Here is a 72,089-nt window from a genome sequence, read left to right on the forward strand (position 1 = left end):
TGTGTTTATACTATAAACCGATTAAAGAGGGCAGAAGTTCTTAAACATAGAAACAAAGAAATGACATGAATGAATGAATTTGGTAATAGAAGGAAAAATCACATCAGCACTTGCACAACATATAACAGACACAATATCTTCGAGGATAAAAACAACACAATAAAACCCTAAGGCTTATTGGTCCTCAAAAAACACAGAAATAACAACATAAATAAGACAACTACACATAACAGACTATGACACAATAGCAGCATCAGGCAGTAGCAGCATTACAGTTTACTGGCCAAAAAAGTACTTATTTAATTTACTAACTGAAACAAGGAGTGAAACAAAAGGGCATTACAAACTATAAGAAGCTAAAGATTGTTAACAAAGGAATAAAATAAAATAAATATATATGTGTGCGCGCACACACACACCTACACCCCTGGCCTGTATGTATACATGTACAGTATGTGCACATAGATACACACCTACACAACTCCATCTGCATGAGACTATGCATATACCCACTAAGACTACCTTGTTTTCAGCCAGCCCCTTTTAAAGATGTTTTGAGAAGCACTCTGTTTCAGATACTGTAGGTGGGAAACGTATTCCAATGTGTTGCACTTGCTGCACTGTATCTAAATGAAAATTTCCCCATCTGGGTTTTGAATTGAATAGGGATAAAATCAGTTGTGCTACCTCTGGTGTAATACTGGTGGCCCTCCCTCACAAGTAGTTTTTCAAGTACTGTAGCACTATATTCTCAACCATTTTAAAAGTGAGAAACAGCTTGATGTATAAGGTGCACTTTTCAACTGACAGACAATTTAGTCTGTTGGAGTAGTGTTTGGTCCAAGTGAATATGTGGGTGGACCTTACAAATGACCCTGATCAATTTGTTTTGAGAGGACCACAATTGAAACTTGTTTTTGATCATTTGAGAGGACCACAATGGAAACAAGCCCTTAGGGCTTTTTGTGTTATGTATAATCGTACCACTGCACTATTATTTGCAAACTGTTAATAAAGTATCCCATCAATCAATCAAAACTAGTATACCAGCAGATGGCAGCAAAATAAAAATGACTGTACCAATGCACCAGCCAGCATGTGTAGGACTGGACTGTTAAGAAAAGCATCTTTTCTGGACAAGAACTCAATACGTTGATTTATCTTGGTGAGGGCTTTTTGTGCCATATACTCACCAGATATCCCACTGTCTAAAATGCAACCCAGGTAGTTTAACTTGTCCTTAACTGTAATTAGGAAGTCACCAATTTTGATGACCAACTCAGCAGGGGATCTAGCTAATCTAATCTTGGAGCCAAAGAATATGGCTTCTGTCTTGCCCATATGAAGAGATTTTCGACCAATTAAATTGTTGTATGATGATCATTATAGCTTGTATATAATATATAGCTGCACAGACATATAGTGTATTTGAGCCTGCCTAGACCATGTTGTTAAAAAAAACGCATTGGACTAAATCAGTATTGAGGTATTATTTTTTTCCTGTATTTTTCCCATCAAGAAGAGCATAGTTGCATCTAAAGCCACAGACTATTTTCTTGGGTATGGTAAAGTAGATTATGTTGATGGTTGTGCCTCAAACAGGGAGACGATGACGTCTCTGACCTCTTGATTAACAATGATGATATTATGAACAACCCGGCTGGCTGTCCGAATGCCTCTGAGCCATGCATTTGGGTCCAACCAAAGTAGTATAATCCAAACTACTATGGCACCTCACGGGGATGCCAATCACTGAGCTACAGTATAGCACCTTCCTGCCCTTGGTCACTCATAATACATTTAAAGGCATATCTCACTTTAAAACACTTCTGGGGTCATTTTCATAATGTGTACTCTGACTTTTGCGTGCACCTCAGACAGTGTTTTAAGTAGTTTGATTCAATATTTAGATATTTATTAATATTCATTTCCAACTTCATGTTAACTGCATTACTTACACCCTGCTTCTGGTGACTGATATTGTCCTTCTAATGCAATGAGGAGACCTTCAGGCAAATAAATAATTATGAAAATAAGAAAATAGACAATGATGGTTTATTCACAAAATAACAGTGCAATAGCATTACACAAGTCAAGGTATATAGATTATTCTTTGTTTTACTATGGTCAAAATCCAGAACAAGGAGGGGGATTTTATGTTGGGTCCCACTATGACAAATTCGGTTTTGTATGTCCCAGGGTCAGAAGATAGACATTATCATTTGGATTTTTCCTCATTTTTGGCTATTTCAAAATAAACCTGCCTTGTGTTGATTTGTATTACTGTTAAAAATGGTGGCATAGAAAAAACAGTGGTGTAAAGTAAGTAAGTACATTTACTAAAAGTACAATTTTGAGGTATTTTTTACTAAAGTGGAGTATTTCCAATTTTTTGTAGTTTTACTTCTACTCCACTATATCTCAGAGGCACATGTAGTTTTACTCCATTACAATTATTTGAAACTTGAGTTACTAGTTACTTTGTAGATTTTGATTATTATTACAAAACATACATTAACCACTTCAGCCCCAAGCATTTCGGCCATTTGAAAATAGCCGATCTGTGAGCTTGTAGATCTGCTATTTTCAAGATTTTTATACATTTGAAAACTTGTGAAATGGGACATTCTGCATAATAATACTTTCTACTTTAGGTACTTTAAGTACATTTTTATACTAATACTTTTGTACTTTTACTCAAGTACATTTTTAATTCCGATTTTTTTTTTACTTACTATATCTACATTGCAGTATTGATACTTTTACTTAATTCAAAATGTGAGTACTTTTTTCCACCATTGCCCTTGTGTTGATTTGTACAGACGTGGTTTTGCCAATGACCATAAAATACCGCTAGATGTCACTAAAGCTCCATACCTCTGTCATCGCCGTCATCAATCCCACAATTCCTGCTCAGTGCTGTTGTGTGTTCATTTGAATGGCAAAAAGTCGGAAAGGAGCCAACCAGCTAGCATAGAGGAGACACTATTCACCGTGGTTCACTCACTTGTTGGATTACATACACCAGAGGAAACTGTACGGCATTTCACAAAATGAGACGGTGAGTATTTAGTCAACAGTATTAGCTGTTAAGTGTTTAACCGTTGTTGTCCAAAAACGGCATTGTTGAAACCATATGTTTCCTGTTGCTCGGATGGCTAAAGTAGCTAGCACGCACCTAGAGAGGCCTCCTGTGTTTATCCTTCATAGTTACAGCCAGGCAGCTTGTTGGGATTTAAAGTCCCACTAGATCTGGCTTCGAACACGAGACTATATCAGATGACACATGTTGCAGCCTTAAACTTGGTTACGCCTAACAAATAAATAAACGAATCAACAACAGACAACACACCAGTGGAAGAGACATTTAGGTGTAGCTCAGGGTGCTAACGTGTTATGCTGGTCTAGCAGCAGTATAGCAGCAGTATAGCCAACGCCTCCTGGGCTTTTACGTATTTATTTGCTTTGTTTACAAATAATGTTTGAGGTAATATTTGCTTTTAGGGAAGTGTTTTAAAGCCATTCTGACAGGGCGCCGTGTCACCCTGGCCTGCAAGTGACATAAAACAACGTTAGGCCGGATCTCAAGACGTATCACTTTTTGGGTGCAGTGCTAACTTGAAACTTGCCCGTGACTTGTCTGTCTCTGTCCTACAAAGCGTCCCCTATTATGGCCGCAGGAAAGTATGATGGGCTACAGAGGAAATCCCTTGGTCCCAACCAGGACACAGCCCATGCCTTTCTGCAACCCGGCCTGCTGCATCTTGCTGCAGAGAAGAACATGAAGGAGGTGGGCTAATCTCTGAATATGAAACATTTTGTGTTACTACTGTTATGCCAAAAACCTTGGTGACTTATAAAGTGGAGTAGAGACTGTAGAGTGTCTTTATCCCCTATCCTTTCGTTTTAGGTGGATAAGTTAAATAAGGAAGAATTAGATAAAGACAGGTGAGTCTGATCCACACCTGTGGGGATCATCTAATCATAACATTCATAATCACCATCTGTGTCCCACAGATAATCACTGTCAGTCACTGGTCCACCAAGGCACTTTTCCATAAGCATATGCACAATGGTAATGGCTCTGAGTCTTCAGATGTACTATGTTGTCTTTAATTTCAGCTTCTCATTCAGTACATCTTGACTTCCCGCTTGATAGGTTTGGACCGGATTACAAAGTACACAGACCAGGCAAAGTGAAACGAAAGTCATTGTGCAAGAGGAAAGGGCCTACATCGGCGGTGGCGAGTACGGGGCTTCGCCGCCGAACGATTCATACAGGCCTTACCTCTGACACCGGCATGGCCAACAAAGAAAATGAGCTGACCTGCTCCGAGGACGTTCGGGCCGCACACTACAATGACAACTGCGCCTTCCCTGTGATCTCTGCCGAGTCTCCCAAAATGGCAGGGCCTGGCTCCAAGTATGGTGACTACTTTGCAGAGGTGAGATACCTTTGACTGAATAGAACATGCTGCATTGGAAATATTGTTTATTGAGGATTTTTCCAAAGTGTGTTCAGTTTGACCTTTTTTATGTGATATCATGAATTCATCAGAGTATACATTTTGAAGGTATTTTCCAAAAATGATCTAATACAAACATTTGCATATTTAATGTGTCTGGAGGGACAAGTACATTTCTCTTCAACAAAAAAATCTGCGTGTCCTGGGAAAGCCTCAATGTTGAGCTGTGATCTTGACTTATTCATCATTATCATTCATCATGATCATGTCCCTCATGAACCTGTGCATTGTTTGTTTTACTTCCAAAGATATCAAAGGACCATGAAGCTATGAATCATGTTCTTTTTGAAAGGAAACTTCGGCTAAACGTTGCTCTGACACTATGGCGAAGAAACGCCAGTGAATTAGTAGCTTATCTAATCAGGTAATTCATGATCATTTATTATTTATTTCTGTTGTGATGTTTATCCTTTTTGGACACTTAAACTTGCTTCATATTCTGTTGTGTTTTTGTTTCCTTTCTTTAGAATTCAAGACACAGGTGTGCTGCTCGATTGCCTACCTGTCTTAACAAAAAAGTAAGTCTGAGCTCACTTTAATTATGTACGCTTTCATGTAGCTCTTTGAATAGTTCATCTTAACCTGTAACCGATGACCGCATAGCACTGCATAGGATACAACTCTGAAACTGACACAGCAACCACAGACACATCAACCTTGTGATCTTGAAAGGCTTTGGTGCTACTGCTATTACAAATATTTCCTTTAAAAACTTAAATGTAAGTAATGAATCTGGCACAATAGGCAAAAAATGGGAATGGAATTGCGTAGCTAGCCTACCACACAGAGCAAGGTAATGTTCATCTCAGCACAAACTTTTGTGATATTGTGCATGTTGATCTCTCCTTGCATCTCAGTAGTGTCTTCAGCACAATAGTGAACATTTTATTATAAACCACATTAAAGCAACGTGGTAGAATCTACGGTTATATAGCTACATCGACATGATGTATGTCCAAATGATGTTACTTCTGTGATCGACAAACTGGAAGTTGCGATTCCACTCAATCACTCATTGTATGGCAAAACGTCTCTCAAGGTCATACTTTTAGCTCATAAACAAACACAGACAAAGATGATTATATTGCTATATATTAAAAATAATTGAACCCAATGTTCTACCAAAGTTCCACATCACTTTAAGGTGAAACTCTTTCAAGTGCATGCACTTGTTATTTCATTTATTTGTGTTCTCCAAGGTTATAGCTTCCAGGATATAGCTTCTGTAGCCATCTGCATCTAACATTAAAGGATGATCATCTAATTGGTCCTCACTAATGCTCATTATAATATGGTACCATTTTTGTCTACCCCATCTTTGTCTCAGAAGAAGGCTGTGGACAGTTCAGAAACCCGCCTACCAGTGACATCATCAATGGAGAATCCAAGCTAATAGAAACTGCATGCTTTCTATTCCTGGAAAGTTAGCATGCTATAATGGAAGCCATTGTTCTCACGTTATTGTCACTGGTAGGCGGGTTTCTGAAGTGTCCACAGCCCTCAGACCGAGTAATGGTAGTATTTATTTATTTTCACCATTTTATCATGAACATTAGTGAGGACCAATTATATGAAGATATGTTGAAAATGTGTGAAGTCGTCCTTTAAGCATAACCATTACCATTATCACTCACCGATGTTTCAGGCTACTGCCAAGGCCAACAATTGGAGACGGGGACATCAATTTTAAGGCTATAGCATTTTTATGTTCTTGTGATGGTAACATTGAGGGAGGATATGCAACACAGGTCCTCAGCTGTGAATTGAACTCGCCATGTATTTAATATTTTGTTTGTAGTTGATGCATAACTGTATGAGCCACCGGGCCTTAATATTCTAACTTGAGACTTTCTGTTGTTGCCTCTCAAGCCTTCAAGATGAAGCACCATGTTTATCACTTGGCTGCTGTATTGACCTTCTGCCACAACTGAAAGTGATTCTCGGCAGTACATATGAAGAGTAAGCGTGTGTTTGAACATGTGTCATCAGCGATTTCCTATAGTTTAGATTATGTTTGGATGAGTTTCTTTATCTGTTGTGTTTTGTTTGTTTGTTTATGACAGACATATAATTGTTGGTTTACACTGGGTCCAGTCCGTCATCAGGAAATGGTGGCCTGAACTTTCCACAAATGGCAAAAGCCTGCAGGACAGATACTCAGAAGACAGGTAGGTTGTTTATGTTCAAATTATCACCAAAAGGTCATTGCAGAATTTGTCCAAGAATTTAAAGGACTCTAGTACTGACAGTCTGGCATATTGACTACAACTCGCAGTAGTTCGATTTTTAGGTACATTGCATAATCCGACAGACATTTTTTTTTATCGTTGCAATTTAACAACATGAATCCTAGCATCCTTATTCTGGGCATGACAACATTTGGCAAAAATAGCTGAAAAAACAAAGATTTAAGATCTACAAGCTCACAATGCAGATTTGAAGAGTCTAATCAGAAACAATCTGGAGATGATTGATTTTACAAATGAAAATCCATACGTCTATGACTTATTAACAGCGCAGTGTTGTTAACCAAGAGTCTAATCAGAAACAATCTGGAGATGATTGATTTTACAAATGAAATTCCATACGTCTATGACTTATTAACAGCACAGTGTTGTTCAGGAAACATTGACTCAATTATTCAGTTAACATTTTACATTTCTGGTTTCAGAAATCTTGAAGTCATGAAGCAGCGACTGAAGGACTTGTGGACAGAGGAGTCCCAATTATGTTTAGTTCCAGGAACTACAGGAGACATAGCCAAGGTGAGAGCGTTACTCCTCTGTCATGTCACATTATTTATGAAAGCTGTGTCAAAACATTATTCATACAAATTTCACATAGTCACCATCAGCTTTTTACCTGGTACCAAGCAGCTAGAAGTCACTCCTGTCTGTTAAAAACATTCAAACGCTGCCACGATACAAAACGATTGATGGATATCCCTGTGTCCTGAATGGCTCAGGACATGCTGCAACACATCATATTTTAACATGGATCTAAATGTAAAAGACATGGTTGATTTTGTAACTGTTACAGATCATTTGTATTTATTAAATGTAATGTATGGTCTGTACATACAGTTCATCCTAACACAACACACATCTCGACAAACCTATAGCTGGTGGCAGCTTATCACCAATTGTGTGTGCCCACACGCGCGCGCACACACAGAATGACATTATACTGACTGTAAAGATAACGATTTTTTCCCCCTCTTGTTAGGCTATTGAGTCTTACCTATCACAACTGTGCTGACAATTGTCAACATAGCACTGAGGACGTGACCACTACTGCCTGAAGACGGCTGTTTTTTTTAGCTGAAATTGACTGGTTCACTCTTTCGCTCAAACCTCTTGCTAATGGGATTGATGAACTGATTAAAATCAGCCAACTCCCTCAGTTGGAGAGGGAAACGATGAAGAAGCAGAGCCAGGGAGCCTTTCTGCAAAAACCAAGGAATCATTTTGCACAGTTTTGCACCTTGGTTCTTCTGAATCATGAACTTGAAACTGCACCGGTCTTAAGGTTTCGTTTTGTTTTGTTTTATGTTTTTGTTTTTCTTTATCATTATTTTTTATCAAATAAATTTGATGGAAATCAATCATCAATCTTCAAGTGTGTATGTGGTGGTGTGTTGATCGGATTGTTGTGAGAGGTGGTTAGACAAGGTTATAGATAATGGGGAGCCTAATGATGATTTGGCTGAACCATACATAACATTAAATTAATTGTGGCCATGATACAGGACAGACATGACTGTACTATGCAAATATTAATGAATGCAAAAGTCTTGTGCAGTTATACTAGAGGCAGTATAAGGTACAGGGCTGGATCTTGAGTCCATGGGCCCCTGGGCCTGAGGCTGCCTCAGATTTGGAATGAGAATAGACAGGACAAATGAGATGCACAGTACACTTCACATTTAGTCAGACTACACACAATCGTCTTAACAAAGTTAACACTTGGCAGCTTCGCTCAGTTGTTCGCAATCCATTGAGACTTGTCAATTAACATGAATGCTGCTCAGTGATCGGTGTATGACCTCATGCATTATAATACAGCATAATACATTATTAATGCATTAAACAATATCAGGTATGTCATTTTCTTTTTGTTTGGATGTGACCAATATACAGTATAGCATACTTTCAAAGTTTTTCATTTATCATCAGGGATGAAACCTACCATCTAAACTTTACCTTGTAAAATGGTAAAGGTGTTTACACAGCTTTTATTATTACAGTAATGAGATGAGAGACTCATCAAAAAATACTTGAGTATTTTAGCTTGTATCGGCCAAAGGCATACAATTGTGATAGACATTGGTGACAAATAGTTGTTAAAACAGCCAAATGAAATAACACTGGCCCAAAGGACCGTATCACCTTGCACAGTGCAAAAACGTACAGGGGGTCTTCAACGGGTCAGTATAGGACCTCTGTACAGACATCTGTACATCAGGCCTTACAGTAGTGACCTGCCGTGTGCCAAAACAACCAGTTCTAATCTAGAGTATACAGAAGGTCCAGGGGCCTTGGGCAACCAGAAGGGGCAATGAAACTAAATATTTGGCCTGACCTATTTAAATCAGCCCATATGGGGGCCCCTTATTACTCTGGAGGACCCCAGGTGATTGCCTACTTTGCCTGTTCCCCTCTGAATGTGGGGCCTTTTTAGCCTGGAAACCAGACCAATCAGCTTTGAAATTAAGGTTAGGGCTCTGGAACAGTGTGTCTCAGTTGCCCAATACGGAGGATAATTCTACATTGATAGATGGGGCTATCAAATAAACCAGGGCTCATCAATATGTCCATATACAGACAAATGTGTCTGTGGCAAGACTTGTCCTTTGTTTTTTTACATAACATTATCATGTTCTTATTTTGATCATGAGATCCAATTACTGAATGTCTTCTTAAGAATATGTATGATTTACTATGGCACATTAAGAGTCCACTAGGACAGTGGTTCTCTAACCTTTTATTTTCAAGGACCCCCATAACTCAGTCAGTGCACAGATGGAACCAAATGGACCCACAGGGTCCATTCAAGCACTCTCAAAGTTACCGACAGACCTGTAAATAAGTAATTTAAGGCTGGTAATATTATTGGCCTCTGTCCACTTAACTCATTATTATTATTATCATCATTATTATTATTATTATCATTATTATTTGTATTATCTAAAAATAACTTCTGGACAGAAACATTTACAGGTTGTGTTTTTGTCCCCGGCATTGTTGTCAATAAAGCTTCATTTTTTGACCCGTGACGTCATTATTTTCGACACATCCAGCTGATGCAGAAACGCTGCTGCTAATAGTCGGAAGAAGGAAACCATCAAACCAACGGCCTGGCTGCTCTGGAGAACACAACACACACAGGCCTAGATGTTCACCAGCATATAGTCAACACGTAACGGTTGTTAGTAATACAAAAAAAACTGCGACAAGATGTTGCACAGGGCTAGAATAGCGCCGTTATGTCTTCTAGTGCAGTCTCTGTTCGTGTTTGCGAGCTGTTTCAGTGACAACATGGAGCCGGGGCCTAGCGGCACAGGTGTCTCAGCACAGCCCAACGGAGGAGGAGGCGATCGGTTCAAGATCGAGGGAAGGGCCATCGTTCCGGGCGTGAAGACGCAGGACTGGGTCTCCACGGCCCGGATCCTGGTGGAAGGGGAAGACTTTGTGGGCTTTTTGAGGTAAGAAAGAACCCGGGGAACCATATCACTGTCTGTCGTCGTACAGCGAACTAACTAACCACCATCAGGCTAACCTAGTGTTAGCTTTGTTAGCATTGTGTATGTGCTACTCTGTCTCTGTAGCAACACGGCAGATTGCTGACTTGTCTATTTCCTCATTCTAAAAAATCATTTTTTTTACGTCAAGGATTGATAAGCATCAGGTCACGGAATGTTTGATAAGATGTATATCTCTGGAACGAGCCTTGGATCAAGACTATCATCGATATATTTTATCGAGTCTGACTTATACTTTCGTATTTATGATAGATATGCTAATGCCAAAGTCGATTAAATACATCTATGATTGTCTTGATCCAAGGCTACTCAGGGATCCTCGTCTACACTGTCGTGTTGATGATGTATTGTTTATTATTGTCTTTAAATGTCTCCATGAATTGAATACACAGGACCACAATAGAAACAAGGCTATCCTTTTAGCACCGTTATCCTTTTAGCACCGTTGTATAGTCGTTCTACTGTACTATTTGCAAACTGTTAATGCAGTATTCAGTCCATCAATCAATGTTAATTTGTTAATCTCCTGTATTGTCATACTGGTCAAGCTGTGTAATCTATCGGCCTCTTGGCCAGTTCACACTTGAAATAGAGACTTCAGTCTCAAAGTGGGTTTACTGGTTAAATAAGTATATATAATAACTAATGCAAGAGTGTATAAATGGGTTCTCGAGGGTCCATTTGGTTCTTTTTAAAGAAATGAAAAAGAGAGTCATGCTTAGCATAATGATTGCGTAGTGAGAAAATGTCATTGTTATGAATCGTGACAAATTGACTATGAAACCTTTGTTTTTCTGCAGAACCGATGGGAGTTTCGCCGTGAATGATGTCCCTTCAGGATCTTACGTTGTGGAGGTTGTGACACCTGCATATAAATTTGAACCAATACGTGTGGACATAACCTCCAAAGGGAAAATGAGGTAAGGCCCTGCATAGGTGGCTCATATTCAAACGCAGACAGTGTGGTGTGTCATTGTAAGCTTCTCTGCTGTATGCTTCAAGGCAACTTGTTTCTAAACTGCAAGCCATTTCATAGGGCACGTATTGTGAACTACATCAAGACCTCTGAAGTCATCCGCCAGCCGTACCCCCTCCAGGTTAGGGCCAGTGGCCCACACACCTACTTCATGAAGAGGGAGACCTGGGGCTGGACAGATTTCCTCATGAATCCCATGGTAAGTATTAACATTGTACTATCAACTTCCTGTGTAGTTTGTATTGTTCATCAGTGGTGTAGAAACAATTCAGATGCTCACATATTCATGTTGGAGGAAGGCTGTACTCATCTTTGTCAGGACCAATAGGCTATAGCGATAGGCAGTTTGATTTTCCAGTGTGGTCTTGTTGAATACTTACCCACTGATGTTGCTGTTACACTGACTTCACCTAAAAGGTTGATTTTTTGGGCGTCTTTTTAATGCTTTTGCTTGATTGCATAAGAGTTTCCCCTCATTATTTTTTAAGATGGTACATAAAAGACGTTTTCACATTATTAGTTAATGTAAATTGTAAAAGTAGAGCGTCAAGATGGCAAGGTCAGAGAGAGGGAATGACCTTCAACACAGTTCTTGAACTGAATTGGGCAGGGCGCCACATCACATTTAAATGTAATTATAATTTGGCATCAGGGCCTGTATTTATCAAGCTCCTCAGAATCACTGTTGCTGAGCTGTGATTGGTGTATACTGTAGCAGTGTCGGCTGAGCTGTGTAGTTGACTATAATTGGTCTTGTTTTGGGGGACTGTGATAGGTATAGCAGCATCAGCTGAGCTGTGTAGTTTGCTGTGATTGGTCTTCTTTTGTTGGGACACGCATGCTTAGACAGCTGGCACCTCACAGAGTAAAAAAAAAGATTACCTAAGAATAATTAATTTTACAATTCCCACTGTTAAACAATATTATCATATGCAATTCTGGGTAATTCATTCACATTTTAAATAGTGGGCTAGATTTGGATGTAGACAGAATATATAAAATTCTGATGAAGCAAGATGTATTGTTTTACATTTTCTGGCACTTAAGTTTTAGGGGCTTGATAAATACAGGTTTGGGCCTGAAAAGCCTAAAATCAACAATAGATAAAAAAAAAGTCTGACTGGAATTGTGCTTGAAATATGATTGATGTAGTAGTTACATTTGTGTTGATTCTTGTCTATGAGATTGGTGTACCAGTTAATGTTGCCATGCTATTGACAGACTTCGCATTGACGCTCACAGTCATGTGCTTCCTGTTCGTCTAATTGCTTGTTTCCATTTCATCTACAGGTTATGATGATGGTTCTTCCACTGCTGATCATTGTCCTGCTTCCCAAGGTTGTCAACACCAATGACCCAGAGATGAGAAAGGTAAAGAAAGACCTCATTGACTCACAGTTATAGACCGCAGAGCAAGAGATAGGAGCGAGCAGGGAAAGAAGGAGACTTATCTGTAGAGACAGATGAAGGACAAGGTGCATGCATGTCAGCTAATGAAAGACCTACAGAAATAAGAGGCATATGATGAATGGATTAAAAAAATAGAACAGGAGTCAATTGATGGAGATAGACATTAATTCTGAGTAGACGGCCAAGGAAAAAGCAGTGAGAATTAAAATAAAAAATTAAAATGAGCATGTGACTTTAAATTATGATAAACAGCTTGTGATTGCTATGCATTTAGTGTTTGTTTACTAGCAAAACGGCCTTTATTTTGAATAAAAACAGTCTTAAGAGACCTTACATATACAGTATTTGTGCAGCCATAAGCCCCTCCAACCAATCCCTGACATTTGGCAACCTTGCAATTGCTTTAACCATGACTGATAAGGAAGGATTGCCGAATTAAGGACCTTTTACATTTAATAACTTGGTCTTCAATTTCCACTAACATTGGTATTAAACAGTCTTAAATAGTCTTACATTTTAAGTGCTGATACCTGCAGGTACATGTATATGTGAGCCTTTATAATACTGCATACCTGTTTAGTGGTTTATGTAGTCTCTGTAGTACTTCAGAATCCTACATTGCAAGCATTTGAGTACTTGCACTATAGTGACGGTTTGTTTACACCCTTCTCTACAGGAAATGGAACAGTCCATGAACATGCTGAACCCCAACCCCGAGCTGCCAGATGTCTCAGAGTTCATGACCAAGCTATTCTCTGGCTCAAAGGGCTCTAGCAAGCCAGCAACCAGCAAGGGAACCAGGCCAGCTGTGAAACGGAGGTAGTACTGTACCGTACCACCTCCTAGATCTTCCTAAAGAAGCCCTAGTCTTGCCATGGAAGAATTCAGAAGATTCTTTTTTTTTTTTTTTTGCTTGGGTCTATTGTACAGTTTTGTTTTTGTTTATTTTTAAAAGGGTCTTTTTTCCCCCAATTAGTCTGGGTGTCTAATATTAAAAAAAGAAAATTACTGAGCGAAGCTGTAAGATGTTTTTGCACTGCACTGTAAACAATCTCCATGCAAAAGATACACAGAAAAATCCTGAATATTTAACTTTTCGAGAGTGTAGAAGTGGAGCCATGAAGGTCCATTTTTACACTCATCGTTCATTTGATGTACATAGGTTTGTAACTTTGACTCTCGTCCATGTGGTGTAACCTTCATCTCGCTGGATGGACAACTCTTCCAAGCTAACCTTTTGGTGTGCATTCTCTCTGCTGCTGCCTGTCAGATTCATATTGTCAGTTCTACTTCAACTAGTTGAAAGAGAACTTATATCAATATTCAGATTTTTTCTTTTTCCTTTTTCCGAGTTGATTAATACGACTGTGAATGAAAATTAATTGAATTTTAACTATAATTAAAAAGACTTATTTAAATGAGAAAAATAAATTGTGATGCTATTACAGATGTGTTTTCTTTATTGACTGAGGTTAGGGGTATGGATTTGATTTGTTTAAGTATAATATTAATAATAATATAATTCAGTTCATTCATATGGGCTACTGCTGAGCACCTGTAAAATAAGAGTTAAATAAGGGGCAAAATAAAGGACTTTACAAATGTGTGTGTGTGGCCTGGGCAATCTATTGATATGAATCTAGCTTTTGTCTGGGATTTGGGATATATATTGTGATATGTCATAAGTGTTGTCTTTTCATGCTTTTAACCCATTTAGACCTGAGGCCGATTCTAAAAACGCCTTCTAAATCCTGACCCAAGTTTTCTGTAGAAAGAAAATTGCTGTGTATGTGTGTGTGTGTGTGTGCACACACACACACACACACACACAGAGCAACAGCTAATGTTACACAAAGGTGTTCCCGGATTGAAAGGTAGGTAGGTAGCCAAGTCCAAATAGGCTGCATTATTATGACTATATAGTCATGATTACTGATCATTATCAAAAACTTTGTGTAAATATTTTGTGAGCCCACTAATCATTCACACAATATCTATTTCTTGATGTGGTCAAAAATATTGTGATTGATTTTGTCTGTCACCCAGCCCTTGTGAGTGTGATGAATGGCCTCAGAGCGTAGTTGAGGGAAGGCACTCAAAGCTCCAGGGAGGTCAGATGTGGTGATGACTTATCTCTTGGTGCAGGAGAAATCATGTTGATGTAATGCAGACCAACTGTGTAAATAGAAATAAAAATAGAATGAAGCCTTACCCTGCGTTTTAACAGCGGGCAATACTGGGCGATTCTCGGGCGATATTGCCCAAAATATAAAGAAAGTCTATGAGAGCCGGCGATCGGGCGAAGCCGGGCGATATCGTCCAAAAGATGGATTTTCTTTATCTTTTTGGGCGATATCGCCCGGCATCGCCCAGAGTTGCCCGCTGTTAAAACGCACCGTGAGGTTAGCTGCTGTAGCTCCCTCTGAATCCAATTGAGGATTCTCCCTACAGGGAATTCTAAGCTCTGCTGTGCTTTGGTTTCCATGTACAGTACAGTAAGTGAAAATAGTTCTACAAGCTCACAGAGGCATTATGAGCTTGTAGATCGGCTATTTTAAAAAATAATCGTGCATCTCAGGATCAACATGGGAACTGCGTGATTCCAGTCTGGATCTTGGACTTGATGTGGCGGACACTCCATATTTGGGCAAGATTTCAGGCAGCCGAATCAGAGCCTTTGACTTACATTATGAAATTATAATAAAATATAAAATGTGGAAGAAGTTATTGGAGGTACTTCTGTGGCCTACTGGCAGTGTGCATAAGAATTTGCATTGATCGGTCCAGTGGCATGTGAGATAATTTGTGGACACAGACCCTCTTATAGATGGCTAGACTCCTGCAGAGTCACGCCATAAAAAACAAAACAGTACAAAAAGGTACAAGTATGGAATGCCTTTCCTCTTCATGTTGATCAACATTTTTATTGAAAGTGAAATTGAAAACTTATTGAAAATAATCAGTGTGACCAAGTGACAAGTCTAATGATTTTTTCTTTACTGTATTTCTTTTTAAATTAGTACACACACAGTGTCACACAATACTTAGAATAGAAGAAGAAATCACAAAACAATTCTTAAACACTGAGATAAACGGGCAGAGCTCAGCAAGGAACATTTCTCTTCATGTTCTAAAGGACAGTGCAATGATTTACAACAGCTTCAATCGTCTCAGAATTCCCAATGCGTCATGGTGTGTGTTACTGCCACATAATTACAGTTCTGAAATTACAGCCACATTCCCAAAAGAGCTAGAGAGTGATCAACAAACAATCATTGCCATGTTGTTTCCACGGTGAAACAGTAAACGTTGGACAGATAAGCATTTAGCCCTTCAATCAAACATCAAATGGAGTAGCTCGGGTTTAAAATTGTGTCACTGAGGACATAAAGAAAACATTCACAAAACACTGATATACACAAGGCAATTTTCATACACTTAAAACATAATTAGAAACTGAAAGGCTTTCTTTCATACTGACACCACCACATCACACGTGGTGGTGTCAGTATGAAAGAAAACATAATAGTGCAAGTAAGGAATCCATGCCTCTGCTTTTGATATCCCCCTCTGGTTATTCATTTTTATCACCGGTGGGTCTATGTTTTATTCCGGCTTGAATACACTGTAGACCAATAGGTTTGATATTTATGTTTGATAATGTCACAATTTAACACTTTAATACAAAATATGTAAAAAAACAAACATATTTTGGGTACATTTGTCAACATAAAAAACAAACAAACAAACATTAAATTAAAAAATATTGAAAAAAAGCAGATCTACAAGCTCTCAACGCATCACATTGCAACGTGTTGTGAGCTTGTAGATGGGCTATCTTCGCTATTTGTGGTACAACGTAGGGCTTAAGTGGTAAACATAATCCCCCCCCTCGCTTTTTTTCTTTTCTTTTCTTTTTTTACAGATGGAACCCTGCATACAACGATGTAAACTGAAAATGAGCAGTGGCCATATATCACTCAGAAAAGAAGAATCTTATTCCAGTGCCGTATCAGTTAATTCTACTGTTGATGTTGGGGTTTTGTCCACACCAGACCAGCTTGTCCTCTCCCCTCTTCCTGCTCCACTGGCAGAGTAGCAGCATGCGGAACGTCTTCTGGAAGGTCTTGTTGCACAATGCGTAGCACATGGGGTTGATGGTGCTGTTGACGTAGCACAGCCAGTAGCCCAGGTGCCAGAGGGACACCGGGATGCACTCCGAGCAGAAGGTGGAGATGAGCACCATGATGTTGTAGGGCGTCCACGTTAGGATGAACGCCAGCAGGATGGCGCTGAGGGTCTGGGCCGCCTTCTTCTCCTTTATCAGCACCAGTCTCTTCCTCTTGGTGATCTGGCTCTTCAGGACTGGGTCCATGGGCTTGGGCGTGGCGGTACTGGAAGGGGAGAAGTTATTGACCACGTGCTCTGTTTCAGTGGGACATGGAAGTGTGGCGGCTGGGTCTGTGTCCTTGCCTTTCGACGCAGGCTTGAACTTATATGAGATACCCTTCTTGCTGCTCTTCTTTTGGGGACCGGCAAAATACCCATCTTGTTCATATTCCGTTGCCTGGCCGTTCTTACTACTCTGCCCGTTACCTTGATCTGTGAATGACCCCTGTGTGGTTTCTATGGAAACATGATGCTCTTCCTCCTCAGATGAGGTGTAGCTGTTGAAGGAAGTGGCCTGGTCTGCCTTGGCCCACACCTCGTCTGACCTTGTGGTGGTCTTGGTGGCATTGCTCTGGTTAGAGGATGACCAGGAAGCCTGGTTCCTGTCCCTCCTGTCACTGGTGAAATGAAAGCAAGACCTGAGTTTCTGTGGTTTAGCTCCCTCAGAGACGTCAGACGGTGCAAGCCCCTGGAGCTCCGCCAGGTCCTTTGTGCGTCTCTCCGTCTCCTTGTAGATCCGGCAGTAAAGGATGGTCATGACAGAAACCGGGATGTAGAAAGCGGCAATGGCTGTGCCAAATGTAATCACTGGTTCAGAGAAGAACTGAATCTGGCACTGGTCGGGGGGGACTTGTCTTTCACCCACAATGTACTGCCAGCACAGAATCGGTGGCGCCCACAGCACAAACGACACCAGCCAGGCCAGGCCAATCATGATAGCGGCTCGTTTTGGTGTCCTTTTGGCTCTGTATGTTAGTGGCCTTGTGATGGAGAAATACCTGTCAAAGCTGATAACTAACAAGTTCATAACTGAAGCATTGCTGGCCACGTAGTCCAGCGCCAACCAGAGGTCACATGCAAGGTTTCCCAAGGACCAGTATCCCATTAATATATATGTGGTGTATAAGTTCATGGACAACAGTCCTATGATTAGGTCCGCAAAGGCCAAGCTCAGCAGGTAGTAGTTGTTCACAGTCTTCAGTTGGCTATTAACCTTGAAGGACAACATCACCAACACATTACCGACAATAGTTATCAAGCTGACGATTGCAGACAATGTAGCTATGGTGATAACCTCCCATAGGCTGTGGGCGAGAGGCTGGGTGTTTGATGTGTTGCCATCCAAAGTGGTGTTTAGCAGACCATTGGCAACCATGATGGTGGTTATTTTGTCTACTGTTACAATGTGCAGGTAAGTGAAACGCTTTCTTCTGGATCCATGAAGAATTTCCCCAGGTCTCCCTGAAATAGAGAGAAAATAACAATGAAAAATTATTTAACGTGGCCTTTAACAGGCCTTATTTGCCCTTTGTTTCCCTATGTCTCTCACACGCGCGCGCGCACACACACACACACACACACACACACACACACACACACACACACACACACACACACACACACACACACACACACACACACACACACACACACACACACACACACACACACACACACACTTTGCCTGAAACACACTTTGCCTGTCAAAGCAACTTCTGTTCAAATGTTATGCTTTTAGCTTTAATGTCTTACAGTACCATGGCATGTACTGTTTACATTTCTGACTGAGAAAGTATTCAATCAATCAATCAAAGGAGCTTGTAATAAGCCACAACCCATGGGGTTTTTACACACACACGCACGCACGCACGCACGCACGCACGCACGCACACACACACACACACACACCATACACTAAATTGCATGCGGAACAAAATAGGGGGCTAGCGTTTTTAGCAGGACGTTATTCAAGGTAACACCCATTCACAGCAGTGTCGGCGTTACAGTCTAAACTGTCCGCTTCCATCACTTACACACATTCAATTCAACAACAATCATGGAGGGACGACCGACCACGGCGGCCAGAGGAGGTAGAGGAGGAGGAGGTACAATGAGTTGGAGAAGAGGAGGTGGTGGTGGGAGTGGGGGGAACGAGGGTTCAGGTGGAGGCCGTGGCAGAGGAGGAGGAGGAGGCCACCACCGTGGTGGTCGTGGAAAAAGCCTAAGGGACCATCACCGCGGGCGGGGACGTGGAGGAGGAGGACACCATGCAGGCTCCCATCACCGGGTGAGAGGGACTTGTGTTATGAGTGGACCAAAGCACTGTTGTGTAAAGTAACTCAGTACATTTACTCAAGTACTGTACTTGAGTAGGAGGTACTTTTACTTTACTAAAGTATTTCCAATTTTCAGTACTTTTACTTCTACTCTACTTTTTCCTCCACTATTATTTGAAAACTTTAGTTACTTTAGTTACTACTTACTTTGTAGATTTCATTATTGTTACAAAACACACTAACCACTTCAGCCCTATTTCGGCCATTCGGAAATGGCCGAAATTAGCCCACAATGCGTCGCGAATGCGGCATGTATAAGCTTGTAGATCTGCTACTATTTTCGTTTCTTGTGAAACGGGACTTTCTGCACAATGAGTACTTTTAATTTTGGGACGGGTATTATTTTGATGCAGATACTTTTTACTCAAGTACATTTTTAATACTTTCAATTGTAACAGTACTATTTCTACATTGCACTATTGAATATATCATAATAGCTAGCTGTTTACTCATTTTGTTTTTATTCTTGTTTATTGTTTTCATTATTGTTTTGTTTTATGTGCAGTCCTTTGGGACATGAATTGTTGTGATAGTGTTCTCTAATAAAATGTGCACCAGCCCAGTGAAGTGACAGGTGTCATTAATTACCACTCACCAACCGCTGAGTGGTGTAAAGCACATACAGTCAAAGCACAAACAGTATTCTGAATCAGATCAAGTCCCAATCTGTGATGTGTTTCTTACAACAGAAAATATGAAAACAGCTGTCTACTCCTTTGTTTTTATTCTTGTTTATTCTTTTCATTATTGTTTTATTTTATGTGCTGTGCTTTGGGACATGAATTGTGTATGAAATCTGTAATAACGTTTGCCTTGGCTTGACTGTATGTGTGGAATGCACCAGAGGGAATGCACCAGCCCTAGAATTCTGTGACAGGTGTCATTAATTACCCAATCGTCTATTCTTCTTTTCCTTTGGCTGTTCCCTTAAGGGGTCGCCACAGCGAATCATCTGCCTCCATCTCACTCTGTCCTCTGCCTCCTCTTCTCTCACACCAACTAACTTCATGTCCTCTTTCACTACATCCATAAATCTTCTCTTTGGTCTTCCTCCAGGCCTCCTGCCTGGCAGTTCCAACCTCAGCATCCTTCTACCGATATACTCACTATACCTCCTCTGTACATACATGTCCAAACCATCTCAGTCTGGCCTCTCTGATTTTATCTCCTAAACATCTATCATGCGCTGTCCCTCTGATGTACTCGTTCCTGATCCTATCCATCCTTGTTACTCCATGAGAGAACCTCAACATTTTAGACTCTGCTACCTCCAGTCGTGTGCCCCATATACACGTACGTGCTCACTGGAGAAAATGCGGTGTGAAACTCGTGGAAAAGTGGAGCTATAACTAAATACACGTTTTCTGCCAGAACCTTCAAATTGATTAGCCTTGGATCAAGACTATCATAGATGTATTTGATCGATTTTGACATTTGAAGTCAGACTCGATAAAATACATCTATGATTGATAGTCTTGATCCAAGGCTACAAATGGATATGAAACTAGATGACAAAATACACACGCAACGCTACAACTTTTAATGCTGCCGCGATGACTCGCCAACGCAGGAGGGCATAGCCATAGGAGTGATCTATTGTATTGCTGTGTATGGAATACATTAAATCTATGTAATAGCACAGCCATTCTAGGGCTATTGTGGAATGCACACGATGAGACTAATTTGCATTACCATTTGCATACACATTTACTGACCACATTAATAAAATTCATTTTTTTACTGAAATCAATTAAATGAAATGTTATGAATTAGGGTTGGGGTTATATAGGGTTATATTTTGTGGATTACCTATCAGCATACCAGTAGGGTCAGCCTCAGGCCTCAGTGTAAAAGTGCTCTCAGAATGAAGTCGGTGGTTCAAAAATGAATTGATCACAATACCCAGAGCTATTGATTAAAGAGAACCATCTTCCCTGGAGCTTTTTACACTGCAGGGCGGGTTTTCTTTTTCCATCTAGCCCAGGGCTAATTGTGTCATTAATCATAGGAAATTGGCTCATTTGCCTGCTAAGTCTTAGCTGTGACTTGAGCCCATGGCTAGTTGTCCTAGCTACATAATTCTATCAGGCCTTGAGTTTCCAAGAATTCTAGAGTTTAGCCCTGAGCTAGCAGAGGCAACATGTAAATGAGCCCAATTAGCACTGGGCCATTTAACTGAGGCTTAAAAGATGTGTGGTTGGAGGAATAACCCTTATTTAAACATGAACGTTTAGACCCCTATGTCTACCTTGTTAATCACATTAACCCATAATGGGTGAACATTTGGAGAAAATAGCCGATCTACAGCGTCACATTGTGAGCTTATAGATATCTTCGCCGAAGACATTTGGTGTATCAGGAAAGAAGGAGGGGGAGCCAAGGATAGATCCATGGCGGATTCCGGTCAACAACATTAAAAAAAAGGGCTTTAAGTAGGCCTGTCACAATTATTACATAATCACCTAATCGCAATTATTTGAGATAATCGCAATTATTTTTTTGCATAATCGTCGTGATCGTTTCCATGTTGAAAGATTTTCATATACAGTATTTTCAAACATTTACAAAAATAGTGAAAATACTATAGCAGATCTACAAACTTTCAATGGCTATTTCCACTATTCATAGAAATTATAAAGTTATTCTTATGTCATATAATAATATTATATGACAATTAGTTATTTGTCATACAATAGTATGCCCTATGCACCTTTAGTTTTACGAAGCCTAAAAACAGAAATGTAATTTTCATTCATAATGTTCCAATGACAAACGCAATGAAATCGTTAATCGCAATTATTTGAGTGACAATTAATCATCAAGTAAAATATCATAATCGTGAGTCGTGACAGCCCTAGGTTTTGTTTTAAGTGATTTTAAGTTTGTGTTGTGATGTGTTCTCCGTCAGGGTCCGGATGACGGAAACGACGAGGAGCTGGAGGACGACGGTATCGAGGAGACGTTTTCCAGGAGGAAACTGGAGTCCAACTGGGATCGATACGCAGAGTCTGAGCGGGAGGAAGCTGCTGATGACACTCCCACTCAGAAAGGAACTGACTATCATGTGCTGCTGGGGTCAGCAGGTAAGGCTTTAGCTGGAGGACAACCTAAGGGTTTTGTTTGTTATGTCAACCACTCTTCTACACAGTAAAATCCTGAGTGTTCATTTAACATGGAGAAGGTGCAAATGTAACCAAAATGGTATGGGTCCATTTCTCATTACATTTGTACACGCTCTGATGAATTAACAACACTGTGGATTTTACTGTGTTACCAGCTGTGTCTGTCTTTCCTAAGTACAATCCACAATATTGAGATGGGAAACACATCGAAAGCAAATCTAAGTTTTACACTCTATAACCCAAGGAAAGGGCTGAATTGAAATGAAATGCAAGAAGAATAGATCAGAGAGAGCACTCAAAACAATTGTAGGAGAGGACGTTGACCAAAACAACAGTGCACACCAAAGCAACTCCTTGCAACATGATGCAACTACTTGCAACCATTATCCCCAATGACAGTTGCATTGGTATGGACTGGCTTTAAAACTGTTTTGTTGCAAGGAGTTGCGACTAGTTGCATTGGTGCAGTCTGGCCTTTAAAAGGGCATATTATAACAAAATGTTTTTGCTATAAGTATTAAATGTTTTAAATGTCTTCTGCTGTGTGTGCATGTGGAAGTATTTTTGTTTTGCTTATGTATTTCACTGCAACTGGGAAAATGTACGGGTCCTATTCAATTTCTCAGTACATACATCTGTAAAAGAAGTAGGATAATCTACTCTGAATGGTACATGTCATGCACCGCATCTGCCCATCAAGCAGATTAGGCTTAGTTCTACTCTTTGTACGTAATTTGGGCAAAGTGGAATGGCTGTATAGCGTATTACCCTTGATGAAAGTTCTCTAGCGCAGTTGTTGTTTTTACTATATTGACAGAATCTGCTTTGTTTGCACTTGTGTATGTGCAAAACATCATACAATGAAAATGAATTGTATTCCTAATTATGGTCTCTCACCCAGGACTATCTTACTGTAATCCTTATCCTACTCCTACCCTATTATAATAAACCATCTTGAATCTTAAAATGCTATAAAATGAAGACAGCTCTGTCTGTCTGTAAGTCTTCGTCCAGTTTTCCCCTCAGTGGGTTGACCAATAGATCTGATATTGCACATAGGTATTGACCATTGGCATATGCAGTGACTGAGGAAGCAGATATTTTACTTTTTCAAAATTTAAGTTGTGTATTAGCATTTTTGTGAACTCTGTCACTCAATTGTCTCAACTGTCTATGACTATTACTCATCCATTGAAATGCATTTTTTAGGGTTGTGGGTTGACCAATTGATTTGACATTGCATTGACCACACATTGACCATTGGCAAATACAGGGACTGACAAAGTTGATTGTATTAGCATATTTGCCACAGGCTAAGGGATCTGTAGTCACATAGGCCAGAAGGACTGCCATACCATGGGTTTATTGGTTGTTGATTTGCTGTCGTGGTGATAGTGGTAGGGTTGTGTGATTTGGGCCCTGCTAGTGGTGGAGATGGGGGGGGGGGGGGGGTCGTCGAGTGACTCACGGGATCAGTGCCAGGGTTAATTGATCAGAGGTTGTTTCCAGTTGTCTAATTGTACTCTCCTCTTTAGTAGCGTGCTGGGCCTAGCCTCGGGGCTATACACATTACACACACAACGCCAGCAGATAGAGAGAAAGCTCAATGGTGCATTTTATAGGAAAGGACTGATTTAAATGCATAGCAAACAGCAGACCCAGCAAGGCAGCGCTATATTTGGCACACTACTATACTACTGTGTTGTTGTTCATGTACATGCCTGGAGGCCTGAAGGACCTGTCTAATGGACTGACAAAACGGTGTGAATCTTGTGATATACGCCTTGTTCAAGTTCAATGATAACAACTGTTTAGACTGAAAGTCTCATAAAAAAAAGTGATGAAGACAACGGAACCACGCGAAGAGGAGCATACTGTAAATGACATCAGGAGAGCAGAATAGATGTCATGATGATTGCAGTGAGAGGTGTTGGTGCTGGGCACAGCAGGCCGATGTTATATAACATACACTATATAGGCCTAGGGGATAGTCATGAGATATTAAAATGTATCAAGAAGGGAAGAGAGAGACTAGTAAGAATCTGGATTGTTGATTTAGAATACATAAGGGTTTATTGCTTTGTAGTGTTAATTTAGACAACAAAACTGTGTGATACGATCTCACAATATATATTTAAAAAAATCCCACCATACCATTACAATGTTGACAGTACCCTTCCCTAGCACAAACCCCTGTGGTTCTCAAGTCAGTAGCTGTTCTCTTTAATTCACATCAATCACACTTCACACTGCACTAACCCTCCCTCTCCTACATCATCGCAGTGGATTGTCTACTGAGATGCAGGGCTAAAATACAGACTAGATGTCATGTGTCGTCAGTATTTAGGCCATCTGATTTGTTAAAAGTTGCACTTTTCTAGCTGGAACCGTGACCTTTCTTTCTTATCTTGGTTTGTTTGCATGTTTCAGTTTTGTTTTAGTATTTTTTTCTCATGGTTTGACTTTATGCCTGCCAGTAACTGTACCATGATGTGCCAGGACAATATCTGTCTCTTGTGAGCCTCTACAATGACCAAAGAGTTCAAACGTAATATTTATCTTTAGCACTTTAGTAGCGCCTCCTGTATTTAGTTCAGTTCACTGGAACCTCCTGTTGTGTGAGGAAGGTATTTCATAACAAAAAGGATCTCTCACCCATCAAATGAGAGTGGTGTAGTCATTGGTTTAAATACAAATGCAGGGCATCATTGTGCCCTCTTTACAGACAGCAACAGCATTATGCAGACAGCTTTTATTTTTGAAACATTTTTGAGTTTTTCTTCTACTCAGGACGAGTGGTTAAGCAATGAAATGTTTTTAGAGGTAACGTCAAATGTGTGAGTAGTTTGACTCCTATCACTCTCATCCGTCAGAGCTTTGCCCACTTGTTAGATTAGTCATGCTGTACAGCGTGTGTCGGGCGCTCTCCCAAAGGCAGTTCAGTGTATGTGGGAGGGAGATACTCTCAAGTGGCGTTTGTTTTCCGGGCCACTTAAAGCCCTGTAATCAGGAATTGTCCACTGAGCATTTTTGCTTGTATAGTTGTGTATATACAGTACTACTAGACAAGGCCCTTGGTAGGGTTTAATAACTCTAGCTTTTGTTCAGTTTATCCTGCCAGGATTCGTTAGGTTCAGCTGTCGTTTATTTCAGGACAGTGGATTTCTAAGTGCGGGCTGCGGTCGCCGCAGGGGGCCGCCAGGGAGCGTCTGGAGGGCCAATTGGAAAGGAGAGGGAAAATAAAAAAAAACTACTTGTTGGTGTAACTAAGAGATTTGCAGAGATGCCAGTGCAGTGAGCAGTCAAAATGTGCACCGTTGCCAGTGACGGTGATCTACACACTTACAGGCGGCTCAGTTGACGTTTCCTGATAAAGAAAAACATAAAAAAAAACAAATACCTAGTTTTGCATCCTTTTAGACACCTGTCATGCATGCATCTAATGTGGAAACTGACACCATACGGAACTTATACATGAAGAAGACCCAATCTGTGAATGACTATCCACTGCCTTTGATGGATATTTTTAATCAAGCAATGTTACGGATTCCATGTGAGATGGGGGCTTCAGGAGGTTGTTGCTTTGCTTAGTAACATGTACTTGCTTTGTAAGGGCTATTTTAAACGATGGTGTTGCATGCCGAAAACAGCAGACCTACAAGCTCAGTGATCTTGTAGGTCGGCTATTTTTGTTGTGCGACACCATCGTGCGACAAAGTATGAATTGGAATTTAGACACTAAATCCTAGCTCATCGACCCATGACCCTAATTATTAATTGCTTCATAATTTCACATATACCGGTAGTGGATAGGAAATTCTAGTAGTTAAAGCTGTAGGCCAGTGACTTACTTTTCACACATATTTCCATTTGCAAACAAGTGGTACCCCGGACTATCTTTTCAGAGAAGTCGGAGCACAGTTTCGCAACAGTGCAGTGGAGGTAGGTGCTCGACTGGAGCATCTCTGTAGGCTTATTTCTAATGAAGCTGATCTATTCTTGTTTTAACGGATTCTTCTGATTCCAGATATTTGTATGGTGTGGCTCTGCAATAGGCTAGCCATCTATGACAGGGTCTGTGTGTTTGTCTGTCCGGAGCTAATCCCGCAGACCACTGGACCGATTACTGGACACTGGACAGTTTTACAAGTCAGGGGGGCTGTGATAGCACTGAGACCTTTTCCAAGTTTGGAGACGTACGTCGTGGACGACTTACATCATTAGATGACGTCACAGGCTGGTAACATGATGTCATGAGATCCACATTATAGCAATGCTTTCTATGTAGATCCATCCACATCATTTCCTAGTTCTTTGATTGGTGATACAATAAAACAGCACTGTTGATTGTGTTTTAATCTTAACACTAATATGGCTCTGCATATTATTATTATCATTATTATTTGTATTATTATGCCCCCCCCCATGCAATGACTCATTTTCTAGTTGCAGGATCTTCACTTAAGCCCCCCCTCTCTCATTCAATTATCCCAGAGCAGGGTGATATGGACAAAATCAAATATCACAATATATTTGACCAAATACCTCTATCAATATTGTGACGATAATATCGTATTGTGACGATAATACCATAAGAAGAATTTCAAAAACGTCTAAACGTCTAATGGCTCATCTATAAGCTCACAACGCATCACGATGCGGTAAGTTGTGAGATTGTAGATGGGCTATATGTGCTATTATTGATGATATGATATCAATATGATATTGATATATTGCCCAGCCCTAACCCCAATCCTCTTGTGTTTAATGAAAAAAGAAACCCGTAATGGTCAAATAAGGAATTTGACTTGAACTGTAGGCTATGTTGATTTCTATTGTTTGGTAGTCACTGAATAACTGTTGTGTACCTAGCCCTAGTGCTAATCCAAACACTCCTAAGTGCTTCTGAATGCCAATTCTATTATATAAGCCTTTCATATCAAGCCAGAAAGGATATATTTAGAGACTATAGTATGTTTTGAGTCCCTATTCTGGGCACGTCACAGGTGAATATTCAGCGAAAACAAGCTCACAACGCGTTGTTGAGTTGTGAGCTTATAGATCTGGTATTTTCAGCAAAGGGATTTGGTGGAGAGGGAACAATTTGGCAAAAATGTGACGACCATGTCACATGGTCGTCACATTTTGGGGTCCCCCAGGGGTTTATACTGTACATTGTACTGTACAGTGTACATTGTACAGTATAATACCACAGTATAGTCATGTGATGCATGCTTTTGAGAGGAAAGCTTGTCCCAGACTTGAGAACTTTTTGTCACAAGTGGCATTTTAATTGACCATGACTGTATTGGTTCCATTAGAACCCAGTGGCCATCATCAAGCCGCCGTAATGAGTTGCCTTCGAGCTATTGTGTCAAGTCTTGTCTGTCCATCAGCTGGGGTTGATTGTGCTGTCGTTGCTAGTGGTAACGCGCACACACACACACACACACACACACACACACACACACACACACACACACACACACACACACACACACACACACACACACACACACACACACACACACACACACACACACACACACACACACACACACACACACACACACACACACCGTATTTGCCCTCGTCTCATCTGCACGCGGATGTGGCCGCATGTGTGATTGTTGTTCTGGCTGGGCAGTTGTTGAAGAACCAACGTCATGTTACACATTAGCACAAGGATCAATCCACCTCCCCCGCAGCCGTAGTTTACCAGGGCCACTAATGGGCACCTATCAGGACTAATTCCTAATGAGACTAAAGGAAATCACATTAAAGCGTTCAGTGATTCACCTAACTAGATTGACAAGTACAATGGATGTTTCCCCCCCAACAAACAGAGATGAATAGTCTCAATCACAGCATTCGTTTTTAAGTTCTAGCCTTGTTATGGATACTTGATTGGCCATTCCAGAGTGGAAGAAGGAATTCATAACCAAAGCACAGCATGTGTGCGTAGGTTAGGTTTGACTCATTATAATTGTGCAAATTACGCTGGTACTGTAGGTTAATTGGACATGTAGATGAAATACACTGCTTGGTATTGGTCTCTTTCCCGTTTCTACCTTGGTACAAGTCATGGTTCTTAACCATGTAGGAAGCCCTATTTTCTACTTTGTTGTACGATGGTGTTGCACGGTGACAATAGCCGATCTACAAGCTCGAAATGTGTCGCATCACAACACGGTGAGCTTGAAGAAACTTTTGTGGATTTTTTTTTTTAAATGTTTGAAGATTTAATGCTATTATGCTCCTCTATAATGACAATAATAGGGAAACCAGGTTGAAAGTGATTAAAGGCTAACCCAACATGTTGCTATTCTTTGTTCGAGTTGTACTGTAAGTCTCCACACTTCAGAGAATGCAATAGAACAAAGGTGCGGCTGCCGCCGGTACTACCTCCATGATTCGTCATCCCCATGCTTCTAATATATATAACATAAATTAGTAAATTCTCCTCAAACACTGCATGTCCTTCCAACTTGATTTAAAATGATAAACATTTGAAATGTGTTAACATTTCTTAGATTTTTTTTAACAGCAACATATTTTGTAGCAAAACACTGAACAGATTATATATATACATATATATATATATATATATATATTTAAAAAAATAAATAAAATATATATATATATATTTTTTTTTTTACAGTAAAATATTTATTTCAATACAAATCAAATTTCAGTGTGAGCTGACAATAAAGTATTTGTATCGTAAATATCATAAACCTAGGTTTATTAGTTCAATTAAAACATATTGGGATCAGTTGAGTGTTGTCTAATTGCCTGCATGGTATAGGAGTTGAGTCAAATAGAGAAGAAACTCACCCCTTTATGGCTCCAAAAGCATTCATATAACAGGATCCTACAGCAGCAGAGGGATGTTGTCTTTGTCTTTGATTCACTGTTTTCCTTTACCTCTGCTTCACTTCAGTACAGTGGCTCCTTACTCCTTGAGCCTGTGTCAGTGCTTTCTGTGACTCTCTCTCTCTCTCCTTCTCCCTGTGTTCGCTCCACACTCTCCTTGGCTCTGTTTCTGTCCTTCCCTTATTCTCTCTCTCTCTCTGTGTCTGTGCGTGTCTCTCTCTCTCACTGAATCATTTCCCATCAAACAAAGCTGGAATCCACAAGTGTCTGTTCAGGTAGGTTATATCACACAGGATGGTGTGATCACCCTTCCCAGACATTGAGTAAATTTGCCAATGCCATCCTTTAGGTGAAGCTGTCCTTCAACATTTGTGCCGTAAAACCAAGAGACCAGGTTGATCATTTGATAGAAGGCTACACACAGAAGCCATTTGACTTCACAAGAGTCCAGAAGAATTAATTATTCGTCCCCGGGGTCCGGTACTGGTCCGACACCTTTTTCTTCCCAGCAGAGTGGGTTAACCACAAAAGCCGCATCAATGTCCTCTGTGGGATGGAAGTACAAGTGTAACTGTAAGCGCCTGCATGAACTCATCTTATCACCATCTTCTCTGAAGAACCAGAAGGAGCAGACAGCAGTTCGAGTCGGCTCAGCTTAGATTTAACATTATTTGTAAAGTTTGCAGCCCGGTGCTCCATAGGTCGGATGACGTCTTCTACCTGACTTCTGTGGCATCTGGCTTTGCTGCCTCTTGCACTCACCACAGCACAGCGTGTCTCAGATAGATGGAGCTGTGAAGAGAAACTCCCACAGGGCCTGAAGGCTCGTCATGTATCAGGAGGCACTGAGCAACATGACACACTTGTGTGTGTGTGCGAGAAAAGACTATGGGGAGTAGGGCTGTCAAAAGAATATTCGATATTCGAATATTAGTCGAATATTGGGAAAATATGTATATTTGAATATGAAAATTAATATTCGAATTAAAAAATAATAATAATAAAAAAAGTGTTTTTATTGTTATGTTTATTTGACAGGGACAATACAAAAAACAATGTATGAAGTTATAAAAACAACAAAAGATATTTTTTATTGGATCCGAGCACTCGATACATTGTTTTTTGTACTGTATGTCAAAAAAAAAAAAAAAAAATCTTTTGAAAAAAAAAATATATATCTTTTTTTTTAATAATATTCGAATATCTGCACATTTTAAAGACCAATATTTGAATATCATTTCTGAGGAAAGTTGACAGCCCTAATGGGGAGTGGCAGTGAAAACGATGGCTTATTACAAGCACCTAATATTTGAACAGCATATGGTTTGCCAGGCAAAGCTGTCGGCTACCTCTACTGCTTATAAACCAACTGTGCTTCATCTGTGAGCCTCAATTGTGCGCCCCACGACCCAATATCCAGGCCCATTAGCCCCCCCACCGGCCAATCTTATCAGACTGACTCCAAGCTATGTATCCTACTATAATCCTACTATCCTACTATAATTCTAGTAACCTCTGTGCGTGCGTTTGTAGTGGTGGTGGTGGTGAAGCTACCCGGTTCTCCCCACTGGCTGGACCAATTGCTCTGATTTTGCACACAGCCATTGACCATTACCATCTGAACTTAACTGTGAAGCCCGTTTTTCAATTTAATCAAATCTCAGCTTCTTATTAGCGTTTTTGTGTCAAAGAATGTCGTCCCATAGCTGCGGCTGCCCAGCTATGGGACGAACTGCCTCCCGGGTTGCCAGATCATGTGCGCATATCCCCCCACGGATGCGCTGCGCCGACTGGGTATGGTCTAGTCTACCATAATTACTGCAATAGACACACAACTAAACACAAATGGCCATGGATTCACAGTGCCTCACCGGACTGCAGGTTTAGATAATAGATAGGAAGTCTAATGATTTATATCATGTGCACTCGAAAATACTCAACTGCCATAAAAAAGAAGAAACACAAACACCACTCAAGCACCCCAATGCTTTCAAAATATTGCTTCTTCTGTTTTGTGTGTGTGTGTGTGTGTGTGTGTGTGTGTGTGTGTGTGTGTTTAAAAACCCCATGGGTTGTGGCTTATTACAAGCTCCGTTGATTGAGTGAATACTTTATTAGTCAGAAATGTAAACGGCACATGGTACAGTAAGTCAGACATTAAAGCTAAAAACCCTAACACAAAAAGGTTGTAGGGACTAGTATTTGGACAGAAGTTGCTTTGCCAGGCAAAGCTCTCAGCTGCCTCTTCAAGGCTGCTTGCAAACCAATTGTGCTTCATCTATTTAGTGCTCTATCCTACATTCAATCGTGATGTGTCAGCTATGCCTGAAACTTTTCTATTAGCTAGACTTGTGGTCACAAGGCTTTTGATTATTTGTGTACTGCACATTACAAGGGCAGTCAGTCTTTCAGCGAGCTGGGGTCAAGTTGAGACTAAACGTTCATCATTTTATTATATCCTCTAACGTGTTATTCCTGGTTGTGTAAGAACTGATGTATTGTAGACGGTACATCAGCAGAATGTCTGTGATATTTACATTTATATAATTTGGCCTTTTGAGTTGTTCTCCTAACTCAGGAGACAGAATGCATATTCAATTCAGTCAGTTACCGGAGTCACGACTCGTCAAGAGAAGAACTATGTACATTTAATGCACATGGGTTGTTTAAAAAATGCATATACACAGTAGATCTAGCCATGTAACTGCATTTAATTCAGTTTTTAAGGTGTAGATGTGATCTATATTTTGGTAGAACATGCTTTCCCCTCCAGTTCCTTTTAGCCTCAGTAATGAGTTGTGTGCATTAACATCATTATAGGAATGAGGATAAACATGGAGTAGATCAATCAATACCTACAGAGAGATCAATTGATATTGACAGGGTTTGGTCAAAGATGATAGCCCCTTTGTGTACATGCACTGCTTACGGCTACGTCCATTTCAGGTTAATAATTTTATTAGTGGATGTTTTTTTCCTTCAGTAGCTATTTCACCTTTCAGACAACCAAGCAATGTCCACTGTAGTTGACAGCAGCTGGACAAATGCTCCTGACACAATGAGACTATCCCAGGGTCACATGTTACACAACATACCATCAACGTCACATAGAGTTGTTCAGGTAAGCTCAAGGGCCAGTGTTATGTTGGCTCATCTTGCCCACTGTGAAAGATTCAGTTTGTAATTCTTGCGCTGAAAGAAACCATTCTTGATGTGAATAATGAGTGTTATGTGAAGCAGTCTCAATGTTTCCAACTTGCGAAGGTCAAAGTATTCAGTATAGTCACAGTTGCTCTGCGTTATTCAATCGGTATAATGGAAGATTTTGTGACAGTAGCTCATCACATTCCCATCCCCACACCCCTCGGTATTGATTAAAGCTTCACTATTTGTCTGCACTCCTTTTTAGAGCTACTGTACTGCATGTCTTGCCTCAGCAGCAGTCTGTATGATTGAATTGATTGCAAAGGCGCTGCACTGCATGTTTGTGTGAACATCTTTTTCATGCGCTCACGTCTTTGTGATGGTGATGAGACATTGAGGCAGGAAGACCGCCTGGAATGGACCACCAGGCCAGCTGAGCACAGTTATTGATCTTCGGGAGAATATACTATGGACCCCTATGAAAGCTAGAATAATGAGACGTGTAATGTCCACAGCTCCATGTCTGTCCATTAGGTACATCACAGGCCTCCTCCTACACACTTGGCCTCTGTGATGCTGCAAAGGTATCCTGGTCCTATTAAACACTACTGTATGTTGGTGGAGGTCATGGCCTTAAAGGATACTGCCAATGTTTTGTTCAACTTTGTCCTATGATCGACTAAGTAAGAAAAATATGACAGGTTTCACAATAGTGAATGGGCTGTTGTGTGAGGTTATGGAGGGAATATACAGCATGAGTCCGTCAACATGGAGACATTATGAAGTATTGCGGTCATGTTATATGTTGTTAGCTCGCCCGCATACATGTGTTGCAGGGCAAAATGTGTTTGTCAGTGGGAATGATCAGTAGGCTGCCCCAAAGAGATGATCAACTTTTGGGTTGATAAGGTCAAGGTCACAATCAAGGTTAAAGTCAATATTACTGTAATTAAATGGTCATATGCCAGGAATGCAGAGACCTGGAACAGAATATGCTGGTATGGGCAGTTTATGCATCCCTTTGTGGGTGTTTTTGTTGTCTTTCTTTTTTCCCACATTTGTTTTACTACATGCATTGACTGATGATAAAGGAATCAGTGACGCACTACTGGCAGAATCCTTTTGTCATTGATAGGGTGATATTGTACATCATTACAAATAATCACATTTATGAGCTGTGCATAAAGGAGAACTTCACATCCTATCGTTTATGGCTGCCCGCTGAAAATCGACGATTCAAGTAGTCAGTTCAATACCCCGTAATCGACGGAGTTTCTTTGATTTGTAATTTTTTTGTCTGTTGATTTCTCCCTAATAGTTAGTTTCACCTATTCTAAATTAATCTACCTGCTTCCAGTAGACTCCGGTTCCAGTAGATTTAAGAATAAAACGCCTGTTGAGTGATCATGTTACAGGTTTCCAATGGTGTTAATCAAAGTTGCTCTTATTTTGAAATCCACCCAGTTTTCTTGACGCTGGTCAGAAATAAACAAATAACAACAGACATGGATTAAACGCAAGACTTTGGATCAACTTGGATCACAATGTACATGCCATTGAGGTTTTCCGATCCTTACTTAAAACCCACCTATTCTCTTTGGCTTTTGATTGCACTTGATCCTCTAATGTGTTTTAACAATGTACATATTTGGGGGACGACAATAACTCTAAAATCAGTCATTTTATGGTATGGTTCTATGCTTCAATTAAAGATAATTGGGGATGTGTGCTTCAAACCTCCCACACTGCCTCACTTGTCTTGCCGTAAATAACAATAGTCGTGCTTGATAATGATGGTCCATTAAGCCCTCTAGCAGATGCATGGTTCCTAAAAGCCTTTTTGATTCATCACAACTGTTGTCCACCTCCAGCTTTATCACTTTGCAATGGTGTTGATCTCAAACAGCTCATTAGCTGTTTCAATAATAATCCAGTAGCCCATGCCAAAACTCTGTGGATTAATTACCCAGATGGCCCTGCCATATAATGTTGAATCGATCCCTCTAGTTAAATATTTCTCTAGACCTACTATACAGCTTGACCATGTCAGCTTGACCATGTGAAGCTGTATAGTATGGAATTTCCTGAACTGGCCCAATTAGAGAGTAATTGGGCCTTTTGATAAGCCCCCAAGTGGCCTAGCTTCACAAAGGAACTTGACCTTAGTCTTGGATGGATGACAGTTATTAAAAGCCTGAAGTACAGCAAAAGCCCAGTTAACTCCCAGCCATTTGTACCTGACATCTTCACAACAACATAAGGCGGCCGTACTAAAATAGCTCCCCCAGTGGAATACGGCAGCCATTCAAATTTATTCAGCTTTTGTTTGCGTCCCCTTGATTGCCCTGCATAGCTCATTCACTGTATAAACAGTCACCCAACACGTCACTCACAAAAAAATAGGGAGGTAGCAGTGTGTAATGTGTATAGACAAAATGGACAAAGAGTTGGATCCATTTTATAATTGCTGTTTACTTGGTCATACAATTCTAGGCCTTTCTCTGCTTTCAAGCCAGCTATCTATCACCCAGCGGCTGTCTGTCCTTAAGCTACTGTACTCTAGCCACAGGGAACAGCTACACCATGGGCCATTTCATTCATCCCAACTGAAATGTTCCTTCAGCTCTACAATTCATAGTATATACTGCCATAACCTCAATGGTCTCTGCTCTGTGGGAGGTCTAGAACAGGGATTCCAAACCTATGGGCCGTGAGGATATTGCAAGTGGGCCCCCAACTAATTGGCAAAACACTTAGACTTTATTTATGCCTTAACTCATTCAGTGCCACTCGACGTCTAAGACGTCCGTTGTATCATAAGCCCTGTGCCACTGGACGTCTAAGACGTCAAAAAAACAAAAAAAACAAAAAAACCCAAGAGAACCTCAGAACCCAAGATATCATGATTTGAAAATGTTCTGCTCCATTCACTGCTTGTTTAACTTCTTACTGAAAAAGGCTGTATCTTGGCTCCTAAGCACTTTTTTTTTTTTTACAATGAATGATTTTGGCTCTGGCACTCAGAGCCAAACTGCCAGAAATAAGTCAGGCACTGAATGAGTTAATATTAATAAAAAATAAAAAGTTTTCATTGTGATACTGATAAATAGGAAATTTAATATACTGTATCTACTATGTGAGTGCCATTGATCCAAGCCGGAACACAGTCGATTGATCATTAAGATGAACATGCTCTGAAAGGTCATCGGGCTCAGGAATTGAACCCGTAACTCGCTGTCAGGCTGCATTAGAGCCTATATGTGGTATGTGCCCTAACCACTACGCCCCGTCGATTGGAGGTTTGAAGTTGGGTTAGGGTTTATCGCTTTAGTTAACCTAGGTCACAGCAATGACCTAGGCTAACTAAAGCTATATGGCCCAAATTGCAAGCTGTAGGGGTGTTGAAAAATAAAGTGCCCCCCTTGGAAAAATGAATGCCCCCCTGCTGATTTCTGTCTGGAGCCCACACTGGGTCACAGGTGTTCAAAGTGGGGGCCGCTAGGGGGGACAAAGGATAAGAATACAAAACGTGAGCCTTTAGATTAGCTATTTTCACTATTTTCTTTTATTTATTTATTTTTTGAGATTTTATTTTTACAGCCATTTACAGCAGGGGGCTGCAGCCAGAGGCTATCGCTATTTGAGGGTCCTAGGCATGGTGAACCCCTGGCCTAGATAATGTTGTGAAAGGATGCATCGGGTGGTTGCTTGGGTTTGCCTTAACAGAAAACAATGTTGGTAAAATGTCCCTGTAGCTTATTGGTTTTCATGGTGCAACCTTTGTGCATGTATAAGACAGATTCTGGATCTGCACTCTAAGGCCTTTTGAATCTCCTAACCATCATTTCTCCTTCATTAATCATGTGTTGCAGACATAGTGTAAGAATTGACAGATTTTTTTGTTGTTTTCAAGCTAAATATGTGCCTATAAGCTAGTTTATGCAGAGAGCTGTCACATAGCCAGTGTAGACTAAATATTATTCTCTCCGTTATGTTCTGCAGACAGTTAGGATCCAGTGTTATTGTGTGAGTGTGATTTGTTGACTACCAGGGTTCAGATTTTTCTTTTTTCTTTTTGAGACCTAATCAAACTGTAACTAGGTCTAACATTGGTAAATGCCTAAATGGTGGACCGTAAACTTGACAAGCTGTTGTAAAGTGAAGTCCCCTTCTGCCATTTATTGGCTCTTCTTTTAACCACTAAAACCCTATATACTTGACCATGGTCCCCCAGTGCTCTATCCTCTGCCCTCTGCTTCTCTCCTTCTACTGTACACCAAATCTCTTCACCTATATAGCCGACAAGCTCCCATCACGGCGTGTTTTAAGCTTGTAGATCTTCTATTTTTGCTGCTTGTTTGTCTATTTTTGCAAAATGTTCGCCTATTATGACATGTACAGCATAGGAACAAAAGGGTTCACACGATTTTCTGCAGTCACTGTGCACTCTTCACATCAAACATTGGGTGCCACAAGATCTTGATAGCATTTGACTTGCTCTATGAATTATGTATTTTTTTGTCAAAAGGAGGGCATGAACTTTCTGGGTACTAAAAAGCATTTTAAAATATGAAATTCCTGGTGGGAAATGTAATTTTCATTGTACTGATGAATAAATAACTAGCTTGCTTAAAATGATTGCATCCCTTTTTAAAATTGGTAGGTAAGCCTGCTTCTGTTTTTTCCTTTTCATTGTACTGATGAATAAATAACTAGCTTGCTTAAAATTATTGCATCCCTTTTTAAAATTGGTAGGTAAGCCTGCTTCTGTTTTTTCCTTTGTATTACATTTTTTATAATGGAGGTAATGCAGTATAGTGGAGGGTAATCTCCACTATACTGGGTAATCTCTCAAGACAGATTTAGAGCTCCGCATGAAATTCAAAGGAAAAATAAATTGCCGATGGGCTGCCAGATTGAGTGGAGAGTGACAAGAATCAGGGAGAGAGACGGGGAGTGACACACACGCAACACAGGTTGTCAGGCACGGGAATCAAACCTGAAACTCGCTGTCAGGCTGCATTAGAGCCTATGTGGTATGCGCCTTAACCACTGTGCCATCGGCGCCCCCCTGCCTCTGTTTTTTAAGTGTAAAGTGTGGGTGTCTGCCTCTGTTTGTTTACAGGAGCTACAGTAGCTCTCTGTCCGCTTTTGGTACAGTTTGTCAGGCATTCGAGTGACAGGATGTAGTGACAAACAACAGTACAAGTACAGGGAGTTCCTTTTAAGTGTATGGTCACAGGTTGTTCTAATGCGTAAAGTCTTTCCTAGAATAATGAAGAAAGATCTACTGATATGGCCGTGAGACAGGCTCAGCTATTCTCCTTGAAAGGACAGAATAAATACCTTTTCTTGTCTTTATTGTCTCGCTGGGTTGGTTGTTTGTTGTGATTTTGATTGCAATTAGTGCAGGCAGTGATTTATTGACAATGTAGCAGCTTTCAGAGTTGTCCAACGTTGGTCTAATTTGCTTGGTTAAAAGGCATGTTGGGGGCCTCTCGCCTCTCGCAACAGGATAAGCTGTTTTGTCAGATCTCTCTCGTCTTCCCCTACCTCCTTCTTTCTTTTCCTCCTTTCATCTTTCCTCCTCCTACCTACTCTCCTTTCCACTTTTCCATCCTACGTTTTTCATGTCTACTGCCTTTTTCTCATTTGTCCATGTCTCCTTTCTGGTTCTCTCCTCCAATACTCTCCTCCCCTTTTCTTCTGTGTTCCTCTCCGTGTCCTTCAGTGTTTCAGCTTGGATGGTTTGTCATTCTGGGTGGTAGTCAGGTTCACTATGTGTTCTTGTTCAAAATTTGTGGAGATTAGCAAAACAATACTTTATTTTTATCTTCAGAACATGGGGAATCCAAAAATCTATGTTTGCATTTGCACAGACACCTGCATGTCCGCCATATTGGACGTTCAAAATGGCCACCATAAAATACATAATTTGTGATATCTTGGCTTCTAAACAACATAGAAAGTTAATTAAATATGCTAATCCAATGTTTTCTGGGTCAAGGAATCCAACAGAGACCTAAAGGATTGTGCACAGGGACTTGCAGTAGCGCCACCTAGGGGATGGCCAGTGAAATTCAGGTTTACTATGTTAAAAAATATATTTTCGTTCAAAAGTTTAGATTAGAAAAATATACACTTTTGGAATCTTCAGAGCATGAGGAATCCAAAAATCCTTGTTTGCATTTGCACAGATTCCATGCATGGCCCACCATATTGTTCAATATGGACGACCTAAAATATATAGCCTAATTTGTGCTATCTTGGATTCTAGACAACCAACCTTAGTTAATATGTTTCCAGGTCAAGGAGTCCAATAAAGACCTCAATGTAGTTATTATATAAAAGCAAGAAAACAAATGTAAATGGAAAATATAGTCTTTATATTTGTGTAATATCAACACATCATTGACTTTATTACACCACAGGTTTACAGATGTAAAGAAATGGGTGAAAAACTCCATTGTTTCTGTTGTTTTCAAAGAGAAGAAAAGAAAAGAAGAGGGCGGGGAGAGCAAGGAGAACAATCTATCAGCAATAGAAAACATGTCAAGGATATACAAATGGCATAAACCAACAGATACAGTATGTACATGAGATTAGACATAAGGTGCAAGGTGGTGACACTTTGGTAGGTCTACATTAGCAGCAGGTATGTACATGATATTATACATTAACTTGCAAAAACAGTATTGACAAGTTATAAGATTGAACTATATACAATAATATCATCATTCTTTTACGGCCCTTCATCACTGTTAGGAGGGTCATTTTCAGCATTGCAGTCTGTGTCGTTTTCGCAGTCACTTCCAAACAAAGTTCTGTGCAAGTTGTGTCTCCTGCATGAACATCTCTGGGTTGTACAATGGGTTTTGCACTGACATCTGACCAACTCTACAATGGCCTGTGGTGCAGGAGGAACCTTTGTGGTAGTAGGTAGTATCTCACCATGGCTCCATGTTTGAGTGGGTCAAAAAGACTCTGCCACGTCACAGTGGCTTGGCACCACACCCAACTTTGATCATGCACACGTTCAATGTTCTCCTCAAGGGCACCAACGGTAGGAGGCAACTTGCTGCTTTATGCCAGATGTTTGTAAAACAGATACCACCTTAGGTCAGGAATGCTTGTTATATGGATGCCCCTTGGGCAGTACATCATACAAAGTTGGCCAATGCATCATTCACCTCCTGTGTTAGGTCGCCTTCCTCTGTTAGTTTCTGTTAGTGGTCAGATGTCAGTGCAAAACCCATTGGACAACCCAGAGAAGGTCATGCAGGGGACACAACTTTGCTTGCACAGAACTTTGTTTGTATGGAAGTGACTGTGAAAACGACACGGACTGTCTGTAATGCTGAAAATGACACCCCAGACAGTGATGACGAGCTGTAAAAGAATATTCCTGAATGATAGATCTAGTAGATATTGTATGTATATAGTTCAATCGTTCATACTGTTTTTGCACCTTAATGTCTAATATCATACCTGCTGCTAATGTAGACCTACCAAAGTGTCACCACCTTGCGGCTTTTTTCCCCCTAATTTTTATCGCTCGATTCTGTAACCCCTTTTTCACCCGGTGCCAATTAGCTAAGTGATCCTGGGCACTACACTCCCCCCACCAGCCTAGGGAGGCCAAGGCCAAGCACATGCCTCCTTCAAAGCATGAGAGCCAACTGACCTTCTTGTCACCTGACAGGGGGGAGTTTCCCTGGTTGGACGTAGCGTGTGGAAGGAACACGTTATTCCAACCAGTTCCCTTCCCCTCCATCAGGCGCCCCGGCTGACCAGGGGGAGGAAGTATAGTGACCAGGATTACTACATGTTTTTGTGAGGGTATTCTATTAACTACCCTAGGAGACACGGGAGAACATGCAAACTCCACACAGAGTAGGCCCTTTCGCCTTATGTCTAACCTCATGTACATACTGTATCTGTTGGTTTACGCCACTTGTATATCCTTGACATGTGTTCTATTACTGTTAGATCTCCTTGCTCTCCCTGACCCCCCCCCCCTCTTCTTTTCTTTTCTTCTCTTTGAAAACAACAGAAACAAAGGGTTTTTCCACCCATTTCTTTACACCTGTAAACCTGTAAAGTCAATGATGTGTTGATACTACACAACTATAAACACTATGTTTTACATTTACATTTGTTTTCTTGCTTTTCTATAATCCTGAGAACTACATTGAGGTCTGTATTGGACTCCTTGACCTGGAAAACATATTTAATGAAGGTTGGTTGTCTAGAATCCAACGTAGCACAAAATAGACTATATATTTTATGTGGTCCATATTGAACATGCAATATGGCGGCCATGCAGGTATCTGTGCAAATGCAAACAAGGATTTTTGGATTCCCCATGCTCTGAAGATTCCAAAAGTGTTATAGTTTTGCTAATCAAAAATTTGTAACAAAAGTATATTTTCTAACATAGTCAACCTGCATTTCCATGGCCATCCCCTAGGGGGCGCTGCTGCAAGTCCCTGTGCACTATCCTTTAGGTCTCTATTGGATTCCTTGGCCCAGAAAACATAGGATTAGCATATTTAATTAACTGTCTATGTCGTCTAGAAGCCAAGGTAGCACAAATTATATATTTTATGGCGGCCATTTTGAACGTCCAATATGGCGGACATGCAGGTGTCTGTGCAAATGCAAACATAGATTTTTGGATTCCCCATGTTCTGAAGATAAAAAAAATGTATAGTTTTGCTAATCTCCACAAATTTTGAACGAAAGTATATTGTTTTACATAGTGAACCTGACTATGGCTTTCCTTCATGGATGAATTTACTAGGGCTGCAACTATCGATTCTTTTCTTAGCCAGTCTATAGATCACTTTTTTGATTGAATAATCTATTTAATAATCTTTTAAAAATATTTTATTATTTCTTACATATCAACGAATGAATGCAAAAGATACATTTTTATATTAAATAGATTTATTATAATTGATTAAATTGATTAGTCTGATTAACCACTTGAGCCCTATTTTGTATAAAGGTGTCCCCAAAATCGATTATTTTATTAAAAACCCAATTCTTTTATTAATCAATTGTTTTTTTTTAGCTGTTGCACCGCTAAAATGAACACCATATCCCATGCAGTCACCTTCATGCCTTTTCACTGCAGTGCTATTTAAAGTCATAGTGTGACTTAGTATTTTTGGTAATGTCTCTGGTAGCTACTAGGTGGCATTACAGCGTCTGTTAAAGCTATGATTCCCTGTGTAGGGGACAGACAGACCCAAGTCACAACTCAAGACTAAATTGAATTAGAGAAGTGGTCACAACCACAAAACATTAAAGGAGGAGTTCACCCAAAAAATGACTTATTTTCTATCAATTACGCACCCCATGAAGCCTTGATTTCATGGATTTTCTTTTGTTTTTGTGGCATTCCTAAAACAATAATTTGATGACCGTGTGTATTTCCGGTAGGAGACACAAATAATCTACTTTGTGTCTCCTACCGGATACATTATTAGTTTAGGAATGCGACAAAAACAAAAAATAATCCATGGATTCAAGGTTCAATGGGTGTGCAATTGATAGAAAATAAGTCATTTTTTGGGTGAACTCCTCCTTTAATTTGGAATGGTTATTGTGAAAATTTCATGGCAGCAGATGCAGTAACACTTATGAATCGATTTGGGAGAAACTGCTGCCTATTATCCATGGTTCCTCCTTGAAAATTAGGTATAATTAGGTATTTTCCCGTAAATTTTGTTTGTCTACCTGCTTTGCCTCGTCCAACCGGTCGTTGCTTCAGGGAGCATTCCAAGTCTGAGTTAATTCCACGCACCGCAGCTTCATTCCCTCAGGCTTACACAGTTGGCAGCCTGCCAGCACGGGAGCTTTGCTACAGTTGGTTAGTTTGTCCCTATCGCCACAGTGAAGTGTACACTTTCTTAAGGCATGGTCAAGTCAGCAAGGGTGTGTACGTTTTCTTGCATGCATACGCCTGTGAAATCTTCTGTTTGTGTGTAATATGTGTGAGTTCCTGTGCATACAGTAGCCTAAGAAACAGCGGGACAACAATGACGCGCTGTCACAAACAGGATGTCAGTGTTTCTGCTGGGCCACACCGCACACAGGAAACCAAGGTTGACGTGCTTGTCTGCATCTGTGTGTTTCACATGATGTCGCACATGTGAGGGCTTCCAATGTGGAGTAGTCATTGTAATCCACTGATCACATGCTTCATTGACCACTTAACCCCGATGTGTGTCTGGGTAGCTCGTTGGTGGAGCACTCCCCTTTGGACCACGAGGTTCTGTGTTCGATCCCGGACACTGCCAACTCAGCGTATGAGTAGCACGGCTTAGGTAACAAAGTTGTGGGATAAGTAGTACTGATGGTAGGTGTTATGCTCCACCTCAACAATCCATCTCCCAGGGGTCTAGCGCAATTGAAAAGGGGACAGACATCCTCGTTATCGGACGATATTTTCTTCAAGTGCCACCCTTTGGCCAAAATGTCTGGTTCAGTGCAAGGAGCAGCCCAGCATTTAGGGCCTGCTAGTGGGCCTTTTTAGATTTTTAATCTTGTTGTAATGACTTTACTGTAATCTTGTCACAACACACATATTTTTTGTGAACTCTCCGATCCTGCTCAAGGACGGCTAGATATTGCAGTAATACAAGCCTGGCATGGCTTATCTCTACCTTCCGTCTGTGTGTGCCAGCTCCACACAGTAGCTCTCAGAGCAGAACAAGGGCCTCTCAAGGCTAGAGTTGGAGATCAACGGTGATTGGGTGAGAACACAGTGGCGTTGAGTCGAGTGCAGCAGGAAAATAGCGGTGTGGAACAGAAGGGCGGGGAGCGAGGCGAGTGAAGATGAGAGAACGGATCCGAATATAAAAGCTGAGAGGAGAGTGCAATGTTGCAGAGCCACAGATAACGCTTCCAGACTGCTGGTGAAACCAAATCTGTTGATGTGGGTGTCGGCCCGCAATATGTCAAGAGATGGGACACTTTGCTGGAGTTACACAACGCTAACTTACTGTAGCCACTTGGCCTGACTAAGCATGACTAATGGTATTTATCCACAGTATGAATAGTCTGCTGTTACTATTAACTCATTTTTACAATAATACCATTTCATAAGAGACGGACTACAAAACAGGCCTTTATGGGGAGGTAGTTTTTAGTTGTATACTGTTCAGTGACATATTTTATGTATTCTCAAATAACATGGGGCACACGTTAAGATGCGTTTTGGCTCACATGAACTCTTTGAAGTCATGTGATACTTAATCTGGTGGTACATGTAAAGCTCTATGCTACACATCTGGAAACATGTTGATATGTGGCCTTTCCTTGACGCCTGACATAAGACGACAGACGGAGCAGGTTTTAGCCAAGATCAGACAGAGGATTTAACCCATTAGAAGCGGGAAAGCATCCGTGTCATTTCAGCTAAAAAGCATTATTTTATACTTTGGCTATTCAAAAATAGCAGATCTACAAGCTTCGTGCCGCGCTACGAGCTTGTAGATGTGCTATTTTTTAAACATTTTGACAATTTGCATATTCTTTTAAAGTGAAACATTTAACTCCAATCTTTGCTTCTGGGGGTCCCTAGAACACAATATTTTGAAATGGGGGTCAGTCGGCGGCCAAATACATAGAACTTTGGGGGTCCTTGACATGAGACAGTTTTGAGCACCACTGATATAGCAATATAAGTTTTTCAGAAAACTGCCTCAGGTCTTAATGGATTAAGTCACTGAAGTCTGCTTGGACCCACTGGCACAAGTCTCAACTTTTATTTTTCCTATCTCTCTCCCTCTCTCTCTCTCCCTCTCTCTCTCTCTTCTTCCATGGAGCGTTAACAGAGACTCCTCTTCATTCTTCCTGGCAGTGGTTGGCATGGTGGTGTCAGGTCCTCTGAACCACCTGCATGGCATTTGCATGAACACAGATCAGGTTGACACTGCATAGGCGCCATGTGGCAGGAGTTTAGCAGTTCACCGTCGTCAGCAGTTTTGTGCTGTTGAAGGTAGGCTGAGGGGTGAAGGTGGACCAAGGTTGAGGCAGATCTTATACGGAGAGAACAGGAGTGGGAGAGAGAGAGACTACAACGGAACAAACAGGAGAGAGAATAAGAACAATACATTTGCAATAGAGTCCTATGAACTTACAGATGACTCTGTGTGTGAGTAAATGGTTCTCATTCAGAGTTTAATCATCACTGTGTACATTTGTGACCAATAGCCCATCAAATCTAGAAATGCGAGACTTCCAATGAGGCAACATTGAATTTAAATATTTCAAAACTACTAAAAGAAATACTGTATGTGAAAAATCAGTGGAGGTGTTTCTTTGGCCTTCTGGCCGTGCACACAAGATTCGGTGGTGAATCGGTCCAGTGGTGTGAGATTAGCCCCAGACAGTCGACTGTTCTTCTAAACGGTCTCCTACCTGTGAAAATGTTACTTTCAATATCTCAAATGATTTCTCAGCATTTCATCAGCATTACAATAAAGAAATGTGCTTTTGAATGGAAAATGTCCACAAAGCCCATCTCCCAACTTATTTCAGTATCACGTTTTGTTGTTCAAACTCTTATGTTTAGCTTTGAAGGAAAGTTGTTCATAGTATTGGTGAAAAACTCAGATTGACACACTTGTGAAATAAATGGAAGAACATGATTTAGATCCTACTGTGAATTTTGACAATTTGCATATTCTTTTAAAAGTGAAACATTTAACTCCAATCTTTGCTTCTGGGGGTCCCTAGAACACAATATTTTGAAATGGGGGTCAGTCCGCGGCCAAACACATAGAACTTTGGGGGGTCCTTGACATGAGACAGTTTTGAGCACTTTGAGCACATATCAGTGGTGCTCAAAACTGTCTCAAATTGTCCAAATTCACAGTAGGATCTAAATCATGTTCTTCCGTTTATTTCACAAGTGGGTCAAACTTGTGAAATAAACGGGTGAACATGATTTAGATCCTACTGTGAATTTTCACCTAATCCACATATCATCTGCCTGTTTCTTTCCCAGTGAGGAAAAAAAACTCTGGCGCTGATGGCGTACTTTTCATGTCACACCTGCAAAGGCCATAGCCCCCACAATCATCAGACAAATGTCATATTCCCATTCACCGTCTTATCTGTCAGCCTGCAGTCATTGTGTTGCCTCGTTATCGCCTTCATCCATACATCTTCCGCCCTGTGCTGGATTGACAGCAGGAACACGGCACACAGACAAAAGGTCTTCTGCGGCCTTTCCCTTCTGACCTCCTCCTTCTTCTAGTGCCGTCAGGGGTCATCAATATGTCCATACACGGACACATGTGTCCGTGGCAAGACTTGGCCTGGTCCGTGGCATATTATTTTTAATCTTATTTTGATCATAAGACCCAATTACTGAATGTCAGTCTCCAGGTTTTCTTCAGAATATGTATGACACTGATTTACTACGACACTATGTATGGTCCACTAGGACAGTGGTTCTCAAACGTTTTATTTTTGGAGGACCCCCATGACTCATTGAGAGTGTACAAATGTGGTTACATTTGTACACTCTCAGAGTTACAGACCTGTAATGGTCATTTAGGCCTAGCTCTACTCATTTTGTATGTCCATGGCAAAAACAGAATTTTGACAAAAATTGATGAGGGGCCATCGCCATGTGCAGTGGTTCTCAAACTTTTACATTTCACGGACCCCCCCTTAACCAAATGGACCCTGGAATGGGTCCATTTGGTTCCATTTTGTATATTGTCAAAGTTAGACTTGGAAGGGTCAATTTAGAACCCCCTCAAGGAACCCTGACAGTCCTTGGACCCCGCTTTGAGAAGAACCACTGCTCTAGTGACTGTTGGCACAAAGCGGAGCGTCTGTGATGTTTTGGATGTCGTGCCAGACTTACAAAGCAGCGGTGATTATTCATACTGCGTAATATTTCTTTTCTAATCTGATAGATGGTGTGCATGTTTTGACAAAAGACCACAGTAAACCCTACAGTAGCATCCCTATTCTGGGCATGTGTGAATAGGTACTGTATAGGGATGCAAATTATCGATCAATTCATTAATTGATAATTGATAACCTTATCAACCGATTAACCGGTTAACTAATAAGCGGCTTTTTTTTTTATCTGAGAATCTTAATTTCAGATTTTTAAAAAAGTGCTTAGAAGCCGAGATACAGCCTTTTTAAGTAAGTTAAACAAGAAGTGAATGGAGCAGAAAATCTTCAAATCATCATATCTTGGGTTCTGAACATTATTTATTTTTTTTATTTTTTATTTAATTTTTTCAATTAATTGTTAATCGTTTGATTTAATCGGATAATTTCTTAATCGATTAATTCGATTAATCGATTAATTGTTAACATCCCTAGTACTGTATAGGTAAACATTTGTTGAAAATATCAGATCTACAAGCCAACTACCCGTCGCAACGGGATGCGTTGTGAGCTTGTAGAGTGACTATTTTCGGCAAAGAGATTTGGTATAGAGGGACAAAAAGGAGGGGGCCAGGTTTAGACTCCTGGGGGATACCGGTAAACAAATTACATAGGGTTTAACCCATTCAATCCGGGAACGCATCTGTGTCATTTTAGATTTTAGCTATAGCCATTTATACTTTGGCTATTCAAAAATAGCAGATCTACAAGCTCATATTTTATCTATTTTTTTAAACAACATTTTTAATTCAAATCTTAGTTTCTGGAACAACATATATATTTTTTGGGGGCTTTTATACCTATGTATAGGACAGTAGATTGACTGGAAATGGGGAGTGACACGCAGCAAAGGTCGTCGGGTTCGGGACTCGAACCCACAACAGGCTGTCAGGCTGGCATTGCAGCCTAGGGTGCCTGGACCGTCACGCTGCGGCCCAGGCCGGAACAACATATTATGATGGGGATCGGCGGACAAAAACATATCATTTTGGGGGTCCTTGACATGAAAAAGTTTGAGAACCACTGATATAACAACATAAGTTTAAAAAAAAACTGTTAGGATTTAGAAGACATTTGTAAAGATTTGCCCACATTTTCACGATTTTTCAAAAATAGCAGATCTACAAGCTCGTAGCGTGGCACTCGGTGCCGCGCTATGAGCTTGCATATCTGCTATTTTTAAATAGCCAAATAAATCTAAAATGACACAGATGCATTCCCATATTGAATGGGTTAAGGGGTTAATTGGCACCCATGCTTTTTGCGGGCTTATTGATGTCATAACCCACTGCCTTTGTTGTAGTTGAAAAGACCCTCATTTAATTGGTGTCTGGAAACCATGTGGTGTAAAAACACGCAGGCCTTTATCCTCCGTATTGATCGGCAATTTGTCCACACTTATTGACGACTTTTCAGTTACCAGAGAAACAGTGATTTGTGGTTTTAGACATGTTGGAGACCACATTAATTGCCTCACGGAGCATTGGAAGTGGGTTGATCAAACAGCCTTGAATGCAAAGTTAAGAAACTTGGGCCGGGGCCTACGTTTGGGCCGTAAGGGTATTGCAAGTGGGCCCCTAAATAATTGGCAAAACACGTAAGATTTGTGTGATAATATAACATTAATGTTAAAAAGTGATACCAATAAATAAGAACTTAAAGGTTTCATGACGTTCAGTTTTACAACATATTAAAAGTCTTTGTCATGTCGTGTATAAAAAGTTTTAACTGAAAATTCCACTCTAGTGAGCCATTGCAGGTGTTTTTCTCTCACATTTCTAAAGCCTTTTCAACTGCAATGAAAAAAGAAATCTTTGCCTGCGGGTGTCGCTGTTGAGGGATTTTGCCTGTCAGTCATCACCTCTGCTCCCCCCCCCCCCCCCCCCCCAAAAGGAAAGGATAGGGGAGGGGAGGGGCGAGGAGGGGAGTGGGCGGGATTAATGGCCTGTGACTTCACTATCCAAGGGCCAATCTCAGATTACTTTTCAGCCTAATTATTCAGAAAAACCCAGACCACAGAAAATCCACTGAATGTTCAAAGTTCAGTTTTTTTTGGGTGTAATTGAGGTCATAAAACCCCCCAAAACACATTTTTTAAAAAAAAGTGAAAATGAATGTCATAGAAACTTTAAAGGTAGGGTAAGTGATATTTTTTGGTTAAAACAAAACTTGTTTTGTTGAAAGGTTAAAGCACTATATTTTGATAGTAAACATTGTTATAAAGTGTTTGTTCAGTGACAGAGGTCTCCCTGTCTCTCCAGCTCTTTAACTGCCAGAGTATATACAACTAAATAAGGCCCAGACTGACAGCGATTTTTCGATTTTCTTAGCTTTTCAAGTAGGAGCCTAGATACAGAATTTTTAAGTAATACATTAACCAGGAAGTGAATGGAGCAGTAAATATTTGGATCACGTTATCTCCTAGCCTGGCGTAGCCAGACTCTATCACTGCGTGGATATGAGTCTGGTGCTTCCATGAGGAAGTTTTTTTTCTCAAGGGGTGGGATCAAAACAATGACCCTCGACGCAATTGGTTAGACCTACAACCAACTACCAATTACAGTCTCCCATATTTGAATACTGGGCCCTGATTGGTCCCCCACGTCTTCTGGGGTAGGAAATGGATTCTCTATGGAGCGGTGCCAGACCCAAATCGCAGAGTGCAATTTTTTTTTGCACTCGCAGATTCGTCTGGTCCCAGGCTAGTTATCTCCTGGTTCTGTGTGGAAAAAACGAAAACAATAAAAAGCTGGCAGAATTCGACGAGTTAACTCGTCCATGGCAGTCAATGAGCTTAGTAAACAGAAAATACATTTTCAGGTGGGTTGCAAAATTTCAGCCAATCAGGAGAGAGTACCCATTTATCAACTTTCCAGTTCCAATTTTGTCAACTCCTCACTTCCAATTTCACTTGTTTAGTCTGTATCCTGTCTGAGTTCTCTATCCTGATTGGTAACAATTGGTATCTCAACCTGAAAATGTACTGTCTGTTTAATAAAGAACTGGAGAAACATGGAGACTCCTGTTACTGAACAAACACTCTATAGCAATGAGTACAATCAGAATATAGAGCTATTTAACACTCTTAACTCTTTTGAGATTTTCGATTGGGCCCTGATCCAGAAAAGGTTGAGAACCACTGGTATAGTATGTAGGTGTATTAACCCATTCAATCCAGGAAAGCATCTCTGTCATTTTAGATTTCTTTTGCTGTTCAAAAATAGCAGATCTACAAGCTCATAGCGTGGCACCGAGTGCCACGCTATGAGCTTGTAGATCTGCTATTTTAGAAAAATCATGAACATTTTGCTAATCTTTTGAATATGTATTCTACAAATTTCTTCTAAATCCTTAAGATTTAAGTTTTTTGAAAACTTATGTTGCTATATCAGTGGTTCTCAAACCTTTCCTGTCAAGGACCCCCAAAATGATATGTATTTGACTGCGGACCCCCATCTCAAAATATTTTTAGTTCAAATGTTCGCTTTAAAACATATATATTCAAAGATTTGCACAAATATTCACTATTTTTTTAAAACATGGCAGATCTACAAGCTCATATGAGCTTTCATATCTGCCAAAGAAATCTGAAATGACAGAGATGCATTCCCGGATTTAATGGGTTAATTTGAGTATAAATTACAGTAAAGAGTAAGTGATCACCAGCAAATGAATTCAGGAGTTTGTCCCCATCAGTGATAACTCACCCAGCGTTTCTGTCTCTCTCTCCCAGGGGATTCTTTCACCCAGTTCCGTTTTTCAGAGGAGAAGGATTGGGAAATGGACTCCTTGGCGGCCAGTCAGGTAAATGTATAATACTGCAAACTGATTCTTTGGGATTCTTTCTGGTTAGGGGTGCAACAGTTCTCAAACTAATTGATTTAATCGATGATAAAATAAAACAAAACTAATAATAATCAGTGTTGAGCATGTCATTAAATCAAGTTTTAAAAAATGTCAAAACATTTCATGAATAGTGAAAATAGCTGATCTACAAGCTCACAAACGCACCGTAACGTGTTGTGAGCTTGTAGATCTGCTACAGTAATTTCACTATTTCCACAAAACAGGTGTTATTTTATACATTGTGTTATTAGTTGACATAAAACATTTTAAACTTGCTCCTCGATTATTCTATTCATCGAATTTCTGGTTGTGTATTTGAATTTTGAAGACACCTCTTATGAAGAATTTAGGTTTATTTTTTGCCTGCTCCTAGTGTTCTGTCACGGCCATATTGACCTTGAACTGTGCATGAAGAAGCTCCAAGAAAAGTGTTGAATACATACTTTTTACCGGAATCCTATTTTTACACTGTGAAGAGCATGAGAAAATCTGACTTAACACTTCCCAAATGCATCCTGTGTGTTGATAGCTGGCTCTCAAATTGTGCTGGAAAGTCTTTGACAGCCTGCATACAAATGTGTGAAATGCAGTCTCTTGACGGAGACCTTTTGAGTGTGAGCTCTCAAGACACAAGATGCATTGGGAAGCGTTTTCTCATCCTCTTTACAATAAACATTTGGCACAAAAAATTGGTGAAGTTGTCATTTTAATGTGAGAAGATGGCTTGCAGTGAAATAACCCATAGCTAATTTGTAAAATTGCCAAAAAGTTAATACTTTACTTCAAAGGTGAAATAAGACCTAGCTCACAATGGGTCATGGACGCGACAAAGCATAAATCGCACTTAAAACGGTCGCATATCTTTGGTCTGAACTAGGCTTAAAAGAGTAGATGGAAAAGTTTGTATTGGCCACTTAATAAGAGATCTTCTGTATCAGCATTAGGATTCTGTATTCTCATGTCGTGTTCGATCAAATCTGGAAACACAGAGGCCAGATACTGAGAACGGTTACCATTTTCAGTTTTTATACCACTGTGTATCTTTCTGCAGATGTCAGCTGTGTTTGTTGATCTTCCAGCGCTGGCACAGTCTCTCCAGGAAATGCCTCTCCATCTGAGACTGAACCTGGAGGCTGAGCTGGTACAGGTATGCAAACCAATTAGAACTGCATGTGGGACTACAGTTCAGAAGGTCAAATGTTTTGTCCATGATGTGCTGTTGGAATTTAGAGTTTCTACTAGAGCCCGACCCATATATCGACCATTATTTGACTTTGTTATCGGTATAGGCAGTTAATGCAGCCAATGTGTCCTGATTTTTGACCTTGGGTAAAGACAACCTCGCAAGCTTTTAGATTCTGTGTTTTTTTAAAGATATTTGAATAAGTCTAAAGTGGTTAAATACAATTAAGTTCATTGTATCACTATCGGCACCAGACCCAGAAATCTAGCATCGGTCGAGCTCTAGCTTCTACTTGTAGCTCATGATGATATTCTGCCAAAACCTGCATTGTTCTGTCATTGAGATGAAGCTCACTGCTTATCCTGTTGCTACTGCAGCCTTGTCATTTATGCAAGCCTTTGTGTTTCAGGTATCGACACCAGTAGAGCTGCCTATTCTGACCATAGCACCAAAACAGGACCTTGGTATGGCTGCCTCTGCTTTCAAAAGACTCAACACGAGCCAGGGAGTTTCCCAGGTTACAAGCTCAGTGTCGGGCCCTTCGCCTCAGGATTCTTGTAAAGCAGCCGAGCCGCCCGTGGATGATGGGGAGGAGGAGCTAGACCAGCTACTTGGTTTACAGAAGCCACTGTCAGCGTCCTCGGGAGCTCAACCTGTCACCATTGTGGATGAAGAGACTTCTGCTCCAGATCAAGTCAATACGGAAACGCAAGCATCTCCATTATCTCACAGTCAACAATGTGCAGGTACATCATGTTCACTGGCTGACTTCTTGAATTCAAAGCAAGCGATGAACAATCAAGTGACTGACAGAACGCAGTCATGCTTTTATATTATTAGGATAGGACTCCGGAATGCAGCCTTTTTTTTTATATAAATCTTTTTATTTAAAAATAAATCATTTTATTTAAGGACATGGGGTATAATACTGTATCATATGAGTTTTAAAATACTAGGCAGCCCTAATCTTACCAACCATCCTATGTTTCACGCCATTTAGATATTGTCCCACGACAAATGTGTTATGAAGCTTAGCCAATAATAAAACCACAACATGCGTTTCCAACCACATAAACATTATGACCTTTAGGCCTCTTCACTAATGTCACGCGAAGCCCTGCCTATCAGAGATTTGGTGGCTTATAGAATGATGATGATGATGGCTTTTTTTGTATCATTGTATACTCTTTTTGAATAGTATTTTTAATGCACACATTCATGCAATAATAAGTTCTAATTATACAGTGTTTTGCTCCTCTTCATCAGCAGAGCCTGAAGTGGTGGAGACTGTTCCAGAGGAGAAGATGGAGGAGGTTGCTCCAGTCAAACAGGAGGTAACAGAGGATGACCTGGAGGACTGGCTTGACAGCATGATCTCCTGACCCTCAGCATCAGAGTTCATTCACAGAGTTGACACTTCATTTCATCAAGATAATAATTCCAAATAACTTTTGCCTGTGGAAGGTTTTGTTGTCCATCGGTGGCCCTATATTTTCTTTTAATGACTTTTAATGAGTTTCCTTAAATGAATGCATACACAGATGGGACTGGAGGATCAGAACCTTCTAAAACACACAGATGAATCCCTGTTCGTCCTCGTGAGATGTGAATAGTGGGGCTCTACACCATGACTGGATTTCAGATGTGTTGTATGGTTGAACAGATTTTTTTTTTTTTAATTTCGGGTGTTTGGGTGGCACAGAACCTCAGTCTCTGCCCACATTACATTACATTACATTACATTACAGTCATTTGGCAGACGCTTTTATCCAAAGCGACTTACAATAAGTGCATTCAACATAGGTAGGGAACGAAACTACTAATCACCAGAAGTCTTAAGTGCATTTTCTGCTAAAACAAGCAACCAAGAGTATACCTAGCGCTAAGGTAAAATTGCAATATATCAGCTACCTACTATTTAAAACAGATGACAAAATCAAATGAGCAAGAGCTAAAACAAATAACAGACAGCTACAGTCACCTTTTTGAACCCAAATAGGGCGACACCTGACCCGAAAGAAAACATGTCTCCTTTTTCACCTCGGGCTGTTTGCATGCCTGAAATAAGTGTATCGAATAAACAAGATCCAATGAAACAATAAAACAAGAGTTCGTACAACTATTTTTTTTCTTCTTTTAACTTAACCCTTCCATTGTGTTAGGGTCTTTTTTGACCCGTTTTCAAGTTTAAATAGGTAAAAAGTACCCTTTACATTTCTTTATTGGAACGAGGCTTCATGATATCCTCAGAAATAAACATTTTAACCTAACAAAATTATTTATCATTTTTGATTAATTCTGATGGTCTCAAAAAAAAAAGTGACACTTGTGGTGTTAGGGTCCGAAATGACCCGGCAAAGAAGTGTGGCTCAATTCCCCCCCAAATTGTCAATATTCAATGTTTACATGTTTGAGAGTGAGAGAGACTTGTCCTCAATTAGCATTTGCTATCAGGAGTAAAATAAAGTTTGAGTTTATGAAAAATAAATGACTTTTTACCTTCTATGGTATATGGGTCATTTCGGACCCTAACACCACTAGTGTCACTATTTTTAATAATTAAAAAAAAAAAAAAGTTAAAAAACGAAAACTTTTTTTTTTTTGGAAGTGTGTTCTAATTATTATTCTTAATTATTCTATTCTAGCTAGATAACTTTCCCTTTCCATCTAAATAGCAGCAAACAGGAAACACTCAGACATCACTACAAAACAAAAGGTACACAAGTGTAAATGAGAGAGAGAGAGAGAGAGAGATGTGAGAGAGAGAGAGAGAGAGAGAGAGAGAGAGAGAGAGAGAGAGAGAGAGAGAGAGAGAGAGAGAGAGAGAGAGAGAGAGAGAGAGAGAGAGAGAGAGAGAGAGAGAGAGAGAGAGAGAGAGAGAGAGAGAGAGAGAGAGAGAGAGAGAGAGAGAGAGAGAGAGAGAGAGAGAGAGAGAGAGAGAGAGAGAGAGAGAGAGAGAGAGAGAGAGAGAGAGAGAGAGAGAGAGAGAGAGAGAGAGAGAGAGCGAGCCATGGAAATAGATTGAAAAGAGACATGGAAACGGACCCGAACGAATCGCAACCGAAAGCAGCCGATCTACAAGCTCAGAAACACGTTGCTATCTGAAAAGTTTTGAGATTGTAGATCGGCTATTTTCAGAATGAAGTATGTCATAGATTGAAAAAACGTACTCTCAAATAAGCATTTCAGGTTATCTTTACCATTTGCACATGTATTCATTGATACAGTCATGTTGTTTGCAATTCAACTTAAATGAAGTCTGCATCAAGTGAGGCTTGAACTGGCGACCTTGAGATTGTAAGGCACTCATTTAAGGGAGACGCCATTGGAACAACAGACAAGGAACTTTGAAAAAGGAGATCACACAGATGATACAGTTTCACGCAAATAGCTGAAAAATCCTGGGTTTAAGTGTTTTTCAAACTGCTCAAAATTGCGGACAATCTAAGGGCCAATTGGAGTGAGATTGGTTTCAGTGATATTTGGAATGACTCTCTACATAACTGCAACGTTTCAAAGAAATGTGAGTCTTGCATGTATGTGTTAGGGACAGATGAATAATTTTCATGAAACTGCAATAGTTAAAATCTATTTCCTCCTGGGATTTTTGAGTAATCTGCACGAAACATTTTACACATGAACTTAGGACCTTTGCTGACAAAACAAAAGCGGCGGATTTTCCATAAGTGAAAAAATGCAGAAGTTATGAGCCAATGACTGTTTTTCATATAATTCAAAATGGTGGGAGATCTAAAGGTCAGAGGTCAAAAGTCAGCGGGTGAAAGTTGTTCAGCATGAGGAGATGCATATGTGTATCCAAGTTTCATGGCTGTAGGTCAAACAGGGCATGAGTTGTACCTGTTCAAAGTTGGCATTTTTCAATTGAGTGCTATAGCGCCACCTTTTGACGAATGAGTGTGAGAATTATTTCTTGATCGTTTTTCATGACCATCTACCATAAGGCCGGGTTTTGTAAAAAGCGACAGCACGGTTCAGCCAGAACTGCGAAAAATGGCAGAAGAACTAAAATAAACAGGTCCAGAGCTGAGCTCTGTTCCCGTAATAAAACAGGTCCAAACAGGTAACAAGCAAAATATACCTACACCAGGGGTCTTCAACAGGGGGTCCGGGACCCCTAGGGGGTCCTCAGAGTTACTACAGGGGGTCCGCCAAAACTTTGTGTGCTATGATTATTATTTTTTTACATTAACCACTTGAACCATAGCATCCCTTTTCTGAGGAGAACTTTAGCCAAAAATAGCAGATCTACAAGCTCACAACGCCTCGCAGCGCGAGGCGTTGTGAGCTTGTAGATCTGCTATTTTTGGCAAAGATGTAGAGGTGTAGAGGGTAAAAAGAGCAGACTAAGTAAACAAAAAAGTTTAATCTGAAACACAAGTTTATACAATTATAGAGGGGGTCCCTGCTTCATCTTTCTCTCAGCTAGGGGGTCCTTGGCCTGAAAACGTTGAAGACCCCTGACCTACACTATAGGTGTTTTTTCATGTTTGTAGCTGGCTGTAATCTTTCACTGAAGAGCATGCAGGGCAATGCTCAAATACACACAACAGTTCTATAGTGGTAAAAAAAAACAGTCAGACCTCTGTACCCTGCACGGTTTAACTGCTTCAGTGAATCTGAGACTCCTTGGACCATGTCATTCACTCATCTCTCCATCGCAGCTTCTTGCTCTCAGGAGAACCTGTTCCCCTGTCGTCAGCCTCCAGCACAGATGTACGCCCAGGCAAGGATAACTTTTATTACAGTTTGTAAAAGTGACAGTTTCATGCTCATTGTCTGATGTGACTTTAAGGTTGACATGTAAATCAGTGTGAATGCTAATGTGCACTTCATTGTCATCATAAATGTATGATTATTTGTCTAATTGTTTGTTTTTAATGTCACCTTTTCTTCAATAAAGCCCTGCCAACTACACCATATGGCCTGTTCCTTGGGAGGAGTTGATGCAAAAAGGACTTTAGCTTGTTATTAATTCAGTTCCTACACTGACACAATAGTATATGAGAAAAGTCATACTAAACTCGTACTGTGTCATAAAAAATGAAGTCATACAATACTTTAGTATAAACAAAATGCCATACAGTCCTGTCGTTCTTGTGACAACCCTGGGGGTTGTCAGGGTGACTGGTGTGGTTGTCATGGTTACTAACCATGTGTCATGTGTGTCAGAATGATTGGAGGGCGGAGTGTGTCATCAGTGGAGATCTGGCCCACCTGGATTGTCCTCTATAAAATAGGTAGGTGGCTGGACTTCATTCTTGTTCTCTCTCTCTCACCGTGAAGCTCACTGGGAGCACTCCAGCCTTTTGGATTTTGCTTGTTAAAGAACAAGATCACTGTGGTAGAGGTTTGGGTTGTGTAGTTACCTTGTCATGATGTAACTCCAAAGGTGAACAAGAAATCTAAAACAATTGCTGTATAATAATTGAATAGAAATTGATGATTCAAAATATGCTCCTCATTGACATTGTACGGTGAAACGGCTCTCAAAGTCACTCTTTTAGCACGTAACGAACACAAACAAAGCTGATTCAGTCAATATAGAACATCACCAAACCCAGTACTGTTTTTTTTTTTATAAAAATGTCAACTTCCTGTTGATTTTACTATTTGAAGATCCAGATCCGCGGATCCAGTTCGAGTTCTTTTTAATAAAAATAGCAAAATCAACAGGATGTGAGCATTTTTATTTAAAAAACAAACGGTACTGGGTTTGGTGATGATCTATATAGTCTGAATCAACTTTATTTGTGTTCGTTTGTGCTAAAAGAGTGACTTTGAGAGCTGTTTCAGCCTACAATGTAATTCAATGAGGAGCATATTTTTTTATTATCAATGGAGCAATTATTTTAGATTTCTTGCCCACCTTTGGAGATGCATCATGGCAAGGTAACTACACAACCCAAACCTCTACGAAAGTGGTCTTGCCCTTTAAGCACTGTTAACCACCCCAGTATCCGTATTGTGGGTATAGCTTTAGCAGAAAATAGCCGATCGACAAGCTCACTGCGACACGTTGTGAGCTTGTCGATCGGCTATTTTCAGTCAAAACTTTCCTCATAATAACACAAAACAGAAAATACACTAGTATTGAGCCCTGAGGCTCACCGGTTACCCATATGGGGTTAAGTTAGTTTTAATAAAATAATTGAAACGTTCTTTGTTTGTGAGTTTCCTCATTTTGTTACAAACTCAGCCGTTTGCAACACACTTGGTTGGTTGTTGCAATAAATACATGACATTTAAGTGGTTGAATTTATGTAATTTGTTATCCCTGAGTCACTAGAATATCTCAAAACGAAGTATGGAGCTCGGCCTATAATTGATCATTGATTTGATTGATATGCTGCACGCCATGAGTGCGAAGTGGTATTTTCTTAAACTTAATTCAGTTAATCATAGAGGATCTGTGGTCATAATACAGCACTGTTTGAGGAACTATAGTTGAAAACTTAAGACATGTTTTTTAATGTCCAGTCCAAAGTGAGAACAATGTAGCCTACTTGATTTAACACCAAAACTGCTATAGTTTTGATCATCTGAAACTAAGGAATTTATAAATGACAAAAAGGGTATGATTTTTTATGACATTACGAAACATCTCTCTGTTTCCTTTCAATGAATGTGTAAATCTGGGTTCAGACTCAGCCAGAGTAAACGTTTTCTAACAGATGGTTTTAAACAACCTAAATCTCAGTCGTGTCATAATGAACCCTTTCCCTGATCATCAGAGGGTGTATCTAGTAGATCCAGTCATTCTGTCAGGGGTAGAGGTGTTTGCTGTGGATTTTCATCTTTTGACCTGTCACCTCTCGCTTTAACTTTAAATATAACCTCGAAATCCTAATTAATGTGAAAGGCCTGGTGGTGCAAGAGTAAAGCATAGGCTTCACAAGCGGATGGTTGTGGGTTTGAATCTTGGTCAGGGAAGATCTCAATTTTCAGTCTTTTTAAGGCGAGAACCATGGATGAAGCCCGCCTCCCTCCTCACGCCCTCTTTTAGCTCCGGTAGGAGAGGGAGGAGCATTGAGGGAGCCCACCTCCAGGGGGAGGAGCTTAATACATTTACATATTAATGAAAGATTTTTATTTTAGTATTTTTATGGCCACTGTTTTTTTTCACATGAATTTGTTTGAGACATTTTTTTATATATTTTTTTCATCACCAGTTTGTATTGACCACAGCTCCATTGTTTTTTTGTTGTATTACCCTTTTAGTTTTTATTTTGTAGTTGTTTTGAGTGAGCTTTGAACCTCGAACCTTTAGTTTGTGAACCTTTGATTTATCTTTTAAGCCACGCTGGCATGGAAGGTACAATTGGGAACGTCATCCTTAACCCGCCTTTTCAGAATTTAGATGGACAGTGAAAATGTTCTTCAGGAGCCTTGAACCCCAAACCTTCTACTTTCAAACCCTGTGTTTAACTCTTGAGCCACACTGGCATGGAAAGTACAATTGGGAACGTCATCCTTAACCCGCATTTTAGAATTTAGATGGACAGTGAAAATGTTCTTCAGGAGCCTTGAACCCCAAACCTTCTGCATTCAGACCCTGTGTTTTATCCGTTGCCCCAAGTTACCGGGGACACTTGACTCGAGTGGGAATCGAACCCAGTCAAGTCAAGTCAAGTCATGTTATTGGACAGACGCTCTACCAGTTGAGCTATGCTGTTGGCTGAGAGTTACAGGTTTCCTAGTGGTTTTAACTTGTTTTTTTTATTTTTAGAATTAACTTGTTTTTCTAGAAGTTAGTCTGCAAAGGGAAGCATCACTAAGGATATCAGTCAATTTATCTGTTGCCCCAAGTTACCGGGGACACTTGACTCGAGTGGGAATCGAACCCAGTCAAGTCAAGTCAAGTCATGTTATTGGACAGACGCTCTACCAGTTGAGCTATGCTGTTGGCTGAGAGTTACAGGTTTCCTGGTGGTTTTAACTTGTTTTTCTAGAAGTTATTCTGCAAAGGGAAGCATCACGAAGGATATCAGTCAATTTATCCGTTGCCCCAAGTTACCGGGGACACTTGACTCGAGTGGGAATCGAACCCAGTCAAGTCAAGTCATATTATTAGACAGACGCTCTATCAGTTGAGCTAGGCTGTTGGCTGAGAGTTACAGGTTTCCTGGTGGTTTTAACTTGTTTTTCTAGAAGTTATTCTGCAAAGGGAAGCATCACGAAGGATATCAGTCAATTTATCCGTTGCCCCAAGTTACCGGGGACACTTGACTCGAGTGGGAATCGAACCCACTCAAGTCAAGTCAAGTCAAGTCATTGGACAGACGCTCTACCAGTTGAGCTAAGCTATTTGCTGAGAGTCACAGGTTTCCTGGTGGTTTTAACTTGTTTTAGTCTGCAAAGGGAAGCATCACAGTAAAGACACCAGTGGGATTTGAACTCAAGACCTCTGGATCATGAATACTGCGTCTCAACCCATTGAGCTAACTGGAAAGTACAATTGGGAACGTCATCCTTAACCCGCCTTTTAGAATTTAGATGGACAGTGAAAATGTTTTTCAGGAGCCTTGAACCCAAACCCTCTACTTTCAGACCCTGTTTTTAACTCTTGAGCCACGTTAGCATGGAAAGTACAATTGGGAACATCATCCTTAACCCGCCTTTTAGAATTTAGATGGACAGTGAAAATGTTCTTCAGGAGACTTGAACCCCAAACCTTCTGCTTTCAGACCCTGTGTTTATCTCTTGAGCCACACAGGTATGGATAATACAAAAGAGAACGTAATACTTAAACCACCTTTTAGAAGTTAGATGGACAGTGAAAATGTACTCCAGGAGTTTCGAAACTTAAACCTTCGGTTTATAAACCCCAGAGTTTTCTCTTGAGCCATGGTGGCATGAACCATGCAACTGAGAACATAATACTTAAACCACCTTTTCAGGATTGAGATGGACAATAAAAATGTTCTTTAGCTTTTTAGCTTTGAACCTTAAACTCTTTGGTTCATAAACAGTGACACATCTCTTGAGCCACAGAGACATGAAACATTCAGATGAGAAGGAAATACTTATCCTTTTAGTATTTAGATGCACAGTGTATTTCTACATTAACTTCACCCCTTAAACCTTCTATTCTTAGTAAAGTTGCAACTTTACTTTCCCGCTTGCCTTGTTACCATCTACACCAAATCTTTTCACAAAGAATTGTCAATCTACAAGCTCACAACACGTCGACACTTTGTAAATCTTGACAAATGTTTGCCGCCAGAATAGGGATGCTGGGCCTTACTTCTCCCACCACTGCTGAAGAGCATACAAGACATGTTGTTGTGGCTCAGGAGATATACCAGGGATTCATAAGCTGAAGGTTTAGGGTTTGAAGCTGCTTAATATAATTTTTCACTCTCAATCTAAAATTGAAGAGGGTTAAGTATTGCATTCTTACGTGAGTTTTCCATGTTAGTGTGGCTCGAGGTATTATTCAGGGTTTTATAAATAAAAGGTTTAGGGATCAAACCTCATGAAGAACGTTATCATCACAATATCTAAATTCTAAAAGGTGGATTAAATATTACATTCTCGGTTGCATCTTCAAGGCCAGTGTGGCTCAAACGTTAAATCAGTGGTTTATAAACAGAAAGTTCAAGGGCCAAAACTCCAGAAGAAAAAAAATCACTCTCCATCTAAATTCTCAAAGGTGGGTGAAGTAATACATTATCTATTGCATCTTCCATGCCAGCTAGCATGTGAGATAAATCAGTGATTTATAAACCGTTTGTTAAGGGTTCAAAACTCCTAAAGCACTTTTTCACTCTCCATCTAAATTGTGAAAGGTGAGTTAAATATTACATTCCCAATTGCATCTCCTATGTCAGCGTGGCACAATAGATGAATCAGGGGTTTCCATCTAAATTGTGAAAGGTGAGTTAACTATTACATTCCCGATGCCTTCTTCCATGCTAACATGGCTCAAATGATAAATCAGGGGTTTATAATCCGAGGGTTCAGGGTTCAAAGCTCCCAAAGAGCCTTTTTCACTTTCCATCTAAATTGTGAAAGGTGAGTTAAATATTACATTCCCGATTGCTTCTTCCATGCTAGCATGGCTCAAATGATAACTCAGGGGTTTAAAATCCGAGGGTTCTGAGTTCAAAGCTCCCAAAGAGCATTTTTCACTTTCCATCTAAATTGTGAAAGGTGAGTTAAGTATTACATTCCCAATTGCATCTACTATGCCAGCGTGGCTCAATAGATGAATCAGCGGTTTATAAACCAAAGGTTCAGGGTTCAAAGCTCACCTAATATAAAAGACCACTCAAACAACTAATACAAAATATCTCAAACAATCAATACAAAACTTCAAAGTGCCTCAATAAAAAAATCATAAAACAGTGGTCAAAAAAATAACAAATAAGTCAGCTATAATACTAATAATGTCAATGACATACAACAAAAATTGCTTTACTTAGTATGTAAATGTATTAAGCTCCTCCCCCTCCTACCGGAGCCAAAAGAGGGCGTGAGGAGGGAGGCAGGCTGATTCCACGCGCCTTGCCTTAAAAAGAGCAAAGATAGAGATTTACCATGACCAAGATTCAAACCCCTAACCTTCCACCTGCGAGGCCTCTCCTTTTCTCTTGCGCCACCAGGCTTTTCACACTAATTAGAAACTTGAGGTAATATTTGAGGTTTAAGGGAGAGGTGGCAGGTCAAAAGTTGAAAGTCTACAGCAAACACCTCTCCCACTGACAGAATGACTGAATCTACTAGAATCACTGATGATCAGGGTTCATTATGACAACTTTTTTGAGTTTTAGGTTATTGTTAAAAAAACATCTAAACAGATGGTTGCAGAGCAAACAGAGGGATGTTTAATGTTATCAAAACACATATTCGTTATTGTCATATCTTAAAGTCATTTATCAATTTCGGAAGACCAAAACTAGCAGTTTTAATCAACTAAGAGTGTGAACCTGGCACAGAATTCAAACTAAATAAGAGCAATACACTTAAACACAGAATTGATTATGAATATAAAGACAAAGGCTAATTCACTAATTGTTTATGAGTGAGCTAGTCTGCAGAATCTGTAGTGGATGTGTGTAAAGCAGTGGTTTTCAAAGTGGGGTCCAGGGGACCCTCATGGTTCCTTGAGGGGGTTCTAAATGGCCCCTTACATGTCTAACTCAGAGATTGTACAAATTGGAACCAAATGGACCCCTAATGGTCCATTTGTACACTCTCAGTGATATGAGGGTCATTGAAATGAAAATGTCTTAGGAGTAAGGAGTTGGATGATGGATGCAAACCAAAAGACAAACAAGCCCAAATGTGAGAGGGGAGAATGAGAGACTCCAAGAGTAAATATAGCTGCAAGCAGCGATAATACGGGGCCAGTGAATAGAGAGAGAGAGAGAGACAGACATGGAAACGGAATAGATTGAAGAGAGAGAGAGTGACATGGAAACAATAGATTGATGAGAGAGAGAGAGAGATGGAAACATAATGGTTTGATTGGACATCTCAACCTACTGCCATTAACAGAATTCGAACTCTCAACCTTCAGACTAATAGGCTGCAACACTACCTATAGTGCTATAGCTTTGTCCAGGCTGATATTGTCTGTTGAAGATCATAAACTCTTGCCTTCTTTCATGAACCAAGCCCCTGTTTCACTAACACTAAGATCACTCGTTCACAAACCATTTACCAATGAAGAAATTGTACATCTCCTCAGAACCAAAACTAGTGAAAGTAGCCGATCTACAAGCTCACAAACCATGAAAAGTTGTGAGATTGTAGATCAGCTATTTTCAGAATGAAGTATGTCATACGTTGAAAAAACGTACTCTCAAATAAGCATTTCAGGTTATCTTTACCATTTGCACATGTATTCATTGATACAGTCATGTTGTTTGCAATTCAACTTAAATTAAGTCTGCATCAAGTGAGGCTTGAACTGGCGACCTTGAGATTGTGAGGCATTCATTTAAGGGAGACGCCATTGTGCCAACAGACAAGTAACTGTGAAAAAGGAGATCAGACAGATGATACAGTTTCACGCGAATAGCTGAAAAATCCTGGGTTTAAGTGTTTTTCAAACTGCTCAAAATTGCGGACAATCTAAGGGCGGAGCTTACTGGTCAAAGCGATAGATGTGTTCCTCATGAGTCAAGGCACAAGTGTAAGCAAGTTTCACGACTTTCGGCCAAACGAGGCATGACTTTTGCCTGTTTAAAGTTTGCATTTTCAAAAAATTGCTATAGCGCCCCCCTTTGGCCAATTGGAGTGAGATTGGTTTCAGTGATATTTGGAATGACCCTGTACATTTCTGCCAAGTTTCAAAGAAATGTGAGTCTGCATGTATGTTTTAGGCACAGATGAATAATTTTCATAAAACTGTAATAGTTAAAATCTATCTCCTCCTGGGATTTTTGAGCAATCTGCACGAAACATTTTACACATGAACTTTGGACCACTGCCTACAAAAATTTCCAACGGATTTTCCATAAGTGAAAAAATGCAGAAGTTAGGAGCCAATGACTGTTTTTCATATAATTCAAAATGGTGGGCGATCTAAAGGTCAGAGGTCAAAAGTCAGACCACGAAAGTTGTCGGGCATGAAGAGACGCATGTGTGTATCGAAGTTTCATGGTTGTAGGTCAAACAGGGCATGAGTTGTACCTGTTCAAAGTTGGCACTTTCAATTGAGTGCTATAGCGCCACCCTTTGACGAATGAGTGTGAGAATTATTTCTTGGTAGTTTTTCATGAGCATCTACCATATGGCCGAGTTTCGTAAAAAGCGTATGCACGGTTAAGCCAGAACTGGCAAAAACAAGTATTTTTCAAACTGCTCAAAATTGCGGAAAATCTAAGGGCGGAGCTTAATGGTCAAATCGATACGTGTGTTCCTCATGAGTCAAGGCACATGTGTAAGCAAGTTTCACGACTTTCGGCCAAACGAGGCATGACTTATGCCTGTTTAAAGTCTGCCTTTTCAAAAAATTGCTATAGCGCCCCCTTTTGGCCAATTGGAGTAAGATTGGTTTCAGTGATATTTGGAATGACCCTGTACATTTCTGCAAAGTTTCAAAGAAATGTGAGTCTGCATGTATGTTTTAGGCACAGATGAATAATTTTCATAAAACTGTAATAGTTAAAATCTATCTCCTCCTGGGATTTTTGAGCAATCTGCACGAAACGTTTCACACTTGAACTTTGGACCACTTTCTACAAAAATTTCCAACGGATTTTCCATAAGTGAAAAAATGCAGAAGTTAGGAGCCAATGACTGTTTTTCATATAATTCAAAATGGTGGGAGATCTAAAGGTCAGAGGTCAAAAGTCAGAGTGTGAAAGTTGTTCAGCATGAGGAGACGCATATGTGTATCCAAGTTTCATGGCTGTAGGTCAAACAGGGCATGAGTTGTACCTGGTCAAAGTTGGCATTTTCAATTGAGTGCTATAGCGCCACCTTTGGACGAAAGATTGTGAGAATTATTTTTTGATCGTTTTTCATGACCATCTACCATATGGCCGAGTTTCGTAAAAAGCGACAGCGCGGTTCAGCCAGAACTGCGAAAAGTGGCAGAAGAAGAAGAAGAAGAAGAAGAAGAAGAAGAAGAAGAAGAAGAAGAAGTGACAGAATACTGCCAATAACAATACGTGTACAGAGCAGAGCTCTGTCCCCGTAATGAAGACTGCTGTCACTATGCGAGTCAGGAGAGAGTGCAGGACAGAAAGACCAAGACAGACTAGTTCAGATACAAGGAGTTTTCTTTTTTGTATTATGACAAAAAACAGGGCACACAAGGAGCACGAGAAGAACTAGGAAGGCACTTGCAAGTTTAACTTGTAAAAGCACAAGCAGATAGCCTACATACACCGAATCAAGGAGACTAGATCAAACACTAAGGTTCTCACACAGACAACTACATACAACAAACAGACTGGCAGTGAAGGGCAAACAGAAACACATTGGAGACACAGGTGTTTATCTATGGACAATCAACACACGATTGGCTAGGGATAAACAAGACACAGGTGAACAACATTTGCAAATGACAGGGTGAGACAAGACAAGACAGGTAGAGGCAAACAGGAAACCCTATGTCATCACTACAAAACAAAAGGTACACTGTACACAATTGTAAATTAAAACTAGAACTAAGAATATATATTTCTAAAATATGTAAAGAAACACAACTGTATTGTAAAAACACCAAGTATAACCAAGAAACAAGGAACACAACAAGAAAACACAACAGAGAGACAGAACACGACACTTATCATGACAACTGCTTTCAAGGCCTTGAGAGCACCAGGCCCAGGTGCTCAAGATCCCCAGATGATTAGCTTAATGTGCACTATATCGTTTTCTTACTCAACAGTAAACAAACCAACGTATAGTATAAGTGTATACAGGGTATCATCTACACATTTCTAAAGTGACAATTTAATAGAGCATTACTATGTCAAAAGTAACCAACAAACTATAATATAAAAATGGTCAAACATTGGCCAAATTGCCAATATTACCAACGAAAGAGGCAAACATTGTGAAAATAGCCAATCTGCAATGTTGTCATTAGGCTATTTTCACAATATTTATCTGTGGAATCTACAAGCTCACAACGTGTCGATGTAGATCGGCTAGTTGAACTATTTGAAAAGGTCTTTAGAACAGGACCCTAAGGGCCAAAACTCCTGAAGAAAAAGTTGAACTCTCCGTCTAAATTCTCAAAGGTGGGTTAAAGGACAACTTTGTTTTTTTACAACCACGGTTTATATTTTAGCTTGTAATTATAGTAAATAAAAGATGAGTGTTATTTTTTTTTCATTTACTGCTTTCTATAGTTTTAGCAATTTTCGCGATCTTTTTTTACAGTGGGCGGGGGCATTCTGTCCGGTGGCTAAATATGCCTTTTTTACACAATAAAAAAGGTCCTGTGGTCTTTGATGGCCAGATGTGAGTTATTGGGGGCTAGAAGAGCTACTGTTAATAATAATAAAGAAAACACCGGGTTATTGTGTAAAAAAAGATATTTAGCCACCGGACAGAATGCCCCCGCCCACTGTAAAAAAGATCGCGAAAATTGCTAAAACTATAGAAAGCAGTAAAAAAAAAAAGAAAAGTTAACCCTCATCTTTTATTTACTTTAATTACAATCTAAACCACAAACCATGGTTGTAAAAAAAACAAAGTTGTCCTTTAAGTCCATTTTGATGCCAATACTTTTGTACTTTTACTCAAGTACATTTTGAATTCCGGACTTTTACTTGTAACAGAGTACTTCTACATCGTAGTATTGATACTTTTTTTAAAAATGCTGGTGACGAAAAATGACGAAAAATGCTGGTGACGAAAAAAATGCTGGTGACGAAAAATGACGAAAAATGCTGGTGACGAAAAATGCTGGTGACGAAAAAATGCTGGTGACGAAAAATGACGAAAAATGCTAGTGACGAAAAAAATGCTGGTGACGAAAAATGACGAAAAATGCTGGTGACGAAAAAATGCTGGTGACGAAAAATGACGAAAAATGCTGGTGACGAAAAAATGCTGGTGACGAAAAATGACGAAAAATGCTGGTGACGAAAAATGACGAAAAATGCTGGTGACGAAAAAATGCTGGTTACGAAAAATGACAAAAAATGCTGGTGACAAAAAGTGACGAAAAAATGCTGGTGACGAAAAATGACGAAAAATGCTGGTGACGAAAAAATGCTGGTGACGAAAAATGACAAAAAATGCTGGTGACGAAAAATGACGAAAAATGCTGGTGACGAAAAAAAAAAGACGAAAAATGCTGGTGACGAAAAAATGCTGGTGACGAAAAATGACGAAAAATGCTGGTGACGAAAAATGACAAAAAATGCTGGTGACGAAAAATGACGAAAAATGCTGGTGACGAAAAAATGCTGGTGACGAAAAATGACGAAAAAATGCTGGTGACGAAAAATGACAAAAAATGCTGGTGACGAAAAAATGCTGGTAACGAAAAATGACAAAAAATGCTGGTGACGAAAAATGACGAAAAATGCTGGTGACGAAAAAAATGCTGGTGACGAAAAAAATGCTGGTGACGAAAAAATGCTGGTGACGAAAAATGACGAAAAAATGCTGGTGACGAAAAATGACAAAAAATGCTGGTGACGAAAAATGCTGGTGACGAAAAATGACGAAAAATGCTGGTGACGAAAAATGACGAAAAATGCTGGTGACGAAAAAAAGCTGGTGACGAAAAATGCTGGTGACGAAAAATGACGAAAAATGCTGGTGACGAAAAATGACGAAAAATGCTGGTGACGAAAAAATGCTGGTGACGAAAAATGACGAAAGATGCTGGTGACGAAAAAATGCTGGTGACGGAAAATGACGAAAAATGCTGGTGACGAAAAAATGCTGGTGACGAAAAAATGCTGGTGACGAAAAATGCTGGTGACGAAAAAAATGCTTTTTTCGTCACCAGCATTTTTCGTTATTTTTCGTCACCAGCATTTTTTCGTCACCAGCATTTTTAGTCATTTTTCGTCACCAGCATTTTTTGTCATTTTTCGTCACCAGCATTTTTTGTCATTTTTCGTCACCAGCATTTTTTCGTCACCAGCATTTTTTGTCATTTTTCGTCACCAGCATTTTTTCGTCATTTTTCGTCACCAGCATTTTTTCGTCACCAGCATTTTTTTCGTCACCAGCATTTTTCGTCATTTTTCGTCAACAGCCTTTTTTTCGTCACCAGCATTTTTCGTCACCAGCATTTTTTGTCATTTTTCGTAACCAGCATTTTTTCGTCACCAGCATTTTTCGTCATTTTTCGTCACCAGCATTTTTCGTCATTTTTCGTCACCAGCATTTTTTCGTCACTAGCATTTTTCGTCATTTTTCGTCACCAGCATTTTTTCGTCACCAGCATTTTTCGTCACAAGCATTTTTCGTCACCAGCATTTTTCGTCATTTTTCGTCACCAGCATTTTTCGTCATTTTTCGTCACCAGCATTTTTTCGTCACCAGCATTTTTCGTCATTTTTCGTCACCAGCATTTTTTCGTCACCAGCATTTTTCGTCATTTTTCGTCACCAGCATTTTTTCGTCACCAGCATTTTTCGTCATTTTTCGTCATTTTTCGTCACCAGCATTTTTCGTCATTTTTCGTCACCAGCATTTTTTCGTCACCAGCATTTTTTGTCATTTTTCGTCACCAGCATTTTTTCGTCACCAGCATTTTTCGTGTTTTTTGATGCCAATACTTTTGTACTTTTACTCAAGTACATTTTGAATTCCGGACTTTTACTTGTAACAGAGTACTTCTACATCGTAGTATTGATACTTTTTTTTAAAATGCTGGTGACGAAAAATGACGAAAAATGCTGGTGACGAAAAAAATGCTGGTGACGAAAAATGACGAAAAATGCTGGAGACGAAAAAAATGCTGGTGACGAAAAATGACGAAAAATGCTGGTGACGAAAAATGCTGGTGACGAAAAAATGCTGGTGACGAAAAATGACTAAAAATGCTGGTGACGAAAAAATGCTGGTGACGAAAAATGACGAAAAATGCTGGTGACGAAAAATGACGAAAAATGCTGGTGACGAAAAAATGCTGGTTACGAAAAATAACAAAAAATGCTGGTGACGAAAAATGACGAAAAATGCTGGTGACGAAAAAATGCTGGTGACGAAAAATGACGAAAAATGCTGGTGACGAAAAAAATGCTGGTGACGAAAAATGACGAAAAATGCTGGTGACGAAAAAATGCTGGTGACGAAAAATGACGAAAAAATGCTGGTGACGAAAAATGACAAAAAATGCTGGTGACGAAAAAATGCTGGTGACGAAAAATGCTGGTGACGAAAAATGACGAAAAATGCTGGTGACGAAAAATGACGAAAAATGCTGGTGACAAAAAATGACGAAAAATGCTGGTGACGAAAAAATGCTGGTGACGAAAAATGCTGGTGACGAAAAATGACGAAAAATGCTGGTGACGAAAAAATGCTGGTGACAAAAAATAACGAAAGATGCTGGTGACGAAAAAATGCTGGTGACGGAAAATGACGAAAAATGCTGGTGACGAAAAAATGCTGGTGACGAAAAAATGCTGGTGACGAAAAATGCTGGTGACGAAAAAAATGCTTTTTTTGTCACCAGCATTTTTCGTCATTTTTCGTCACCAGCATTTTTTCGTCACCAGCATTTTTCGTCACCAGCATTTTTTTGTCATTTTTCGTCACCAGCATTTTTTGTCATTTTTCGTCACGAGCATTTTTTCGTCACCAGCATTTTTTGTCATTTTTCGTCACCAGCATTTTTCGTCATTTTTCGTCACCAGCATTTTTTCGTCATTTTTCGTCACCAGCATTTTTTCGTCACCAGCATTTTTTTCGTCACCAGCATTTTTCGTCATTTTTCGTCACCAGCATTTTTTCGTCACCAGCATTTTTCGTCATTTTTCGTCACCAGCATTTTTTGTCATTTTTCGTAACCAGCATTTTTTCGTCACCAGCATTTTTCGTCATTTTTCGTCACCAGCATTTTTCGTCATTTTTCGTCACCAGCATTTTTTCGTCACCAGCATTTTTCGTCATTTTTCGTCACCAGCATTTTTTCGTCACCAGCATTTTTCGTCACCAGCATTTTTCCTCACCAGCATTTTTCGTCACCAGCATTTTTCGTCATTTTTCGTCACCAGCATTTTTTCGTCACCAGCATTTTTCGTCATTTTTCGTCACCAGCATTTTTTCGTCACCAGCATTTTTCGTCATTTTTCGTCACCAGCATTTTTTCGTCACCAGCATTTTTCGTCATTTTTCGTCACCAGCTTTTTTTCGTCACCAGCATTTTTCGTCATTTTTCGTCACCAGCATTTTTTCGTCACCAGCATTTTTCGTCATTTTTCGTCACCAGCATTTTTTCGTCACCAGCATTTTTCGTCATTTTTCGTCACCAGCATTTTTTCGTCACCAGCATTTTTCGTGTTTTTTGATGCCAATACTTTTGTACTTTTACTCAAGTACATTTTGAATTCCGGACTTTTACTTGTAACAGAGTACTTCTACATCGTAGTATTGATACTTTTTTTTAAAATGCTGGTGACGAAAAATGACGAAAAATGCTGGTGACGAAAAAAATGCTGGTGACGAAAAATGACGAAAAATGCTGGAGACGAAAAATGCTGGTGACGAAAAAATGCTGGTGACGAAAAAATGCTGGTGACGAAAAATGCTGGTGACGAAAAAAATGCTTTTTTCGTCACCAGCATTTTTCGTTATTTTTCGTCACCAGCATTTTTTCGTCACCAGCATTTTTAGTCATTTTTCGTCACCAGCATTTTTTGTCATTTTTCGTCACCAGCATTTTTTGTCATTTTTCGTCACCAGCATTTTTTCGTCACCAGCATTTTTTGTCATTTTTCGTCACCAGCATTTTTTCGTCATTTTTCGTCACCAGCATTTTTTCGTCACCAGCATTTTTTTCGTCACCAGCATTTTTCGTCATTTTTCGTCAACAGCCTTTTTTTCGTCACCAGCATTTTTCGTCACCAGCATTTTTTGTCATTTTTCGTAACCAGCATTTTTTCGTCACCAGCATTTTTCGTCATTTTTCGTCACCAGCATTTTTCGTCATTTTTCGTCACCAGCATTTTTTCGTCACTAGCATTTTTCGTCATTTTTCGTCACCAGCATTTTTTCGTCACCAGCATTTTTCGTCACAAGCATTTTTCGTCACCAGCATTTTTCGTCATTTTTCGTCACCAGCATTTTTCGTCATTTTTCGTCACCAGCATTTTTTCGTCACCAGCATTTTTCGTCATTTTTCGTCACCAGCATTTTTTCGTCACCAGCATTTTTCGTCATTTTTCGTCACCAGCATTTTTTCGTCACCAGCATTTTTCGTCATTTTTCGTCATTTTTCGTCACCAGCATTTTTTCGTCACCAGCATTTTTCGTCATTTTTCGTCACCAGCATTTTTTCGTCACCAGCATTTTTTGTCATTTTTCGTCACCAGCATTTTTTCGTCACCAGCATTTTTCGTGTTTTTTGATGCCAATACTTTTGTACTTTTACTCAAGTACATTTTGAATTCCGGACTTTTACTTGTAACAGAGTACTTCTACATCGTAGTATTGATACTTTTTTTTAAAATGCTGGTGACGAAAAATGACGAAAAATGCTGGTGACGAAAAAAATGCTGGTGACGAAAAATGACGAAAAATGCTGGAGACGAAAAAAATGCTGGTGACGAAAAATGACGAAAAATGCTGGTGACGAAAAATGCTGGTGACGAAAAAATGCTGGTGACGAAAAATGACTAAAAATGCTGGTGACGAAAAAATGCTGGTGACGAAAAATGACGAAAAATGCTGGTGACGAAAAATGACGAAAAATGCTGGTGACGAAAAAATGCTGGTTACGAAAAATAACAAAAAATGCTGGTGACGAAAAATGACGAAAAATGCTGGTGACGAAAAAATGCTGGTGACGAAAAATGACGAAAAATGCTGGTGACGAAAAAAATGCTGGTGACGAAAAATGACGAAAAATGCTGGTGACGAAAAAATGCTGGTGACGAAAAATGACGAAAAAATGCTGGTGACGAAAAATGACAAAAAATGCTGGTGACGAAAAAATGCTGGTGACGAAAAATGCTGGTGACGAAAAATGACGAAAAATGCTGGTGACGAAAAATGACGAAAAATGCTGGTGACAAAAAATGACGAAAAATGCTGGTGACGAAAAAATGCTGGTGACGAAAAATGCTGGTGACGAAAAATGACGAAAAATGCTGGTGACGAAAAAATGCTGGTGACAAAAAATAACGAAAGATGCT

At 40.0% G+C, this 72,089-nt stretch overlaps 4 protein-coding genes across 6 annotated transcripts; 3 read left to right on the forward strand and 1 right to left on the reverse strand.

Annotated features, from left to right (window-relative positions):
- The first annotated feature begins 2,941 nt into the window (after window positions 1–2,941).
- katnbl1 (katanin p80 subunit B-like 1) lies at window positions 2,942–8,139 on the forward strand. Of its 2 annotated transcripts, none has more exons than XM_084082794.1 (10): window positions 2,942–3,061; window positions 3,660–3,790; window positions 3,911–3,948; window positions 4,160–4,445; window positions 4,775–4,890; window positions 4,994–5,044; window positions 6,396–6,485; window positions 6,590–6,694; window positions 7,198–7,291; window positions 7,752–8,139. In XM_084082794.1, exons 2-10 carry the CDS (start codon window positions 3,671–3,673, stop codon window positions 7,782–7,784), a joined length of 933 nt encoding a protein of 310 aa, XP_083938920.1. In that variant the 5' UTR covers window positions 2,942–3,061; window positions 3,660–3,670; the 3' UTR covers window positions 7,785–8,139. The 2 variants fall into 2 exon arrangements, with proteins under 2 accessions (XP_083938920.1, XP_083938921.1); XM_084082795.1 differs by having other exon boundaries at window positions 6,590–6,688; window positions 7,195–7,291.
- Window positions 8,140–9,833: 1,694 nt separating this feature from the next.
- On the forward strand, window positions 9,834–14,279 carry emc7b (ER membrane protein complex subunit 7b). The gene is made up of 5 exons (XM_084082950.1): window positions 9,834–10,230; window positions 11,088–11,207; window positions 11,324–11,462; window positions 12,554–12,634; window positions 13,350–14,279. Exons 1-5 carry the CDS (start codon window positions 9,983–9,985, stop codon window positions 13,494–13,496), a joined length of 735 nt encoding a protein of 244 aa, XP_083939076.1. The 5' UTR covers window positions 9,834–9,982; the 3' UTR covers window positions 13,497–14,279.
- Window positions 14,280–16,599: 2,320 nt separating this feature from the next.
- On the reverse strand, window positions 16,600–18,086 carry chrm5b (cholinergic receptor, muscarinic 5b). The gene has a single exon (XM_084082500.1). It carries the CDS (start codon window positions 18,069–18,071, stop codon window positions 16,686–16,688), a length of 1,386 nt encoding a protein of 461 aa, XP_083938626.1. The 5' UTR covers window positions 18,072–18,086; the 3' UTR covers window positions 16,600–16,685.
- Window positions 18,087–18,940: 854 nt separating this feature from the next.
- Window positions 18,941–53,355, forward strand: aven (apoptosis, caspase activation inhibitor). 2 transcript variants are annotated; one of them, XM_084082806.1, is made up of 6 exons: window positions 18,941–19,130; window positions 22,088–22,262; window positions 49,984–50,054; window positions 51,148–51,243; window positions 51,689–52,025; window positions 52,546–53,355. In XM_084082806.1, exons 1-6 carry the CDS (start codon window positions 18,954–18,956, stop codon window positions 52,659–52,661), a joined length of 972 nt encoding a protein of 323 aa, XP_083938932.1. In that variant the 5' UTR covers window positions 18,941–18,953; the 3' UTR covers window positions 52,662–53,355. The 2 variants fall into 2 exon arrangements, with proteins under 2 accessions (XP_083938932.1, XP_083938933.1); XM_084082807.1 differs by having other exon boundaries at window positions 52,549–53,355.
- The last annotated feature ends 18,734 nt before the right edge of the window (window positions 53,356–72,089 follow it).

Source organism: Gymnoscopelus microlampas, assembly GCF_963454915.1.
Source record: "Gymnoscopelus microlampas genome assembly, chromosome: 16".
NCBI lineage: Eukaryota > Metazoa > Chordata > Actinopteri > Myctophiformes > Myctophidae > Gymnoscopelus > Gymnoscopelus microlampas.

Bases quoted from the DNA above. Each gene is read 5' to 3' on its own strand.
- aven (XM_084082806.1), top strand. From the start codon at position 18,954: ATGAGTTGGAGAAGAGGAGGTGGTGGTGGGAGTGGGGGGAACGAGGGT. The intron at 19,131-22,087 runs GTGAGAGGGACT...GTTCTCCGTCAG, and splicing joins ATGCAGGCTCCCATCACCGG to GGTCCGGATGACGGAAACGA. The intron at 22,263-49,983 runs GTAAGGCTTTAG...TCTCTCTCCCAG, and splicing joins TGTGCTGCTGGGGTCAGCAG to GGGATTCTTTCACCCAGTTC.
- chrm5b (XM_084082500.1), bottom strand. From the start codon at position 18,071: ATGTTGTCCTTCAAGGTTAATAGCCAACTGAAGACTGTGAACAACTAC.
- katnbl1 (XM_084082794.1), top strand. From the start codon at position 3,671: ATGGCCGCAGGAAAGTATGATGGGCTACAGAGGAAATCCCTTGGTCCC. The intron at 3,791-3,910 runs GTGGGCTAATCT...CTTTCGTTTTAG, and splicing joins CAGAGAAGAACATGAAGGAG to GTGGATAAGTTAAATAAGGA. The intron at 4,891-4,993 runs GTAATTCATGAT...TCCTTTCTTTAG, and splicing joins TTAGTAGCTTATCTAATCAG to AATTCAAGACACAGGTGTGC.
- emc7b (XM_084082950.1), top strand. From the start codon at position 9,983: ATGTTGCACAGGGCTAGAATAGCGCCGTTATGTCTTCTAGTGCAGTCT. The intron at 11,208-11,323 runs GTAAGGCCCTGC...GCCATTTCATAG, and splicing joins ACCTCCAAAGGGAAAATGAG to GGCACGTATTGTGAACTACA. The intron at 12,635-13,349 runs GTAAAGAAAGAC...CCTTCTCTACAG, and splicing joins ATGACCCAGAGATGAGAAAG to GAAATGGAACAGTCCATGAA.